Genomic DNA, 59,992 nt, shown 5'->3' with positions numbered 1-59,992 from the left:
TGTGTCTCGAGGCTTTTGAGGGGGGGTAAAGCCAGAAGAGCTGTAGCTGTTGGACTGAACGAGGCTGTGGAAAGGGGATCAGTACCCGGCTGCACAAATAAGTTGATTTTTTCCATCTTCCAGGGTCTGTTTTCCTTTTGCTGTGTCTCTTATAAGGCCAATTAACATTAATGGGAGTTGTAGAAACAGACTCTTACAGGAGGACCTCGTTAGCTCTTTCTTCCTGTGGTTTTCATGCTGAGTTGCTAAGTTTTATGGATTAGCAAGAATGCTAAAAGATATGGCAAAGCAATGCTGGCTATTGCCATACTGAAGTGCTTACTGAGTGAATTTAATGAGTCAGGTTTGGGAATGGATTGGCAGGTCCATAAGTAACCAGACCTCTGGAAAATCCATACCAAGGCAACCTGATCAGCCAGCTGTACAAATATCCCACTGACCTCTTCCTCCCGGACAGCCTAATTCCTGGGAAACTCTGTTTCCAGGGGAAAACCACGAGAAATTCCCACAAACTTTGCTTTCCCAACCTGCCAGGGAGGGAGTCACACCCGGGGGATCTCCTTGGCTCAGCAGTGCTGCAAGGATTGCTGATTTCCTGGGATAACTGTGAGTCCCAGCCATCCTCCATCCAACTGAGCTGGGATTTTTGTGGGTGTTGTGTATTTAATTCAGCTGTGAGAAACCTACAGCCCCTGACATCACTTCCCTGGCCTGGGGATGTTTGATTTTTCCCACGTTATGGTGGGATAATGAGATGTGTTTTCCTGTGTGGTCTCCCAAGGGGCCCTCAGGCAGGAAAGATTCTTCCCTGTTTCTTCTTCTCCCTGTGAATTTGAGGGAATGCAACAGCATGAAGGACCTGGGTTGTATCAGAATGTGAATTTGCAGGTCAAAGAGTGAAATATCTGAATTTCAAGTCTATCCATGCACGTTTATTATCAGGATCATGGGATAAATGAACGTGGTTGAGCAGGAATGACAGAACTGTGATGGAGAACATGGAGGTTGGGAAAACGCCCTCTTTTTGAGAGAGGCAAGTTTTGGAAATCTTAAATAAATGTAGGATTTAAACAGAGAAATGTCCCTGTGCAGTAGCTATTTTCATATTGCCAGCTCACCTTCCAAGCCCTGTTGTTTTGAAATGAGTTCTTGGGGTTGAATTTAACATCCTTGCTTTCAAAAACCCAAGCACACAAAAGGACAAGGTTTCCTTTCTCGTTTTTACTGCTGTTTCCAGTCCAGCTCTGTAATGCTATTTTTAGAACCCTGTGTTTTAATGCTGTGGCATGAACTGCTGGGATTTCCCCTGGCTGATATAAAAGAGAGGATCTGCACTTTGGTATTAGCAGTCAGCCAGGAAATCCGTGCCTGGTGCCAGAAATGGGCCTTCCTTCATAAATCTGTATTTATTTTCATTTCCTTGAGCAGCGGTGACGTGCCAGATCAGCTGTGCTTCTGTCCTGACACATTCTGGAGTGCCATGGAGCAGGGGAGGCTGGGCTGGAAAGCAGACACAGGATTTGCCTCTGATTCACTGGGGACACGCACAGCTGGGAAGCGCTGGCTTACAGGGAATAGGGGATGGGACTGTGTCCTGATCCCATAAAGAACTGGCAAAAGGCACTTCCACAGGGAGCTTCACATGTTTGCAAACATAAGTGATCAGTCCTGTCTGATTGCCCTTTTCACCTTGACAGAATTATCTGTTATTGATCATAGATTTTTTACAAAGCAGGAAAGCTGTGATCAAGTGGCTGAAATCAATGGAACAATCCCTGGAAGTGTCCGAGGCCAGGTTGGACAGGGTTTGGAGCACCCTGGGACAGAGGAAGGCGTCCCTGCCCACTGCAGGGTGGAATGAGATGAACTTTAACGTCTCTCCCAACCCAAACCATTCCATGATTCTGTAATGCAGAGATCTGGATGCTCTTTCAGCTTGGCCTGTCTGAGCAAACCTCTCTTTCAGTGTAAAACGAGGATTATTCTGCCAGTTGATCATTTCACCATCCCTGGAGGTGTCCAAGGAAGGCCTGGCATGGCACTCAGTGCTGTGGGTTGGGGACAAGATGGGGATTGGTCACAGATTTGGTCTTGGAGGGCTTTTCCAGCCTCAGTGGTTCTGTGATTCTATGATTCAATCCACTTTCTGTCCAGTCTGTGAAGGAAAAAGGCTCTGCATAAATAACCTCTAATTACACTTCTTTTTGGATCCAAGTTAATTCCCAAAACTCCCGCGTCCTGTGGCTGGTCCCTTCCCCTCCACTGGGAAGGTTTTACAGGGTAAGGGTTACGTGAAGCACTTTCTGAAGTTCTATTTTTGAGAGTTCTGAAAGGTGACACCTGTGTGGAAGTCATTGCCATCCTTAAAATAACCAGGGTGGCAGCTCCGGGCACTGTGACATTGGTGGTGAGCAGGGACACACATGGCACGGGGGGAGTGGGACTGGCTCTTATCAGGGCTTTAGAGCACCAGGTACCGTGGAGCTTAATCCTGACAGGGCCTCAAGGTGTGACAGCTCAATAAATATTGAATGTGCCCTTAATCTCGGGGTGGGGAGTGCTGTACCCCCAGCAGGAAGTGCTGATCCATCCTTTGTGAGTGCAAGATACTACAGCGAGTATCTCCCACCCTATCAGCCCAGATATGGGAAGTGTACTCAGAGGGATATTGTGCAAAGAGCAAACAGGAGCAGGGAGAGCTTTTGTTCTGCAGGCACTGAGCCCAGGTCAGCAGGTGACACACTGCAGAGCTCCCAAAATTGCAGGCTTGGCGTCAGATTGGACTTGGTCTGGAAAGGGAGGTTCCCTCCCCAGAAAGGAGGGCTTGGTGTGGTGCCCTCCTGCAGAGGAATGGGGAGAAGGGAGAGTGCAGGGACAGTGGGACGTGTTGTGAGCTGATCCCAGCGCTGGGCACCCCAAATCCTGCTGGGGGACGTGGTGCTCACCCCGCACACCTGGCGGAACAACCCGTGGCCCTTCCTCTCAGCCCTGGAAGAAAGGCCAGCAGGTAAAGGTCAGGGAGCTTAGAGCGTGTAACTCTGGGTTCTGCAGGGAGACAGCCATGGCTCGTGAGGGGAGGCTGCAGTGTGGGATGCCAGGTTGGCTGTGCGTGGTTTCCCGTGGCGCAGCCGTGACTGATGCCCTGTGACAGCCCGTGCGTGGCGCCTCCTGCTCTGCTGGTGCAGCTGGGGACTCTGTCACTTCTCACCATCACCACACGACAGCAAAACTCTTTGGGAATGAAATTTTCTGTCATGAAATGGGGGCTCACAAAAGCACTCACTGCAATCCCTGGGAATGACTTCACTTTTACTTTATCACAGTGCCATGAGAAAACGGTGAATTCTGCAGTGCAGTGTCCCTGTGTGGTGTGATGGGGCTGTGGGGTCCTTAGTGGCACCTCTGGCTTTAAGCCATCAGCTGCTGTACTTTAGGATGGGCCCACAGAGTGTGGCAGCAGCCTGAGTCCCTGCAGGAACCCCAGGTCCAGCCTGAGCTCCCAGCAAGGCTTGGTCTTGTACACAGTGATGAGATCCCAGAATCCCTGAGGCTGGAAAAGCCCTCACACACCGTCGAGTCCCAGCTGTGCCCGATGCCCACCTTGTCCCCAGCCCAGAGCCCTGAGTGCCACCTCCAGCCCTTCCTGGGACACCTCCAAGGATGGGCACTCTAACCCTCCCTGGGCAGCCCCTGCCGAAGTTTAACCCTTTCCATGGGGAAATTCCTGCTGATGTCCACCCTGAGCCTGCCCTGGCCCAGCCTGAGGCCGTTCCCTCTGCTCCTGTCCCTGTTCCTGGGAGCAGAGCCTGACCCCCGGCTGTCCCCTCTTGTCAGGAGCTGTGCAGAGCCACAAGGGCCCCCCTGATCCCCCTTTTCTCCAGGCTCAGCCCCTTCCCAGCTCCCTCAGCCCCCTCACAGGACAGACTGGATGCAGGTCGTTGCTGCTATTCCCTGGGGAGCAATTCCCTGTGACATATCTGGGCCACCTTTGGTGTGCCCTCCCTCATACCCTGGTGGCTGCAGGCTGCGGCTGCATCTCCTCCTAACCCTCCTGCACCGCAGCATCCTGAGGCAGGGCTGGGCTCTGCAGGCTGGGGCCCTCTTCAAAAACCCTCTGGCAGTGTGTTATCACCATGGCGTGTCACCACAGCTTCCCAATGGTGTCTGCAGGCCACCAGAGATGGGGACAAAGCTGCTAGTGCCATGTTGTGTAAACAGGAAGAAAATCTGCCTGTTCCCTCGGTGACTCCATGGTGACCAGGAAACACTGGCCCATTTCACAAGCCTCCCCTGCCTCTCACGGGTCACACACATGGTTTGCTTTCCCCAGAGCCATGGACACCTCTTTGTGTGCCTCTGACAACTGAGTCACAGCTGCTTGGGCTGGAAGGGACCTTAAAGCTCAGGGACCCCTGGCAGGGAGTCCCCACTCTTGATCCCAAACACATCAACAGCTCTGGGCCTTCTGCTGGCAGCTGTGTCAAGTTCTTCAATAGCTTTTATTCGGGATAAATCACAAAGAAGCCTAAAGATTTTAAAGCAATTTAATCTAAAATCTCATTTCTTAAACCATTTAGGATACTTTGAAATAGCAAACAGCTTATGGAAACCATCACGTGCTGACAGATTCACAGGAATGGGGGCAAAGTTTGTGATGCTGAGCAGTGCTAGAGGAGCCCAAAGACAACCACCCTGAGGGCTTTGCAGCTCCTGTGCAGGGTTCTGTTGCAGAGCCCTCAGAAAGCAGCCAGCACAGCAAGGTGGTGGCTGCTACGGCTCCTCCCTGGGCTCCACAAGCTGCCAGCTCAGCTGGCATCAGGCCATGGGTCACCTCAGGTGGCCATGGGTGACCGCGGGTGTCCTGAGGATATGACGGCCTAGCTCCTGGTCAGGGCAGTACAGAGGGCCATCCTCTGGCCATCACCTCCCCTAGTATCCACCTTCAGAGAGCAGAAACAACCATTTGCACTTCAGTAAACATTATCTGTATTTGGATGTTAGCTGCAGTCTTGCTCCTTTTGAAGTCAGTGGGTTTGACAAATGAGGAAACGGGTCCTAAAGCAAAGCAAGAAAATCCTATCCCACCTTATTTTCATCCCAGTTCCGCACATATAAGGGTAGGGCTGCTTCTTAACAAGTCTGTTGTAGCAACAGCCTGCAACCAACACACACGTGCTGTTATCTCTTCGTGGGAGATAAATTTACATTGTCAGGCCATGGCATGGAAATGCAACATTTGCATTTTCCTGTCAGGGTGTGCCAGGACGCTGCAGGGCAATCCCAAAGCAGGAGTTGGGCACTAAGGCGAGGTGGAGGAAGGAGCAGCCTGACCTCCTGCCAGGCACTGCATGCTGCTATTTTAAAGGGGATGGAGAGGATCCCAAGCAAAGCTCCAGAAGTAAATATCATAACACAGTCTCAGAGCTTGCAAAGACTCTCCTCACTAGTCCTTGCTTGTATGGGTATTCCCATTCCCTTCATCGTAGGCTGGCAGACCCAGGAATTGTTTTTGCATGCTGGATCTCAGAATGATGCACACACGCCGATCTTGCCCCCTGGATTCGAGTGAGCCCCACCATCCTCCTTGGGATGCTCCATCCTCTAAACACCCCAGCTTCCTTCACTTGTGTTTTCTCTCTATCTTTTCCTGATTTACACTGACTCCACAGTTCCTTCATCACTGCCTGGTGTTTCTTCCAATAGCTCACCAAGGCTGTAACATCTGTCTTGTTTCATCCATCCTTGTCCCCTTCCAGTGGGGAGGGCTTTGTGTGCAGTTTCTGTTTTGGCAGGATTTCCAGACTTGGGGTTTTTTTTTAAAGTCAGCAGTAGAAATGTTTCGCTCCCTCTAGCTCCTGTGTTTAAATTAGGAAAGAGCAGATTGCTGGTGGCTGGGGGGAACAGGGAAGATTGATGGGGTTTCTGTGATCCCATGGGAGTTCCCTGGCAGGCTCCTGGGAAATTGCTGAGTCCTGCACCTCACCCTTATGGTAAAAGCTCTGTTTTGCCTGAGGAGCCATCAGGAGTGCCACCATCATTGTCATCCAGGAGCATTGGGAGATCTTATGGCTATGCCCTTGAATGCCTTAAAAATAGAGAACAAAATCTCCTACCCCTCTGCACCACCTCCCAGGGGTTGGACTTTTGCTCGGACCTTTTGACAGGAGAAGAGGAACTGGCCTCAAGCTGTGTCAGAGGAGGTTCAGGTTAGACATCAGGAGGAATTTCTTCATGGAAAAGGTTTTTCAGCACTCCAAGGGGCTGCCCAGGGAGGTGTCCAAGGAACGACTGGATGTGGTACTCAGGGCTCTGGGCTGATGACAGTGCAGTATTTGGTCAGTCAAAGGGTGGATTCCATGATCCTGGAGATCTTTTCCAACTCTAATGATTCTTTGATTCCCTCCCCAGATGCCATCCTGCTGACTGGTCTGTGACCTCTGCCCCTCCGCGCCCGTTCCTGTCTGCCAGAGCTGCCTCTGTGCTCTGCATTCCCTCCTCACTCCAGGCCTGTATCCCTGACGCTTTTCCTGGCACCCTTCCCAACTCCTCTTGCTGCCAAGTCAGACTCGGTACAAGCATCTTGTATTCCCTTTCAAATCCTTTCCTATCGTGGCAAATAAACCCACTGTCCTCCACACACACACTCCTGATATTATCCTTGACAGCTCTTCACTGCTGGCACTCAGCTGCTGCTTAATCATATGGTTTCTTTCTCTGAGTCACCTCATGTGCTCTTGCAGCCAAGAGCTTGACTTTGATTTGGCAATGTCACGGCAGGAGCACATCCCTCGGGATCCCAGTGCTGCCCTGCATGTCCCACTGCCACCAGCATGCTCCTCTGTGCTCTGCTCCGGGCCACATCAGTGCCTCTGGAGAGTGGGACCATTCCCTCCCCTCTGCCCTCCCGCACACACCACCAACACCCCACTCCACCCTGCTTTCCCTGATTTTATCATTTCCCTGCTGCTTTGCAGAGTTTCTGTTCTTAGCACAGAGCGACCTGCCTGACCTTGACTCCCAGGTAGCCCTGGTGCTCAGATCCCTTCTCCAAACATCCTCCCACTGAGGCCCCTCTCCCCCCACACTCTCGTCCTCGTGACATTTGCAAAGAGGGGGCAAACGGAGCAAACCAAACAAACCCAGCAAATACCGCTGGAAAAGGGGAACCAACATGATGTGCAGGGAGCGCCGGGAATAACCTCGCTGCCTTCCGAGCCCTGTCCTTCCCCTGACCCCTCCTGCCGCACGTCTGCTCCGTGCTGCGGGCCCGGCACGGGTCCCCCCGCTCCTCCCCATATCCCCTGTGTACCTACGGCGCGGTAACCGAGCTCTGCTCCTCCCTAGGAAAACAACCGGAGCTTCCCAGAGGAGCACTTTGCAGACAACGCTGCAAAGCCGCTTCCCCGCGCCGCTCCTTGTACCGAGCAAACGTAAGGGCAGCCTAAAGCCAGAGGGCTGAGATAAAAGGTGGATTTCTCACTGTCCAGGGAATGATGCAGGTATGGACGCACCTATTCACCCTCCCAGCCCCTCGGCCGGTCCCGCTTTGTGCGAAGAGGGTGTTGGTGTTTATTGCCTTTTTCCCCAGCTGCACACTGGCACGGACTTTGCTCCTCTGGGCTGGGATTTCTAAGCAGCGGGAGGCTTTCCACGTGTGTTTGAGAAGGTACAAAGCCTGCCGGAAAACAATGGAAATAGCTGCCTTATGACTGCTGCGTGTCACGCACTCGGTTCTTGCCCGCTCGTTTGTCCTTGGAGCTGCTCGCGCCGCCTGGAACCTGATCCCGAGCGGTGCCGGGCGCCGGGGCTGGCACGAACCCCGGCACCGTGCCACGGGCACAGACACGGCCGTGCTCCGGCCTGGCCGCAGCTCGAGGCCTCGGGCAGGGCTGACCGACCCCCTCAGCTCCCCAGAGCCACCGTGGATGTGTGGAGCGGGCGGTGGGCTCCGTGAGGAGTGGGGGGTTTGTGGGGGCTTCCTGCTGGGAGGAAACAGCTGCTTCAGAGCTGAGTGCTTCTCCCGTGCTCTGCTTCACACGGGGCCCCTGGCCTGGGAGCATCCCTGCTGGCTCAGCATGGCTCTGCCAGGTTCTTCCCACCTGCTGGACAGGATCTCCCCTGATCCCCTCGGACAGGCTCCCCTCAACCTTCCCAAAGGACAGGCTTCCTCTGTGGAAACTTCCCACAAACCCCAAGGATAGGATCTCCTTTATTTCCCCTACGATAGCCTCCCCTCAGCCCTCCAGGCTGGATCTTCTCATCCACAGGCTCCCCTTTGTCCAGTCTCTTTCACGTCCCCAAGCACAGGATCGCCTTCATTTCCCCCAGGACTGGATCCCCTCACCTGTTCCTCCTGCCCCGCCAGTAACTGGTTCCCCTCAAAACCCTCTGAGACAAGTTCCCCTCAGCTGCTCCCCTCAGCCCCCCCAAACACTGGATGCTCCAGACCGGATCCCTTCAGCTCCCTCTGGCCAAGCCCCTTCCAGCCCCTCCTCGGCGGGCACAGCCGGGGTGGGGGCCGGGATGCAGCAGCCTCCGTTCCCCCGTCCCTCCCTCCCTCCCTCCCTCCCTGCCTGCTGCGTGCTGCAGCCCGCCTTCCCCCCGCCCTGCCGCGCTCCCCCCGCTCGCCGCCCGCGGTGATCCGCGCTGAGCTCACGGCCGCGCCTCACGACACCCCGGCTCGGCACGTCAGCCCCGCCATCGCGTGAGAGCCGCCGCCCGCCGCCGCCCCCCCGCCCGCCGCCATCACGCACGGCGGGAACAGCTGCCGGCACGGCGCGGCCAGACCCCGCTCCCAGACCCCGCTCCCAGCCAAGGCGGGCTCTCGCCAGCTCCTATTAATGCAGATCTTAATTAATGACCCCCGCGGGGGGCGAGCCGCCCTTCACACGCAACACGCAACTCCCCCCGTTCGCCCGCGCCTGGCGTGGAAGCACGAAGAGGTTAAAATGGAGGCGGGGGCGTGAGGCGGCTGCCAAGGCGGGATTAGCGCGGCTCGGAGCTCGGCACGCAACGCGGGACGGGGCACGGCGGCCACACGCGAGGGACCCGCGGTGACACGCGTGGCACCGCCGTGCCAAGCCGGCGGGGAGACGGAGGGTGCCGGCCGCCCGAACGGGCGCACGGTGCCCTCCGCCTTTCCCCCGGCTTTGCATCCCTTTTGTTGAGATAGCACTTTCCCATTTTTCCTTTCTCCCCCCACCCCCCGATGCAATTTTCCTTTTTTTCCAATAAAGCTTTTGTTTCTGTCCCCTAAAATTCACTACTTTCTTCACTCCAACCCCTCTTTTCTCCCGTAATCGTCTCCCAACCTTACGAATGCTTCACCTCAGAGATGGGTCGTGAATAAATTAAATTAAGGTCACCTCAGTTGTTTTTTTGGGGTTTTTTTTTTTTGCCATGGCCTGTCCCCAGTTTTGTGTGTGTGTCCCCAAATTACGGTTTTGGGGGTGTATTGTTTTATATAAGGCGGCAGGGAATGTTTTGGGGATGTAGGAATTCCTTTGGGCAGATGGTCCCTGCTGTGTGATAAAGCCAAGTCCCAACGGGGACTGGGTTTTGGAGGAAACAGGAACCCATCAGCGCTGGAAAGAAGGGCAGAAAGTGGAATTAATCCCGCTGAAACTGCCGAATCTCGCTGCCAATCCTTCCCTGATTTATTTATTTTCGTGACTGTGTGTTCGCTCCAGTGGGTCTCACCGGGAGCTGGCGGCTCCCGGTTCATCCCGAGGTTGAGCTCGTGCCTCGGGTGTGACACGGAGATGACCCGGCTGGCAGGGCCGGAATTGGGGCGGCAGGGACTAATTGGGGGTGTCAGGGGTGGCTTTGGGGTGTCGGAGCCGAACTGGGGCTGGTGGGACTGAATTAGGGGTGTCAGATACAGGTTTGAGGTGTCAGGAGGGGCTTTGGGGTGTCATGGTTAAATTTGGGCTGTCAGGGCTGGCTTGGGGGGGGCAGAGGTAGTTTTGGGGTGTCAGTATAGAATTTGGGGAGTCAGGGACAGGTTTGGGATGTCAGGGATATTGGGGGTGGCTTTCGAGTGCAGGGACAAATTTGGGGTGGCAGAGCTGAATCTGGGATGTCAGGTTTTGGCTTTGGGGTGTCAGGGTTTGACTTCGGGGTATTGGGGGGCTTCGGAGTGTCAGGGCCGAATTTGGGGTGTCAAGATTTGTCTTTGGTGTGTCAAAGCCTAATTCAGGATTTTGGGGCCGGCTTCGGGGTGTCAGGGCCAAATTTGGGCTGTCAAGGTTTGGCTTTGGGGTGTCAAGGCCCAATTTGGGATGTCGGGGCCAGCTTCGGGGTGTCAGAAGCGGCTCCGGGGAGCTACGTTCGGCATGTCAGGGCTGGCTTTGGGGTGTCAGGGGGGTTTGGGGGCGCATTTAACCCCGACCCTGCGGCGAGCCCGGGCCGCGCTCCCCTCGGCGCCCTCACCTCAGCCCCTCTGACGCGCACGCGCCGTTGCCGCGGTTACGGCGGACGCCGCGGCCACAAAATGGCGGCGGCCGCCGCGCCCCCCCCGCCCCTCGCGGGGCCCCCCTGCCGGGACCCCGGCGGGCCCTGACCCCCGAGCCCCCGCCGCTCCCGGAACCCCGAGCCCCCGCCGCTCCCGGAGCCCGCCGCCCGGCCCGCGGGAGGCCATGGAGCGGCGCGGCCCCGTCCACGCGCTGCCCGAGGAGATCCGCAAGGTACGAGCTGTGGAAATGCCAGACCCCAACGCTCGGAGCTCCCGCAGCAGCTCAGGGATGTTGCACAGGCCTGTGAGCGCCGGTGCATTATCTGTACGCTTTGGTCCTGCGTTAGGCTGGGTTTGGGTTTCTTCACTCTTTGTGCGGTGTAATTACAGTAATTCTATAGGAACCCTGCAGAGGAGCACCTGAGTCTGTGCTGGGCTGTCACTGCAGGTGAGTTTTGGGGAACACCTGAGTCTGTGCCGGGGCTGTCACTGCAGGTGAGTTTTGGGGAACACCTGAGTCTGTGCCGAGCTGTCACTGCAGGTGAGTTTTGGGGAACACCTGAGTCTGTGCTGGGCTGTCACTGCAGGTGAGTTTTGGGGAACACTGCAGGTGAGTTTTGGGGAACACCTCGCCCTATGCTGGGCTGTCACTGCAGGTGAGTTTTGGGGAACACCTCGCTCTGTGCTGGGCTGTCACTGCAGGTGAGTTTTGGGGAACACCTCGCCCTGTGCTGGGCTGTCACTGCAGGTGAGTTTTGGGGAACACCTCGCCCTGTGCTGGGCTGTCATTGCAGGTGAGTTTTGGGGAACACCTCGCCCTGTGCTAGGCTGTCACTGCAGGTGAGTCTCAGATTTCCCCTGTTCTGGCGTGTTTTGCTGCCGGGAGCTCGGAAGGACTGCAGAGCATGGCATGTTCCAGAGGAGTATCAACACACACGGGGACGGAACATTCCCCTTCCTCTCCCCTGTGTCTTTGTGTGTTCTTTTGTTTGCGAGACAGATGATTGCCGGTGTAACAGCGCTGCTGTTTATATGGCTCAGTTTAGGAGGAGGCTGCGCTCAAGTGGAACACGAGTCACTTTTTGTAACACTATCAAGTTTTCACTCTGGCAGTACAACACCCAGCTGTCCTCATTCCTCGGTCTGCAGGTCATAATTGACAAATCATTTGAAAGCTCTGTGTACTCAGCCTGGAGAAATTCTCCCTGGCTTAGTCCAGGAAGCTGTTCAGACAATTTCTGAGATTATTTCTGGGAAATCAAGGATGGGTAAGGTAGGCAAAGAAAGGGAAAAGGAATACTTAGCCTTAAAAAAGAAGGTGGGAAGAAGCTTTCAGACTCATGAGCAGCTGGTTTGGTAGCAGGAAGGATCCCACTAAGTTTGTTTATTTAGCAGTTAGTTTTTTAGCCCCAACGGGGTACAGTGGCGAGCAAAAGTCGGTGTAAGCTTCTCACAGGAACAGTCGTACCAAACTGTTGAACGAGGGAATCCTCCTGGAGCTGGTTACTGCTTAATATTTCCTTTAATGACTTAAAGCTGCAGTTTGGTGGCACTTGAGCCTGTTTTATGTTGGGATCAGTTCCTGAGGCAGTTCCTGCTCCATGTGCTTGGCGTATGCTGGCACAAGGAGGGAGCAGCAGCCAGGGCAGGCACAGAAACACAGTGACATGAATTCTGTCAGCAGCAGTGTCGGTGGCTGCTGCTTACTGTTGAGCCAGGATCTTGGATTACAATAAGGGATTCGCTGGTGCCAGTCGGGAAGGGGTGTGAGCACTCTGGAAACGACATTAAACTCCATATTCTTAGGAAAAATAAGGCTTTTAAAATTAATCCCACGCATCAATACAAAATCCATAATAACCTCCTTGTCAGACCTAACAGTCTGAGGGCTGTAATCAGGTCATAAGCAGAATAATATGAACAAAGGGATGTTACACAGAAAGAATCTGTTAATGTATTGATAGTTTGAATATCTCCATTATTGTAATAGGAATCACATGTGAAGCTTGGGTCTTTGTTGTCCCTCTGTCCAGGGCTGTTGAGGTTTCAGTTCTGAGCTGCAGGCTTTAAAAAAAATGACATGACTAATGGGAATTTAGAAAAGAGCAAAAATAGTAAAGAGATTTAAAATCTTCTAAGAGAGGATAACAGAGCTGGGTTTGCTCATTTTGGAAAATACCTGAGGGCACAGTAACTGCTCACAGGAGGTGGTGGTTCATTTCCAGGTACAAATGAGCCTTTTCCTCACATTTCTGGATGTGCTTTGGCTGACTGTTCTGAAACTCTGGAGCAGCTCTCCCAGTGGGATTATCCCTTCAACTTGTCCCTCGAAGTAGAGGCTGGGACAGGCAATCTCTGGAGATCCCAGCAGTGCTGGGTACCCCTTTAACAAAAATGTCCAGTGCAGAGGACGCAGGATTTGCAGATGGACAGACTTCTGCTCCTGTCCCATCCTGCTCGTGCCACGTGTGACCCCCAAGGCAGCGGCAGCCCGCGGTTTGGGATGAGAAAGTGTCGGGGTTTGACACATCCTGTGCTGTTGCTCATCTCCTCCTCAGCTGGCTCGTGTTGTAGCTGCAGCATCCTTACAAGGCACTACAAGTCATTCTCACCATTTCCTGTCCTTGTATCTCCCATCCTTTCTGCACACACGTCCTCATTCCCCTCCCGTTCTCTGCTGCCCAGATTTTATAGCCTCTCCTTTGGAATCTCCCAGCTCCCCGGACGTGTGCCAGCCGTGGTGTGCTGTGCCAGATGGAGCACGAGCTCCCGGGGTGGGTGTGCAGGCCCAGGGAGCACATGGGGCTGGCTGCAGGGAGCCTGGCAGGCACCCAGTGCTGCCCAGAGGGACGGGTGTGCCCTGGCCAGGGCTGGGATGGGATGGATGGATGGATGCATGGATGGATGCATGGATGCTGGAGGTTGGATTGTGGCACTCACAAGGCACCCAGGAGCTGCCTCACAGGGCAGGCTGCAGAGCTCTCCTTTTCCTCTCCTTGGAGCTGCACAAGCTGCTTATCAAGGTTTTATTTTAAAGGAAGTTTTAGTCTAGAGGGAAGATTTCTCAGCATTTTGTTAAAGGAATGATGTGAAGGGACCTGGGTTCTTCATGTTCGGATCTATTTTGCCTCAGAGAACTGTGTAAAAACTTTTATGCATCCCTGCTTTCTTCTTTCTCTCATTCCTTCTGCTCTCACACCCTTTTCACAACATTACATGGAAGGAGATTTCTCAGCATTTTGTTAAGGGAATGATAGATGTGAAGGGACCTTGGTTCTTCATGTTCTGATCTATTTTGCCTCAGAGAACTGTGTAAAAAGTTTTACATGTCCCTGCTTTCTTCTCTCTCTCATTTCTTCTTCTGCTCTCACACTCCTTTCGCAACATTGCATTTCACATTCATTGCAAGATGGGTGCTAAATGAAAAAAGCCAAAATCAATAGGTGAATAAAACATCTACATGTCCGTTATTAAAGTTTATAGTATTCTTTTGTATTTGTAGTTACATACTTCTTGGCAACTAATTGTTAGTAAAGATGGAAATCAGCAGCTTTTAATGCCTACTTTTAATGTATTTACATAGAGTTTCTGCAAGCAAACTCAGCCTGAGAGGTGTCACAGAGCCCAGCAGGGTAAAGAAGGGAGTTAGTGTTTCCTCGACTCCAGTGTCATGGATGTGCATTTTTGGGGACTGCTATTGTTGCTTGGTTAATGTTTTATTTTGGTTTAATTTTTCCTCAAGGCTTTTATATTTCACCTTGGTAGTTGTTTGTTGCCAGTGGTAGATGAATAATTTTTTGTGCCTTTGGACTTTAATTAAAGTTCTTTGAGAGTGAACTAGAAGGGAAGATGCAGCTTTGCACTGAGGATCTCCCTGAAACAGGAAACAGAACAGCAACAGAATGACCCAAGTCCTCAAAGCAGCAAACACAGTTATATTTAATTTCATATTTTATTTGAAAAAAAAAAGAAAAAAGCTTTGTTACCATAAATCATAAAGTTAATAGGGCCAAGATACCCTGAGAGATTGAGAGTTGTCTCAGGCCAGGAGCTGAGGAAGTCCGAGGCTGCTCCCCATGAGGACAGAACGTCCTGTGGTGTCCCCAGAGTGTCGGGTACACCACAAGCAGCAAGGGTGCCCAGAGCCTCTCCACGTGTGCTATAGATTGGGCACAGTATGGGCTCTGTATCAGCACATCCCAGCAGCTTTCCCTTCCCCCTGCCGTCTGTGAACCCCCTGTTGGGGTTTTCCTGTGGAAGGTTCTGGAACACAGAGTTCCAGCTGTGGCTGGGAGCCCACGGGCATGTCCTGTCCTGTCCTGTCCACCAGGACAGCACAGCTCTGTGGTTGGGACATGCTGCATTGGCACCAGCAGGCATTGAAAAGCAGATCAAATTCCAATTTGTGCCCTCCAGATAAGCGTGGTAGAATGGCAGAGCCCTTTTCAGCATCCTGCTGGCTCCCACCTTCTGGAGGTGACGTCCCCAGGCTGCTCCAGTGCCCACTGAGGTTTTCAGCACTCAGCTGTGGAATTTGTAATGCTTTGTGATGTTGGGCTGTCAGGCTCCTGCTATGGGAGTGTTCTGAGTGCTGGGGAGTGCTCTGGAAATGGGAGAAAACCCTGGCATGCTTTGGGTTGGAAGGGACCTTCAGGTGCCGTGGCAGGGACACCTTCCACCATTCCAAGCCCCAGTGTCCAGCCTGGCCTGGGCACTGCCAGGGGTTGTACCCAGATGGTTCAGTCTCTCCACTAAGGGACATTCCCCACCCTCTCTAGACAGTATAGCCAAGCTTTTCTCATCACACCAGGGCTGTATTCTCTATATCCAAGGTTTTCTCACAAAACCAGGGCTGTATTCACTACAGCCAAGTTCTTCCACCCTTTCTGCAACCAGTGTCGGAGCGTGCTGCTGGAACTGGAGGGACTGGAATCTGCTCAGCTCCTACGCTGTGGGGTTACAGCCAGGAGGGGCTTCCTGACAATCACACCTACAGATGCAGAGTTACTCAGGCAAAGCTCTGGTTAACAGTGGGCTAAATCACCCTTTGTCTGCTGTGTTTTGTCATCAGATGCTTGGTGGCAGCCCTGGGGTTGGGTTCTCAGCTGGAACGTGCCCTGACACATCCCAAGGAAGGTGGGGAGCTCAGAAGGGGGGCTGGCCCTGTGCTGGTGTTTGCAGGCTCTGTCAGTGTGGCAATGTTAGGGTTCATTATTCTGCTTTCCTCCAGGCTGCAGTGGGTTCAGCCACCCGTGCTCCCTGGGTTATTTCCTGTCGTGACACAGGGATTTTCCAAGGGCATGTTTTGGATGAAGCAACCTTCTGGTTTTACTCCCAGCCTGTTTCTCCACTGTTCATGTGTTCAAAGCAAGCACAGGGATTTTTATTTTGCAACTGTGATTTTATGAGCAGGGAGCAAATAATAATGTGAGCAGTGTGGCTCAGCAGTACCATCTGTAGTGCTTTGGGGTAGATGCTGATTGAAAACTTGGCTTATAATACACTTTGTTTCTTTTAAAAGAAGTGAAGTTTCTACTGAGACCTTTTAAAAATCTTTCTTTGACTAAGGCAAATATAAATTTCAGTCTGGTACCTCCTCCTTTTGTATATACATCAAAAAGACTCCCCTTTCTTCCTCAAAAATCAATGGTGTGGTTTGAGTCATCATTTCTTTTTGTACAATAGGGATTGACTGGTGTGTCAGAAGAGGGACAGGCAGCATGAGAAACATGAAAATAATGTGGGAGAGGAGTGAAACAAAAAAGAAAGTAAAATTGGGTAATAAGGTAGGATAAATCAGCATAAAGAAATAATATAAGACCACCCAGCTGCAGCATAAGGAGTCTTTCTTTTTTCTTGACTTTTATGTTTTCAGCTACAAGTTTAATTTGGACAAATACAGAGTTTTTTGGTTTGGACCAGTCCTTGCTGAAGCAATCTCAGTCCTGACAGATCCACTAAGGGAGCAAGAGCTTGTGGACCAAGGAGCACAGAGTGTTGTGAGGAATTTCTCCATGGAAAGGGCTGTCCAGCCTGGCCCAGCTGCTCAGGGCAGTGGTGGGGTCCCCATCCCTGCAGGGCTTTATCAGCCCTGTGGATGTGGCACCTGGGGCTGGGGGTGCTGTGGGATGGTGGCACTCCATGGTCTTGGAGAGCTTTTCCAAGCTGAGCAGTTTTAGGGTTCTGTGATGAGTGATCCCTGTGCTGGGTGCTGTTACATCAAAGCCCTGCCAAATGAGAGAGGAGCTCCCTCTTCTAAACAGGAATCCAGCTCTCCATCCTGGGATGTTTGTGGGTGGAATGTGAAATTCCAGAGGAGAGGGGTGGTGGTGCATGAGCTGACACACCCTGGAGTTATTGGTCAAGTTCAAGTGGTACAAATTCCTGTCTCATCGTTCAAAAGGCTAAAAATGGTCCAGACCACCAATTTCTTTTCTTTTTTTCCTTACAGCTTATGCTCTACAGATGAATCTGAGTCAGACAGATGTAATTTGAGTGATTATCCCTCTTGGCTCAGTCCTTCCCTTGCCTTAGTAGCTAAAGAAATCTTTGTAACCAGGGGATAATATTTCCTTCCAAAACCAACTGCAGAGTGGAAACTGTTCCCCCAGATGCTTTACAGCATCTGTGCATCACTCACAACTGTAGCTCAAAGTCTTATGGATAAATATCTTCCCAGATCAAGCACTTTGTCCTCAGCAAAAGGTTTTTTTTAATTCCTAATTGATATTTTCTGTTCACTGCTTGTCCTCAGTGCTCACTCAGGACACATAAGTCCCCTTTCTACTCAGAGCTCTGATAGTTTCCTTTTCTATTCCTTCCAAACTAATTTTCCCTGATTTTTTTTTCCTGCTTTGAAGTTAAGATGACAACAGCGTTTTTATCAAATGGAAACAGTGAAATATGGAATCTGAAACCATGAATGTGTGTTTAGTACACATCCTTTGTGGTTACTCAGCAATCTCACTGTTCCAGGAAAGGTAATTTGTAAGCACAAGAACTGATGATTTTCTTTCCTACAGATTTTGTGTGATGGTTGGTCAACTTTGGTGTCTAAGAGACAAGGTCTAGTGGAGCTTTTCTCCTGGAAAGACCATTTATTTATAAGGCTGCCAGGGGGCAGGAATAGATGGGATATTGGAATTCCTGGGTCAGATGGGATATTGGGAATTAGGAATTGTTCCCTGTGAAGGTGGGCAGGCCCTGGCACAGGGTGCCCAGAGCAGCTGGGGCTGCCCCTGGATCCCTGGCAGTGCCCAAGGCCAGGTTGGACCCTGGGACTGGGAGCAACTGGGACAGTGGGAGGTGTCCCTGCCATGGCAGGGGTGACACTGGGTGGGCTCTGAGGTCCTTCCAACCCAAACCCTGCTGTGATTCCATGAGAGAGGAACCTTGGATTTAGGATGGGAAATCTGGTCAGTGCCTTCCTTGCTCTATTCACTTTTATCTGGGTCCTGGTAACATTCCAGGTAGCCTGGACAGCTGTGCTGGGTTTAAATTAACTGTGGCTGGCATCACTCAACGTGTGCCAAATCCATTCCTGGTGCCAGGGAACTGTTCCATGTATTAAGGTGGATGTTTGGAAGCTGTTCAAACTGTACACTTATTGCAGTGCTTGCAGGGTAATTATTAATGTGCAGAGCAAGGTCCTGATTTACACAACCTTTCCTATTCTGTGATTTGGTGACTCTGTAGTAAATGCTGTAAAAATCCAACCTGATCAGGAATCTTCCCAGATTTTCATTTCACCTGAGGAATGGATGGGAAGGAGAGCACTTCCAGCTGAGCCCAGACAGGGAGTATTTGTTGTTCTATGACTTCATTTATTTTGACATTCAGTAACAAAACTGACTTTGAAAACTAAGAAGTTTTGGTACTTGCACAAGCCCTTTTCGGTTCAGACCCCTGGTGATTCTATCTTGTTTTTGATGGGAGAAGCAGTGAAAGTTCTCAGCTGTTTGTGTGAGCAGCAGCAGTGGCTGTGCTGCTCAGAGCACTGTGTCCTCTCTGTGATAAACCCCCTCCTGTGCTCCCTGCACAGCTCGTTTTGTCCTTTTCCAGTGCACTCATTCCAGGGCTTTGGAACTTCGGGGTGCTTATCCTGAAGAACAGTTTCAGGTTTCCAAGCACAGACTGCAGCTGCCAGGAAAAATAAACTTGCATTTTCGGCTCCTCCAGAGCAGCTGTAACCAGGGGGGTTTAAACTGGAGCAACATTAAGAAATGGGGAAATAACGCTTGTTTATGGCACCCTGAAACTTTGTTTATATCAGGCTACATTTAAACTCCTAAAGGTTGTTGTATGAGTCTTTAATTTATAATTGTTGAAAGCTCTTTTCTTTCCTCTCGGTAGGGTTTCTTTCTGTTTATCCCAATGTCTCAAAACATTTTTTTTCTTCATCTGTAAAACAATGTTTCTTAATTGGACTTAAACTGTTTGAACAGGTGCTTGCATGTTCCCTGCTTCAAGGTTAATAACCAGCTCGGTTGGAAAAGTCTGTTTCCCAGTTTAATACATGGCCTTTCCTTTGGAGGGGTGTTACATGCTCTGTGTTTTGTAACCAGTCCCGAGTCCTTCATTCCTGGCAGAGGGGTTACAGATTCCACAGCACCCCAGTGCCATGGACACCTCAGCATCACTCATGAATTATTTTTGTGAAGATTGTGGATTACCTCACTTTATTCACTCTCCCTCATCTTGCCTCCTTCACTTGGATATGAATTGTCGGAAACCCAGAGAAATTACATTGATCTGGTAATCCCAGATTCATTAATGAAATCGCTTTATAAAACACAGCATTTCATTTTCCATTAATACCTCCAACCTAACTCAGAAGTACTTTAGCATTTCAGTGGGAGCTCCCACATGTCAAATTGATGTATCTTGGGAAGTTGCCAGGAAGGAAAAGTGCTGCTCTAGCTGGGGTTCATTTTGCTAATGAAGATTTTTGTCTCTATTTGCTAAAGCAATAACATCATCTGATCTTAAATGTTCCAGAGCAGCAAATGGTTTAAATTGTTTGGCTTTGTTATTATTTCTTAGCGTGACTGAGGGTTTTTAGCTGAACCTGTTTCTCTGAGACAATCTGAAACATTTTCTCTCTTTGCAGATGTCCCGGGATCAGACGGCGTGCAAGTACTGCGGAGTCAGCTACCTGACCCTCCACGAGTTCAAGGTGATGGAAGACAAAGTGAAAGCAATGGAGAAGGAGATTAAAGTTTATAAGGGAAGCCTAGAACGGGAGCAGAGGCTTCAGGCAGAATTGCAGGCTCTTCACCACGACCTCGAGCGCTGCCGGGCCGAGAGCGAATCCAAAACGGAAAGGTCAGAGCACACCATCTCCTCTGGAGATCCTCTCCTGTGTGGGGCAGGGAATTTCAGCCCAAACCAGCTTCAAATACAAATAACATTTGTCTTTCTGTTCTCACATGGCACATATGCTCTGCAATACTTGATTTCAATCGTCTTTCAGAGCGACCTGTGGAAGCAGGTTCAGAATTCCTGAGTTTAGGAGCAGTCAGTGTGTGGCAGGTGAAGGGAAGGCCACAAGGCACTCAGAGGGATTTCCCCTGCACACACTCCCAAAGGGAAATGATGAATATCTCATCATCTTGTAATAAATCTCTAACATTCCAAATGCAATTCCACAGGACTGGGAGTGCCACAGGTCTGAAATCTGGATTCCCAGTGTTCTTCCCTGGCAATCTCAGGATTCCCTCTCTGCAGGGCTGGTACAGAATCCTACAGCAGTGAGGAACAGTTTGGGAACTGCCAGGGGCATTTTGCTTCACAAACAGGAGGTTTCAAATCCTTTCAGATATGGGAAAGTCCCATTTAAAGGGGGAGTTTTGTGCCATAAAACTCCAGTAATTAAAGATGGATCTCAGAGCCACATTTGGATTTTCAGGGCACTCTTGGGACCTTCAGGTGTGTTCTTTCAGCTCATACTTGCAGGGTCTATATCCTTTTCTGTGCACATATTTTGGAATCTATTGTTATCTTCCATTAATTGATTACAGTAGGACTATAAAGAATTGATGTTTTTAGTCAATTAATAAAAGATACTTTGTAAAAATGCAGTTTGCTCGAGTTTGCTACTGATGGATTGAAGCTACCAGAAACTCCTGGGTGATTTTTGGCTCATCTGACTCAAACTGACAGAAGTTTTTTTGTAAGGATGATGAGGTTTTAATTTTAATTATCAGCTCAGTTTGATTTTTGGGATCCCCAGCTGGGATTCCTTGTGTGACTGCCTCACACCAAGGGATGTAGAGCTGAAGGTGCTCTTGAGATTGGACTGAAATGCTTTGGAAACCTGCTTTTTTGGGGAGAGTCACTCAAATACTGATAAAAAATTAACTTAATGGATTTAGTTAGGCTTTTGCTTGCTAATATTACTAATAAAAGATTCATTTTAGAGCACAAGTTCCCACAAAAGTGAACAAAATGCATTTATCTTGTAAGTTACTCGTAATGTTTCTTGCAATATCTTTTTAATTTAAATTTAACCCCTCCTTCCTGATATTTAATATTTTCTGTGGTTTAATATCTATTTTTAAAGCTTGTTTGCTCCTTGTCCCTTTAACGACCCTGGGTGGCAGCTCTGGTGGCAGTGTGTGAGCAAATGCACTGGCAGCACATTCTTCTTGTTGAGGCTCATTTGCCAGAGCTAAACTTTAAATTTTCATCGAGCTGACTTTTTGTAGTAAAGCTGGAGCAGTTAATAAAATTTTTATCTCTGCACTTTTCTCCCCTAAGGCTCCACTTGATTTAAAAGCTGCTGAAATCAAGTGGGATACTTGCAGTAGGTTTCCATTCCAGCCATAAATCAACCATTGTGCCTTGTTAAGAAACTTGGCTGAATATTCCTTATCTTCCCCTTGCTGTCCTGGGCCTCTCTGACTACCTTGTGCTGTGGTATAAACTATTCAACATCCTGGGTCTGGCCAGGCTGACAAATCACTGCTCCCAGAAGCCAAACATGCCTTTTTCTTACTTTTATCTCTGCTAGACCAAGGGATTGAATTTCTTATCAGTTGCAGACTGTTTCAGGTTTCTGTTCCCTCTAGGTTCAGCTATCCCTGTCGGTACCTGTGGTTAACCTTGAAAGCCACCTGGGAGTTTGCTGTCCTTAGTTACCTTTCCTTTGGGATCCTGGCAGGAGAAGGGGAACAAACTGCACTAATCCTACTGTTCAGCCTTATTCTGTGTTAAAATCACTTCGGGCTTGATCATTAATTGAATTATTATTAATTTAATTAGCAAAATTCAGCCTCATCCAGTGCAGGAAATGTAAAATAGATGTAAATGCTGAAGATATCCTCGAGTGCCGCATCCACGCATATCTCGAACCCTTCCAGGGGTGGTGACTTCCCCACTTTCTGAACTGAAAACGAGCAGCTCCCGGCTGTGAAATGAAAGTGAGCAGCTCCCGGCGCTGGGCAGCTCCCAGACTTCATGGCAGTGAAAAGGCTGGGTTTTTTTTTTTGGCCAGGCTGTTCCAGGCTGCCGTGTGCCTCTGTGCTGGCGGCAGTGCCGGCGCTGCTGCATCCCCGGAGCCCGAGCCGTGCCGTGCCGTGCCGTGCGGGGATGATTGCTGCCAACCCCCCGAGCAGGGGAGCTGCTCCATCCCCGGAGCCCGAGCCGTGCCGTGCCGGGATGATTGCTGCCAACCCCCGGAGCAGGGGAGCTGCTCCATCCCCGGAGCCCGAGCCGTGCCGTGCCGTGCCGTGCGGGGATGATTGCTGCCAACCCCCGGAGCAGGGGAGCTGCTCCATCCCCGGAGCCCGAGCCGTGCCGTGCCGTGCCGTGCCGTGCCGTGCCGTGCCGTGCCGTGCCGTGCGGGGATGATTGCTGCCAACCCCCGGAGCAGGGGAGCTGCCCCATCCCCGGAGCCCGAGCCGTGCCGTGCCGTGCCGTGCGGGGATGATTGCTGCGAGCCCCCCGAACAGGGGAGCTGCTCCTCCTGCCGGGGCACCCCGGGGCCGCCTGCAGCCCCCGCCGGGCTCTCGGGGCCGTTCTGCCCCTGCCAGCGCCGGGGCAGCGTGTCCCGGCTCCCCTCCCGCTGCCGCAGCAGCAGCGCAGGAATGCCCCAGGGGCTGGGAATGATCAGCCTCTTCCCTCCATCCTCGAAGTGCCAGCTTCTAACCACCCACTGGAGTCTCCCTTTGTGCTAAAAACCCCCAAATAACGGGTTTATAACTGTTCGGCCTTTGCCACGGGTTCTTCAGTGTGTGACTGAGCAGGAAACATCCCTTTAAGGTCAGCTCTGGAATGGAAAGAGGAAGAAAACGTGTCTCTCCTTATTTACCGGTTTCTTTTTAATCCAAAAGATCTTCAAATACTGCCCGTTCCAGAACAGGAATGGAGAATGGCTCTCCCTGGCTCCCAGAGTTTGGATTTGTTATTGGTCAGGGATAAATCACTGATTTTTTCCTCAGCTGTGAATGTAGATTTGAATTCCTGTAGCTGTTTAGGGGATGGACTTTTTTATTTTTTCTTGTGAGTGACAACAGTTCTGCTCCTATTCACAATCCAACAGATTTTATCTCTCCCCTTCTGCTCTCCAGCTCCTGGAAATTTGCAGGTAGCAATGGGTAAAATTTCCTAAAAAGGTAATGCCAGGAATGTCTTCAATTTTATTTTTTTTCCCCTCAGGGTTCACAATTGAGCCCCTAAAACTTGCTTCTGGGCCTTTTTAACCCCCAGATGTTCAGTTCAGATTTTGTCAGAGCTCTGCAGATCCAGGTTTCTTAACCAGAACTAATATTGTTTTAAATGTGCATTTTGGTGCTGATCGGTGTGATAACAGCAACTAATGCACTGTCATAGTTTGGTTTAATTTTTATATATTTTCAGCATAAATCATCCTCATTCTCTTCTGCTGTTTCAAATTGAAGCCAAGGCTGATGTAGGGCTTCTGCCAGCCTTTGGTTTTGTAAAATTCTTGTCTATTCAAACATTACTTATTTACTTGTGGCAATGAGTCACCAGGAGACAAATGGATCATTTTCTCTGTGTGAGCAGTAGGTGTTGAAAGCTTAAACAGGGGCTGGTTTTTAACAGTTGCTTGTCACTGGAGTGGTATTTTTGGGGCTGGAAGGCTGCTTTGGGATGGTTATCTCCAGAAAACAGCTGGGGCTGATGTGCTGTGTGGGATTGTTCCTCACATGTGCCACAGGAAGGGAACTGGGTTCAGCTCTTTTATTCCTGTGCAGTTCCATTCATTTCCTGACAGTTATGGGAGCAAGTGCTGAATTGTTGAAAGAGCAGTGTTTAAACTGTGTTTATTTACACTGGGGTAGCTGTGCCTGAAAAACAAACTGGTGCTGCAAAGAAAAGTTCCCAAGGTAAATGTTAGAGGTGAAGAACACCTTGATGAGGGGGATGGTTCTGGAGGTGTTTGCTGTGCCTGAGGCCAGCACAGAGCTGCCTCCTGCCCTGAGAAAGCTGAAACCAGAGTTGGAGGTTGATTATTGCTGCAAACAATTCTGATTGTTTTATTTATGTCTCTAGGATTAAAACCCTGACAGTGGAACTGAAAACCAAGCAGGAGGAGATGAAAACCCTGAAAGCTGATTTGCAGTATTTCCAGGAGGAGAAGGAAGCTGCCTACAAGCAGTCACAGGTGCTCAGGTGAGAACCCAAAAAGAAATGCTGATGTTGGAAATGCTCTACTTCTTCTATAAATATTCACCATAAACCTGGGCATAGAGTCATTTAAACACGATGGGTTTAAATGTATTTTCTGATTTCTCAATTAAAAATGATTGTACAACTTCCTGTACCGGATTGTGAAATGATGAAACCAACCCAGTTTTCTTCATTTTTGTAGAAAAGCTCTAAACATATAGATGGGGAAATTTATAATACATATATTCAACACACAGCACATTTCATACACTGAATTAGTGTGACCCAGTGCAGTATAAATTACCAGATAATGGGAACGTAGTTGTCAAGCTTAGTCTCATTCCCAAGTTTTATTTATAGAATATTTTATAAATACACATCTGGTATATTTTCTTTCTTGCAGAACTACCTTGGAACACCACTGCTCCACCCTGAGCAAGGCTGTCTCACTGTTGCCTTTAATTAGAAGTGAGTTAGACAGTATTAAAGAGGTCATCTCCACCAACATGGAGAACTTTGCTGCCATGAAGGAGGAAATTTTCCGGCAAATAAAAGCCATGAGCAAAGAAGCTCTGACAGGTAAAGCATCCTGCAACCATTTTGGGCAAGAGGAAAAATGATCCTCCAGGGTGCTGGTCCAGCATCCTTGTGGAGCTGCTGGAGTGTCCTGCAGTGTTGCTCCCCAAACTGGACAGGCTGCCCCCCTTCCCTTCCAGCTGGCTGGGAGGGCAAGTGAAGAAAAAGAGGAAAATCATGAAGGTGGTGGAATACAATCCTGCTGTAAATTGTACATCTTAAGTAGAACATCAGGCTCTGAGGGTAAAATTCAAAGAATTGGTCTCATTTTGAGTGCAGGACCAGCAAGGAGCAAACCCCCACCCAAGAGCAGCAGCTCTCCCTGCTGCCATTCCTGGTGAGAACAAGCTCTGCCAAGCACAGCCTCCTCATCTGAGGGGTCCTGGGGCCTGCAAGGGGCACTGAGCAGCCCCTGGGCTGGCCAGAATTCCCTTGGCCCCTTCCTGCTCCCACGAGGGCCAGGGGACATCTGAGGGCTTGTTCAGGAGGGGCCGTGCCCAGCCTCAGGCTGAGCCTTGGACCCCCTTTGTGCTGAGACTGGTTTCACTGAGAACAGAGGGCAGGGTGCAATTACAGACTGCCACAGCCTCCCAGCTGGCCCTGTGCCCCTTTTACAGCTTTAAAAGCCTTCAGGAATAATAATCAGACATATTCCTTTCCTAGCAGGTTTTCAGCGTGGATGAGTGGATCAGCTGCTGTTTGGTTGAATCACAAGATCACAGAATACTCTGAGTTGGGGAGGATCCACGAGGATCCAGTCCAGCTCCTGACCATGCACAGCACAGCCCAAAGATCCCACTGCTGCCCAGATTAACCTCTGGGCTCAGTTTGGTCAGGGCTTTGAGGGCAGGCTGGGGATGTGCATGTCCCACCTCCCCTGTCCCTGTGAGCTCCAGAGCAGATCCACAGCTCCAGGGAAGCCCTGCGTGCCTGGGGCAGCTCGGGAGCCCTGGAGCTGTTTGGCCCAGCAGCTGCCCAGCGAGCTGAGGCCTGGGCCATGAGCAGTGAATTCCTCAATGGTTGCTTTGTTTCACTGGGAAGGGCTCTGGGGCAGCTGTGCCTGGAGAGGATGAACCCACTGAGCCACTGAGCCAGCACCAGCAGGAGCTGGGGCCCTGGGCCACCAGGGGCTCCTGCCTGCTGCAGCTGTGAGCCCAGAGCATCCCCCCATTCTGCCCTCCTGCAGGAACCTTCCTCCCTGGTCTGCCCTCCTGCAGGAACATCCCTCCCTGGTCTGCCCTCCTGCAGGAACCTTCCTCCCTGGTCTGCCCTCCTGCAGGAACCTTCCTCCCTGGTCTGCCCTCCTGCAGGAACCTTCCTCCCTGGTCTGCCCTCCTGCAGGAACCTTCCTCCCTAGTCTGCCCTCCTGCAGGAACATTCCTCCCTGGTCTGCCCTTCTGCAGGAACATCCCTCCCTGGTCTGCCCTCCTGCAGGAACATCCCTCCCTGGTCTGCCCTCCTGCAGGAACCTTCCTCCCTAGTCTGCCCTCCTGCAGGAACATCCCTCCCTGGTCTGCCCTCCTGCAGGAACATCCCTCCCTGGTCTGCCCTTCTGCAGGAACCTTCCTCCCTGGTCTGCCCTCCTGCAGGACCAGTGAGCTGCAGTGTCCCTGTGGCACAGGAAGGGTTCCTGTGTCCTGAGGGTTCCTCTCTCCCTGGGCTCGTTCCCTGCCTGCTGCAGGCTGTGTCCCTGCAGACATCTTCAGCCTCAGAGGGACCCACACATTGCAAGGCTTCTTTTCTGGAGGATTCCTTGTTCTGTTTGCTGTAGTACTCCCAATATACAGAGGATCTGTATGGAAGCAGGAGTGGAGCCTTTCTTACACAGGCTCTATCCCTCATCCAACATTTCCCACTTCAGCCTAGTGCCACACCAGGAATATCACACCCAGCCTCAAATCCAGCTTTCCACATCAAAACTATTTAGCCCCACTTATTTTTGCTGGCCTGTGAATGCCATTTAAAAGCTTTGATCTTCTTGTTCATGGTTAACATAAAGTAGCAACAGCCTGCATGGATTTGTTTTGCCTCCACAGAAATACCCAAATTGAACCAAAAACTGGCGAAATCCCAGCGGGAGAACGAGTGTCTGCAGGAGAAGGTCAAACACCTCACGGAGGTGGCTGACACAGTGGAGCTGAAAACTCAGCAGCTCCAAACTTCCCTTCAGCAGGGCAACGAGCTCCAGAGTCGGTGCCGTGAGCTGCAGAAGGAAACTCTGGGTAAGAGAAGTTTTTATCTTTTCTAGCAAAAATCCCAGGGGGGAAAAAATGTTTTTAAAAGCACCAGAGTTGTGGTTGTTGCTGTGAAAAGACTCAACAGGCCTGAATAAAAGGTGAGTGTCTGCAGTCAGAAGGAGGGAATGTCATCCCAAGGAGTCTGGAGCTGGCTGGGAGGGCAAGTGAAGAAAAAGAGGAAAACCATGGAGGTGGGGGAATACAATCCTACTGTTAATAGTGCATCTTAAGTAGAACATCAGGCTGTGAGGGTGAAATTCAAAGAATTGGTCTCATTTTGAGTGCAGGACCAGCAAGGACTCCTGGGTCTCTCTATTACATTTTTTAAAGGTTGTTCAATGTGTTCCATATTTTTGGGGGGCCTGCATGGTTTCTTGGGTCTTCTGAAATCCTGCATTTGCTTCCCTAAATTGGCTTGTTGCATCAACCCATCACAATTAATTATCACAGAGTCCTGGAATGGTTTGGGTTGGGAGGGACATTAAAGCTCATCTCATTCCACCCCCTGCCAGGGGCAGGGACACCTTCCACTGTCCCAGGTTGAAAATTTGTAGTGAAATCTAAAACAACTGAGACTTTATGGAGAAAGCATAGCTAAAAACACAGCTAATTCCATATATGGAATTCATACAGACTATTAGGACCCTGCAAAATCTTAATGATGAGTAAAAATACCATCTGAGCTGGTGGATGTTTTATGTGAGACATTTTAAGATCGATTAATAAAATGTAGCAGTCACTTGCTAATAAATGAGTTATTAAGAAGCAGTAAAACGTTTGATGTGGGTATCCAGGAGGAGGTTTCAAGGCAGGAAAGCTGCTGGCTCAGGCATTTGGATTCCACCCTTCCTGAATGGATCAGTAAAACACAAATCCAGCAGGATTTCAAGGGGTCTGGCTCTAGGGAACACGTTGCTGGGTCGGGGTAATAAACCCAGTTAATGCACTGCTGATAAAAATGCTTCTCTTTGAAATACCAAACAGGGATTTTTCATGAAACAATCATTAAATATGAAATGAGTTTGCCATTGTATTAAAATAAATGAGTGGGAACAAACAACATCTTACTGGAAATCAGTTCCAGGGAGTGGATTTGTCCTGTCCAGAGTGGGGTGTGGAAATCAGCCACGTCCTGAGTGTCCATGCTTTGGGGGGAGCTTGGGGTTTTGCCTTATTTTGCCTTTTTTCCTCCCACAAACTACTCCAAAGTCCCTCTTTGAAATAATTTGACACTCCAGAAATAATAAAAACTGCCAGGATTTGTGATTTATGTGTTTTTAAAGGATTTTCCTTTCTGCAACCAATATTTTGAGGATTCTTCTGTTGCACATTTCTCACAGAATTATAAAGTCATGACTATTTCACACCACAGCAGGCATTTGCAAGAGCAGGGAGCAGGCAGTTGTTTCTGCTGTTGTTTTTTGCTCTCATGCTTGTGAGGCTTTCTGGAGATTCCCTTTGCAGGGGATTTGTGGGATCAGTTGGATTGCTGGCTTCAAGGCACTTTTCAGCCTCACAGAGCATCCCCCAGATGAGGAGGTGACAGGTCTTGACAAATGCTCAGCACAGGGTAAGGTCTGCTGGGTAATTGTTTAATCAATCAGATTCCCCAAATCAAAAATCAATAATGGTGATAATGTCTCTGTGTTCTTAGTGCTGGCTGCAGTAGCATGGGCTCTGAAAAGATTCCTGCTTTCATTTTATTACCAGCTAGATCCTCTACTTAATCACAAATAAAAAAATCATTTTTCTTCCCCAAAGTCCTTGTGGCTTTTCTTTAGCTCATGGCAGCTCTGGCCTTGCTCTGGATGGGTTGAAATTGCTGGTGATGCTCCCAAAAATCCAAATTTTCAGTCTTTGGCTGCTCCAGCTCCAAATCTAAACCTGGTGGTCTGCTGCCATGATGAGGCTGATGAGAAATGATGGGAAACTGCAGCTGGGGAGGGGAATGCTGGTTCTCCCCATGGGAAGGAGGGGAATGCTGGTTCTCCCCATGGAAAGGAGGGGAATGCTGGTTCTCCCCATGGAAAGGAGGGGAATGCTGGTTCTCCCCATGGAAAGGAGGGGAATGCTAGCACTTCTCATGGAAAGGAGGTGTTTTCATCTCCTGGAGTGTCTTTAATGGCACTTTAAAAACCACTTTGAAAATGCAAAGGGGGAATAGTTTCCTGAGTTGTAGGTAGGCTGCAGTGCAGACAGCCCCTGTTGATGCTCCAAGTGCTGGTGAAATGTATTTTTTTATGAATTCCAGCTGTGTGGGAAGGCTGGGGAGGGTGAGAGCTGGGGAGTGCAGGGCTGCTGTTGGAGCAGAGAGTGAGAGGCAAAGGCTCATTAGAACTTTCCAGCAGCCTGAGTGCCAGAGGAGGCACAGGAACCCAACAATCCCAGCTCCCTGCTGGGGCCAGAGAGTGGCTGAGAGAAGGGGCACGCTTTGCTTCCAGAGGAAAAGCAGGAATCCAGGTTCTCCAGTGGAGCCAGGAGAGGAGAAGGATCCAGGGAGAGCTCAGAGCCCTGCCAGGGGCTCCTGGAGAGCTGGGGAGGGACTGGGGACAAGGATGGAGGGACAGGACACAGGGAATGGCTCCCACTGCTGAGGGCAGGGATGGATGGGAGATTGGGAATGAGGAATTCCTGGCTGGAATGGGATTGCCAGAGCAGCTGTGGCTGCCCCTGGATCCCTGGCAGTGCCCAAGGCCAGGCTGGACACTGGGGCTGGAGCAGCTGGGGCAGTGGGAGGTGTCCCTGCCATGGATGGGATGGGATGGATGGGACTTAATGTCCTTTCCAACCCAAACCATAATTCTGTGTTAAAGGATGTGTCTTTAGTGTATTTTGTTTTGTCTGCTTGGCCTAAACACTGAGGGTAAAAAATTATCCCCAAGGAAAATTAAGGTCAGAATCTCCATTTTTTTTTTCCTGTTTAGCTTTTCTAGTATTTCAAACCAATTTTAATCTGTAGGAGAAGCAGGTTTGTAGGAATTGTGACACATCCCAGTTAGCTTGGCTTCAAACAGGCAGGAATAGAGGCAGAAAATTCAGGCTTTAGACCCAGGCCTTTGATGCTGGAGTGTGAACTCTAGCCATGGATGAGCAAATCCAATCCTTGTGAGTGCAGGCATGCTTGTGCTGTGTCACTGGGGGCGTGGGAGGGGAGCAGGCTTTGCCAAAATCACATTTTGTCCCTGTTTAGGGATTGTTAAGGTCTTGGAGATTGTCGTGTTTGCATGGTTGCAGTTGTTGGTTTATTCTGTTGAGGCTGCCCTTGATTTGTGCCACTCAGAACTATTTAGAATCTGGTCCCTTTTTCTGCTTTTCCCTGCTGGTTTTCTGAAGGTGGAAGAACGAGGCAGAGGGCCCTGAGCCCAGTCTGGCAGTGGTCAGCAACATATGCTGGGGGAGATAAACCTCAGTCCCTCCTCTGCTGGCACATCCTCCCGGTTCCTGGCAGCTTTGGGCGATTTGGACACTTCCTGATGGCACTGGTGAGGGCTCCAGAAAGGATCTAAATCTGGAGTCCATCCCTGGGCCCCTTCCAGACTTTTGTGAGTCACAAATTAAAAGAAGGGCTTTGTTGTGTAGACAAAAAAAAATTATCTTAGAGAGCACAGTACATGAGCTATTGTAAATACAAAGAATGAGTTCTGTTCTGTGCAGGGCCTTGGGGTGTTACTTCACTTCTTTGGTCTCCTTAGAAACACGTGGTGAGGCAACATTTTCCTGCTCTGCCACTGTAATTTTTCATGCATGTATTTCATATTTCTCACAGATTGTCTGCTATGCTCTTTAAATAAATGTACTGGGAACTATCTGTGTTAAGTGTACATCTGAGTTTGCCTGGAACTAGTGTTCTGAGAAAAATATTTTTGCCCCCTTTGGCACAGCTGGTTGGCCAAATTCAGGGCCCATACAAGGGGTAGTTATTAAGTAAGTTTGAAATAATTGCTACAACTTCCTATTTCCCAGAATGCAAGGGAAATCCAGCAGGAGTGGCTGGGTTCCAGCCTGCCTTGGCCAGGGATCTGTGTGCTCCCTGCTCCAATTCCTTGACCACCTTCAGCTCTGAGCTCCCAGTGGGTTCCAGGCTGGTCCCTGGGGGCTGAGAGGGGACCCAAAGGTCTGGAGGGGAGGGTGGAGGATGCCAGCCCTGCTGGGGGATGGCAGGGGGCTTTGAGCATCAAGCTGTGGCTGCCCTGGATCCCTGGAGGTGTTCCAGGCCAGGCTGGATGGGGCTGGGAGCACCTGGGACAGTGGGACCCCTTCCAACCCAAACCTTTCTGGGATCTGGGGTTCCATCAGCTGTTTGAGCAGGGCTTATGAACCTCTCCATGAAATCTTAACTGCAGGGAAATCATCTTCTTTTTCGTGCATGTGTATGAAACATGGAGCTTTTATTTAGATTAGCCCCAAATTGTCAGCAATTATATTGGATTGGATTTTGTAGGTTTTGCAGGGAAAGCAGAAAATTACACAGCTCTACCACGTGTGCCTCTGATCCAGCCTCCCTGGGAATCTGTTAGGAATTAGCTGTGGAGCTGATGGCTTCCAGAGTGGCTGCTTACCCAATGTGCTGCTTATTATTTTTATTTTTCACTGAAAACTTTACCAGTTGTTGCTGTTTCCAGGCAGGAGCTGGGGCACCGTGCCCTTGGATGCAAATGGGGTGGTTAAATTCCTGCAAGCCAGCTGTGGGCAGGCTCTGCTGGCTGTTTTGCACAGCCCAGGGGCTGCAGTGATGCAATTTGCCCGAGGAGGAGGAGGAGGAAGCAGTCCCCAGTTTGCTCTGTTTCTGTTTCTGTGGCTCGTCAGGTCCTCGTGCACGTCCGGGCTGTGCCCCTCAGCCCCTGTCCTTGTCACAGCACGGCTCAGGAGGTTACTGGAAGGTTTGTGACTGTGCTGAGAGCCATTCTGAGTCACAGCCATGAGTAAAATTCAACAGGAATGAAACTGAGGTGGATCTGGCCTGCTGAGTCTTTGAGAGGTGGTGGTTGTTGCAGCACTGAGCCCAGTATCAGTATTACAGAGTGTGAGTTCTTTCTGTTGGCTCTGCATGTTTTGCAGTAGGCTTTATTTTCCTTACCAGAGAACATTTTTACAGACATGTTTGAATACATTTTCCTCTATTCAGCAGGTTTGCAGCACCAGTTTCCCTTTGTGTTGCCATTCTCCTTATTAGTAGCCTCATTTTTACCATGGCTCTCACTGAAATCTGCCTCCGTGGGTGTGGGACTTTCTGCTCACCAGCTCCCGTTGACTTTGGTGGGAATCCTCTCTAGAGAAGACTTGCAGAAACTATTTGTGTAATGAATTCCATCTATTCCCTCATGAAAAACTCCTGTCCATGCTCAGCGAGCGTGAAAACTTCTGAGAACAAATGGAGTGAGAGAGGAAACAGCTTTGAGAGAGACCACCCAAAGCACAGAACCAAACCAAGCCCATCCCTCTCCTTTGCCTTTATTCCAGAGCTTGTGTCCAGAGTGTTCTGCTCCTCCTGGTGTCCCCCCACACCCATGTGGGCATCATCTGCTCCCAGAGCCACGTTCCTGCCCCAGGGCTGTGCCTCTCATCTGCTGGGCAGCTGCAGCCAGGGCTTCTCCCTCTGCTGCAGGATCCTGGCAGGCATGCCAGGAAATGGAGCTGGATTCTGTGCTTTGGGGAAGGGCAGGACAGTGCCTGGCTGAGGAGTGGCCAGGGAGGGGACCAGCAGGTGGCCTGATGTGTCCAGGGCTGCTGGGCCACCTCTGCTGGCTCAGAGGCAAGGCCAGGTGCCACCACTTGTCACAGCCCGGCAGTGACAGCACCTGAGGGCTGTACCACAGGTGCCTTACACAAAAATGATTGGTTTGTTTGCTGTTTGATTTGTTTTGGCACCCACTGCAGGTGGTGGAGATGCTGCTTCTACAATGAACTTCCATGATTTTTCCAAGGGTTCAGTCAAGTCCAAGAAATTTTACTTTTCTTCTCAAAAACTGTTTATAAATGCTGAAAGTTTGGGAATGGATCTGACAGGTCCTGTGTGTTTTACCCTGTGTAATTCCCTCCCTGATTTTTTTTTGTTGTTGTTGTAGTCTTATGAACAATTTCCCTTTACTGAAAAGAGGGGACTCTTCCACTTGTAGCATTTATCAAGATAAGGTGTAGCTGGCAGGAAAGCCCACACTGGGACCATCCATCATCATGGCTGGAAATGACTGACAGAGATGTGGGAAAAGTTACAGAAATTCAGGGAATTGGGGTGAAATGATAAATTTAAGATCAGGAATGACAGATTTGGCTTCTGGGAAGATACCTCAGGGAGCTCTGAAGGACTGTCTTGGGAGCTGTTCCCTTCAGAGACAAGGTCACCTCACTTTGTTTGCTGTTGCCTTCTGAGGAATAATCTTGGTTTTTCTTTCACTTCCAGACCTGTTGCAATGATTTGTCATTGGATTTTTTCCATGTATCTTTTGGTGCTGTCCTTTTGGTAGAAACTTTGATTTCAAATCATTCCCAGGCTTTCTGGAGAGGCATCTCTTGTTCATGAGGATATTTAGAGATGCCCAAGTTGCTGTGGCTGCCCCATCCCTGAGGTGTTCCAGGCTGGATGGGGCTGGGAGCAGCCTGGGACACTGGAAGGGAGCTGGGACTGGAGGAGCTTTAAAGTCCCTCCCAACCCAAGGCATTCCATGATTCTGTGATAAGTTCAGGGACATGAAAATCAGATTAAGCCATGTGCTGCTGCTTCAGTTTCAAGTCTTCACATCTGCAAGTTATGGCTGTTCTCAAGATTGAAAAGCACAGAAAAGGATGATATAAGGCACACGAAACCAGATGAGATAATTTAACTTAAAAAGCAGGGATTGTACTGGGGAAAAGGCAGTGGCTGATTGGAGCTGAGGTGATGTGTTCTGAAGGATAACATGTAGAGGATAAGACAAGTACAACACCATTTAACTACTGCCAGGGTTTCAGATGAAGTGAATTCCAGATGAGTTTTGGGGCCACCTTCCTGCATCTGTTTGTTCTCAGCTTTATGTACAAACAATCTCATTTAAAGCAAACAGTCTCATTTAAAGCATTTAATGTTTCAGTGAAGTTGGTGTTTTCTGGTGGGATAAAAAGCCCCAAACACACAAACAAACCCCAGTTTTTTTGCTGTAAAGACACTCTGCTCGTGTGCCCTGCTCTGCCTGAGGTGGGAGCGAGGAGCTGCAGGTCCCCCCTGGAAACAAACCACTAGAGTGGATTAATTTAACATTAACAGCGACACAACCTCGTGTTTTTGCTTTCAGATTTAACAAATCAGGTGGAGACAGCTGGCCTGCAGCTGCAGAAGGTGACAGCAGAGATGGACCACTACAAGAAGCTGTTGCTGTAAGATTCCCATTCCTTGCTTGCTTCCCACTGCACATAAAACACATCAACCATTTTTTTTCCAGCAATTGCTGCTAGTCAGAATGCTCTGAGAAGGTTTTGACCAACAGAGGAACTATTTTATCTTCATGTGATTATTTCTAAGCACCTGCCAGAGCCAGGCTGGCTGTGGGAGCAGGGCTTCCCTCCTGCAGCAGGGATTGCTGGAGCTGCAGAGGAGGGATAAGGAGCCTGCTGCAGAGCCTCACCTAACACTCAGTGTAGGAGGCCTTTTGGGAAATCCACGTAAATCAGCACGAAAATGTGTGTAGGAAGGAATATACAGCAAGGGGCAATGGCCTCCCAGTGCCAGAGGGCAGGGGTGGGTGGGATATTGGGAATTAGGAATTGTTCCCTGGGAGGGTGGGCATGCCTGGCACAGGTTTTCCAGGGAATTTGGGGCTGCCCCTGGATCCCTGGCAGTGCCCAAGGCCAGGCTGGATGGGCTTGGGACCACCTGGTCTGTGGAAAGTGTGGGTGGAACACGATGGGTTTTGGGGTCCCTTCCAACCCAAAGCATGCCAGGATTTTCTCCCATTTCCAGAGCACTCCCCAGGAGCCAGAACACTCCCACAGCAGGAGCCTGACAGCCCAACACCACAAAACATTCCAAATTCCACAGCTGAGTGCTGAACACCTCCGTGGGCGCTGGAGCAGCCTGGGGACGTCACCTCCAGGAGAACCCAGAGGGATGCAGGAGCCAGAGGCTGTGGAAAGGCCAAGCTGTGTTAGTGGGGCTCAGGGTCAGGGACTGGCAGTGCCAGGCTCAGCAGCAGCCCAGGATTCCCTGGAAGCTGAGCAAAGGGCTCGTGCTGCTCTGCCCTGCTCCTCCTGCTTTCAGTTCCTGCGCTCAGGGGTCTGACCGCGACCCAGCTGCAAATATTTGGGGTGCTTAGCAACCAAGTACTTCAGTGATAATGTAAGGATTGAGTGGGAAACAAAGATGTCATGAGCACAGTTAAACAAACACTGAGGGCTTTCCAAGAGTAAATGAACATTTCAGCGTAGTATGGGCACAGTTTAATAAAACAACATATTCTATATCTGTTTGAATGTAAATATGAACCTTAACCATGGTTATTAATTGGTGCAATGGTGACATAATGACATGAAACCTGCAAAGTTTCCAGCCCTTTTACCTACAAAATTGGGATTTGTTCCATTTCATTCATTTATTGCACAAAATTGTCATCAGTGTTGCAAGATCCCACTTCTTGTTTGGAACATTTCTGATCCAGGTCGGGCTGGGATGGCACTGGGATGTAACTTCCAGTTATGAACAACCATTGCTGGAGCTGACAGAACTTTCTGTTCGTGGCCTTTTACCTGAAATGGAAAATGCAAGGAGGAAAATCCACCCAAAGTGATATCCAGGCTGCTGCAGGAGTAAAGGCTCATTTCTCTGGATAAAATCCTTTTTTCCCAATGTTTTTTTAGGGTGAAGTCAACAGAACTTGATGTCTGTCAAAACGAACTGAAAAAGATCAAATATGAGAATGGAATCGCTGAGTCCAGGTAAATGCTGAAATGGTATTTCACATTTTTGAGCAATAACAGCAAACATTTTATTATTTTAATGCAGTTTTTATGCCATAAATTTAAAAAAAAATGATGTCAAGTCAGCAGATTTAACTGCTGACCATAAACCCCATAAAGAACACATGGGGTTTTGACCAATATTTTATTTTCCAGGCATTATTATTTCTGTCTATAAGTAAGAATATAGTAACTACAGTGCTGCTATTTCTTTATTTCATCTGTAGACTTACGAAAGAGCTGAAGGAAAAGGAGGAATCCCTTCTTGTTTGCCAACAAGTCTGCAAACATTTACAGGAGGAGGTGGCAGAGAAAGAAAGGAGAGAAGAAGATCTGAAAAGAAGAACTGGGAGATCAGAGAGTGAGCTGGAAACGCTTAAAGCTCTGCTGAGCCAAACTGAGCAGGAGGTGCAGATGCTGAAACAGGAAAGGTAAAGGGAGCTGAGCTGGACTCAGGTGCTCCTGGAAATTCTGGAGATTTTGGAGGTCATTGGATTGGGTTTTTAAATTATTATGGGATAGACAAAACTTGGATGAAGTGAAGAGAAGAAAAAGTGCTATTAAAAATTAGGAGTAGAGAAGTTCTGCTTGGACTTCAGGGCTTCAGCTGGAGTTTAATCTGAGCCCCAAACCCCAATTTTTGCAGCTGTTCAGCTGCTGTTTGTGCTCAGGCTTCAGGGAATATTCAAACTCTTGAAATGCAGAGCAGTTGGTGCCTCCTGGCACTTCTAAATGCTGAAAACAAGCCTGTGGCTGTCAGGAGAAAAACTGGAGATGGAGATTCTACTGCAGATAATTAAAACAATGTGGATTCAGGTTGCTGAGTCCAAAACAGAGGCACTCAATTCCAGGGAAAATAGCCCTCAGAAGCTCAGTGCTTTATTTTGCACATCTCAAAAGCAATCCCAGGGACAATGGCAGCTTTGTTCACAGCTGAGACCCTTCAGAGCCAGACTGAGCTGCTCCCACACCTCCCCAAGCACCAGATCCTGCCCAAGAGCCTGGCTGAGGGAATATTGAGGCATTTTTGAGGTGGACAAGTTGTTAACAACATCAATGACAGGAATTTAACCTCTCCAGGAGTCTGGCCCTGCAAGCCCCACATAACAAACAGGACCTTGAACGACAGAAGGCACTCAGTGGTGTTCATTCCAAACCCATTACAGCTTTTAAATTAATGATTCTAATATTCCAAGTTCATGAAATACAAGTTCTGGGTGGAATATTTTGGGTTTCTCTGTGTTCTTTGAAATTTGTCTTGAAAATATCAAAGAAGTGTTAAAATGCCATTTGAAACATTAATTTCAGGAGGCAGGTGAGGGTGTGGTGAGATTCCAAGTGGTGATTCCTGGGGCAGGGATGAGCAGGGCTTCATTGCAAGGCAAGGGGAGCCCAGGTTTACATGGAATTTGTGTTTTTAGGGAGCTGCTAAAGAGCAGGACGGAGCAGCTGCAGGAGACACTGAGGCAGAAGGTGCAGAGTGAGGACTCCTGGAGGGACAAGGTGACTCTGGGGGCTCTGCTTTGGGGGGTTCAGCTCCACAAAGGGCACAGAAAGCAGGGAATGATCTCCTGCAGTGCCATGTGTGGTGGAGTCATGGAATCATACACAGCCTGGTTTGGAAGTGACTCAGCCAAAACTTCTGTCAGGAGCACACAAATCCTCTGGGTCTGCTGGGGCTCAAAGCCCTGAGTTCACAGGGAAGGTTTGTCTGGGAGCCTGGTGATCCCAAAAGCACATTTAATGTTTGCTGAAGTTCATGGGATCCCAGATCCCAGCCTGGTTTGGGTTGGAGTGACCTCAGAGCCCCCCCAGTGCCACCCCTGCCATGGCAGGGACCTCTCCCACTGCCCCAGGTGCTCCCAGCCTGGCCTGGGCACTGCCAGGGATCCAGGGCAGCCACAGCCTGTCCATAACATCCTTGGTCCAAGGAGTTCTCCTGCCAGACTCTTCCTGTGGGATTTGGGGAGCTGCTTCCCATGAACAGCTGTCACCATGTCAACTGTGTTTCCATCTGCAGCTTTTCCATGAGCACCAAAAAACCCTGACCTGAATAAGAAATAAAAATCTATTCATCTATTGGAAAGAATAAAAAATATATATTGAAAAGAATAAGAAACTAAAAGTGTCTATATCAGTGAAGGAAAATTTAAAAGCAGAGTTGAACAATAACTGTGACTTGTGTGATTTAAGCCTCACATAATTGGTGACTGAAATGACTGTATTTTTTCTTTCAGTGTCTGAAAGCTTTATTTAGTCCCAGGAAAACTCGGGGACTGGTAGCAATTAGGATCAGTTACATTTCTTTGGAAACCCCTTCCCTTCCCTGCCACAGGATATAATTTGGGAAGGGAATCAGGCTGGCTCCATAATCAGAGTATTTTCGGCCTGACATGAGAACAAAATAAAGATTGGTGGGAGGGAGAGGGAGCAATTTCAGCTTTGGTGTCACAGCCATTAAAATGCAGCCACAGCAAGGCCCCAAAACTCAGCTCAGCAGCCAAAAAATCAGCCAAGTGACAAAGTGACAACGTTGCCCTTGGTTTGTGCCACTGCAGAGCACCAGAGGGTCAAGTTTTCTGTTTAAAATACATATAAACCTGAAATGGTTTTGGTGGAACAAAACACAGTCACGTTCAGGAAGCAATTTAAGAAATGGCTCCACTGGAACACACCAAATTTATGGAATCCCAGGGGGACTGAGTTTCCTTTGAGAGCCCAAAGAGCCCCGAGGGCCACAGCCAGGTGTGTGCTCCTGTCCTTCCCTGAGCCCTCCTGGAAGGATGGGTGCACACCTTGATCTTCTGGGCTTTGAAATATTAATTAACGAGGGGTGTGTAAGGGCTGGAAATCCATTAGTGGCCAGTGTGCTCTCTTGGAACATCAGCCTCAGCTTTATTCCCTCTTCTGGGTCTCAGCTTTATCAATTTCAAATGCTAAAGGGGAAATGTTTGGAATGAATGAGCTCAGGTTTTTAAATTGCCTTTAATTGTTCAGTCTATGGAGTCAAGGAGCCTCCAACAAGTGATCAGGATCTGTAATAATGGATAGAATTAATAAAACTGGGGATTTATGTTCAGAATCCCAACTCCCATCTAGAACATAGAAATATTAATAGTAATAATAAACAATTGCATACAATTATACTATAATCATAATCAATCATATATTATTACAGAATCATTAAAATAATACATCATTATAGAATAATTTATATAATACTATTAGGATCACATAATATAAATTACTAATATGATATGATTATATACTATTTAATATTAATTACATAATGATTATATTTGGATTATTGATAATTATACTAATATAATTATTGTAAATATATTAATATAATTTTATTATATAATATAATTATTATATAATTACAATTAATAAGTATTTTATAATTTTTATTGATATTGATATTGATATTGATATTGATATTGATATTGATATTAATATTAATATTGATATTATTATAAGAGTCTACTTTGGGCATCCTACAAATACAACAATTTTTAAGCTATAACTTAGTGAGGGATTTGCACCTCTTCCACACCCTGAATTGGGTATATTTTGCTTTAAAAAAATAATGAAAATATTTCCAGTTTCTCTTTTTTCCCCTAAAGACATCGGGAAGATTTATTATACTTCTGCTCATAATAATGTGTGGAATTAGATAATTGTAATTAAGCTCATTGTGGGCTTTTGTGCTTTTAATCATTGAAATAATGAGGTTTGTGTTGTGCATTTAATGTGCCTGTTGTGCTCTCAGCCTGCTGCAATTAAATCCATCAGAATCAGCTGCACAAAGGAACAGGAACAGCCTGGGAAAGGAAAAGTGCTCTCCTAAATTCAGGGTTTCCTCCAAAATCCAGAATTTTCCATTGGGGAAATGATGGCTGAATTTATGATGTGAATTTTTGGAGATGCTGTAAGGACTGGGAAATTTCACCCAATATTCCAACTGGAGAAGGGTCTGGGATGAACTTATTGTGACCTTGCAGGGCCTGAAGGGGCTCCAGGAGAGCTGGGGAGGGACTGGGGACAGGGATGGAGGGACAGGGCACAGGGAATGGCTCCCACTGCTGAGGGCAGGGAGGGATGGGAGATTGGGAACTGGGAATTCCTGTCTGGGCTGGGATTCCCAGAGCAGCTGTGGCTGCCCCTGGATCCCTGGCAGTGCCCAAGGCCAGGCTGGACACTGGGGCTGGGAGCACCTGGGGCAGTGGGAGGTGTCCCTGCCATGGCTGGGGGGCACTGGGGGGGCTTTGAGCTCCATCCCATCCCCATTCCCATCCCATCCCATCCTATCCTATCCCATCCCCATTCCCATCCCCATCCCCATTCCCATTCCCATCCCCATCCCCATCCCATTCCCATTCCCATTCCCATTCCCATCCCCATCCCCATTCCATCCCATCACATCCCCATTCCCTTCCCATCCCCATCCCCATCCCATCCCATCTCATGGATCCCACCCCACCCCACCCCAGTGTGACAATGCCACTGACCCCTCTTGTCCCCAGCTGGAGATGGACCTGGCCAAAGGGGAGGCTCGGCACAAGGAAGCAATGCTGAAGGTCAGGGAAGAGGCCAGGGTGGAGCTGGAGCTGGAGAGACAAAAACAGCAGGAGCTGATCACAAAGTACCAGAGAGAACACGAGGAGCTCCAGCAGAAGGTGGGCAATGCTCGAGAGAAAACTTGTGGCAGAAGATCACAGAAAACTGTGAAAAATGGGAGTGTGAAGGAATAAAACCTCCTCTGTGTGTCATCCTCTCTCTGGATGATACAGCACTTTTTCACAGTCTTAGTATATTTAATTTTTTTTAATGGAACAAGCTGAAAATAACTATTCCAGTTCAAATTAATTGGCATGGAAGTTCTTTCTCATCTCGTATTTTCACCACTAAAACTCCATCTATGTCCCCAGAGTTGCTAATTATATTTAATCTGACATCATCACTTTTTAAAAGTGGGGCTGTTTCAGGCTATGATGAGGTGCCACAATCCCACCCATATTTTTAACCCTTCCCAAGGGAACCCAGCAGCTCCAGGGCCAGTAAAACCTGCTGGGCTGGACTGGTGCTGGCACCACAGGGGGCTGGGAGCTCCAGATCCCCCTCAAGTTTGATACAGAAATTGAGAAATTGTACCTGTAACCTGAGTTTCCAAAAGGTTTCACACAATTCCTGAGAAAGCCTGAGAAATCTGGGAAAATGAAAGGAATGTGATGAGGTTTTATTATTATTTAAAATCTGGGACATTGTGATTTAGAGCTGAAAATGAGTTTGGCTTTGTTCACCTGGCAAATATTTAACCATGGTTTTTAAACCCTGAGGAAACACCGACTTGCAGTAAATTTAACTTGAAGTTAAATTTCCCCTTTTTTACCTCAATGGCTCTGTTTGATCTTGAACACACTAATTAATCTCTGTGTTCTCAGTGAGTGGTGATTAATTTACAGCTCTCTGGCGTCCTCTGAGGGAATTATGTAAATTCAGAGCTTTTTTCTCTCTGAGGACCTGCAAGTTTGAATTTGTTGGTTTTTTCCTCGAGTCACCATTTGTCTGCTATGACTTCTCCATATTTAGAGGTACTGAGTGGAGATTAATTCCTGTCTGACCTCACCCAGATCCCAGGTTTAATATCCAGTGCCACCAAGAGCTTGAGGATGGAGATGGAAATTCTGGAGAAGAAGCTCCAAGACGCCCAAATGAAAGTGACAGAGAAGGATGGAGACAAGGAAAAAGAAATCCAGAGCCTTAAAAGGCTCATCAGTGAGCTTGAGTTCCAGCTGACCATGGAAAAGAGCAACAATGAATCATTCCTGGATAAACTGAGGAAAGAAATTAAGCACAAGTCAGATGAACTGGAAAAATTAACCCAGGAGAAGACACAGCTGATTCACAGTTTGAGTCAAGTTCAAGAGGAGGTAGGAACAGGACCCAGGAAATGCCTGGTTATTTTTACTTGGAGACATGTGATTTCTAAAATCATTCAAAGGTCTGTGACCAGAAAATCCATTGAAATGCAAAGATTTCTCAGACAAATCCATCTTCATTTCCTAAAAGTTCACTAAAGATGTGAACTTTTAATTCAGCAAATGCTTAAATTGGCGCTTCATAGGTAAATTTATTATTAAAAATTATTTTTCAGATCCTGCAAGGCCTTTCTTAATCAGTAGCCTCATGTCCCACTGCCCAAACATGAGTAAACAATGAAGAATTCCCAGTTTCTAGAGTAGAAGACACGGATAGTTCTCATTCTTTGAACTGGTGCCCCAGCTCCCACCAGTGCAGCCACGTTCCCTAACTCAGGAATGCATAAAAATGAATTAAATGCAAAGAGAAATTCAACTGATGGATATTCTGACCACAAACATTTGCTGAATGCTTGGAATATAATGGGAAGGGAGGAGAGAGCCGCTCCATGGGAAATGTGGAGTCAGGGACTGCAGATAAGATTAGGCTGGAATGTCCAAAGCAGTTCAGTGGCAGGAAAAAGAATTGGTCAACAGTGAAAATAAAACTCTTCCAAGTGAATAGGTGCTGGGGTTGGTACTGATTTATTCCTTGGAAAGGTTGGGAAAGGTGTGAGTGGAATTCCAGTGAGACTGTGCCCAGGGATGGGGACATGGGAGGGAGGGGCCTTGGCAGTGCTGGGACAGCAGGGGGACTGCATGGCCTTCCCATGAGTGATTCCACCTGTTCATTCCTGGCTCCACACCTGGCTCCATATCTGATTCCATCTGGGTTCCAATACCTGCTTCCACACCTGGCTCCATATCTGATTCCACACCTGGTTCCACACCTGATTCCATAGCTGGCTCTACTCTTGGTTCCACACCTGATTCCATAGCTGGCTCCACTCTTGGTTCCACACCTGATTCCATATCTGATTCCATACCTGGTTCCACACCTGGCTCCAGGGCTCCATGCAGGCTGTGCTCTCCCACTGCAGAGGGTTACAGGGAAAAGCATCATTAACCCCTTGGTGTCACTGCACCTCTGTCCATTACTGCCTTCCCAAGAGCAGCATTCCCAGTTCTCCCAGCTGGGCAGGAGAGCAGGAACACCTTCTGAGCACTTCCCTGGGATGTGCCACTGGCTCCCCAGGAAGCAGCAGGACAGAGCAGGGCAGGTGCCTGTCCCGGGAGTGTTTGGGAGTGACGGCTGCGGCATTCCCGCTGTTTCTCTGCAGAATTCCCTGCTGCAGGGGCAGTGTCCCGGCAGTGTCCCGGGAGTGATGGCTGGGGCATTCCCGCTGTTTCTCGTTGCAGAATTCCCTGCTGCAGGACACGGTGCCCCGGGAGTGTCCGGGTGTGTGGCTGGGGCATTCCCACTGTTTCTCGTTGCAGAATTCCCTGCTGCAGGGGCAGTGTCCCGGGAGTGTCCGGGTGTGTGGCTGCGGCATTCCCGCTGTTTCTCGTTGCAGAATTCCCCGCTGCAGGGGCAGTGTCTCGGGAGTGACGGCTGGGGCATTCCCGCTGTTTCTCGTTGCAGAATTCCCTGCTGCAGGTGCCTGTCCCGGGAGTGTCCGGGTGTGTGGCTGCGGCATTCCCGCTGTTTCTCGTTGCAGAATTCCCTGCTGCAGGGGCAGTGTCCGGGAGTGACGGCTGCGGCATTCCCGCTGTTTCTCTGCAGAATTCCCTGCTACAGGACACAGTGCCCCGGGAGTGTCCGGGAGTGATGGCTGGGGCATTCCCGCTGTTTCTCGTTGCAGAATTCCCTGCTGCAGGACACGGTGTCCCGGCAGTGTCCCGGGTGTGACGGCTGCGGCATTCCCGCTGTTTCTCGTTGCAGAATTCCCTGCTACAGGACACGGTGCCCCGGGAGTGTCCGGGAGTGATGGCTGGGGCATTCCCGCTGTTTCTCGTTGCAGAATTCCCTGCTGCAGGGGCAGTGTCCCGGGAGTGATGGCTGGGGCATTCCCGCTGTTTCTCGTTGCAGAATTCCCCGCTGCAGGGGCAGTGTCCCGGCAGTGTCCGGGTGTGTGGCTGCGGCATTCCCGCTGTTTCTCGTTGCAGAATTCCCTGCTGCTGCAGGTGCCTGTCCCGGCAGTGTCGGGGTGTGTTGCTGCGGCATTCCCGCTGTTTCTCGTTGCAGAATTCCCTGCTGCAGGACACGGTGCGCCGGGAGTGCGAGGAGCGCTTCGAGCTGACGGCGGCGCTGGGCCGGGCCCGGGAGCAGGTGCTGGAGCTGCGGCGGCTCAGCGGGACCCTGCCGGCCTCGCCGCGCTCGCTGCCCGCCGGGGATCTCCGCCTCTCCGGGGCCCTGGGCACGGCCAGGGCTGCCCGGGCCCCCGGCTCGGGCCGGCACGGCGGCAGCAGCGCCGCATCCCTGGATCCTCCCAAGGGAAGGGCGGCCTCGCTGGGCGAGCCCCGGGGCCGGGTCCCCGCCGGGATGAGGCACCGGCCGAGCCAGCTCTGACGGCTCTGCCCGGGAAACCGTTCCGGCCTCCAAAGGAACGCCTCCCGAACTCATCCATTCCTACAATTTAAAATCTAGTTAAATATTTGTTTATTTTTGGTGCGGTAACTTTTATCTGTTAAATAATTTATTCATGGTGTAATTTAACGCTGGGCGCATTTCAAGATGGGAAAAGTGAAAAGAGTCCAAGAGGAGCACGAAGAGCAGCACATCTTCAGTGAGTGGGATTGAAATCAGAAAATCCCTGGATCCCAGGATTGGGTTGGAAAGGACCTTAAAATTCATCCCATACCAATGTCCTGGCCCTGGGCGGGGAATAATGGCCCAGCATCACAGGATCCAGGAGGGACGGGGCTGGGAGCAGCCTAGGACAGGAACTGGATGAGCTTTGAGATCCTTTCCAACCCAAACCAGTCTGTGATTCCATGATTCCATCATCTCAAACCTGGGCTCTTATCTCCCTGTTTGTGTCCTGGAGCAGCAGCTGCAGGAAAAGGGGAGTGTGGCCAGGGAGGAACAGCACGTAAAATAACAGGAGCAGGAACGGGATCATGGCTCTGGCACGAGGGAGTGGCCAGGTCCTGGAGGCAAACCAAGTCCAGAACAAATATTTCCCTTCTCCCCCTTCCTCCCAGAACCCAGAGCTCCCGCTGCTAAGCAATAAACAAAATATGGAAATGTCAGGGACCCTTTTTTACTGGCTTTGAAAACAATTTAATGAATCTCACCATGTCAAGGAAAGTTTACCAAGTGTTTTCCATGGTGGGATGACAGGCAGAGCACAAAGTGCCACGGAGGATGTGGACACCTCAGTACAGCCCTGAAATTTTAGGAAATCAAACTTCCTGTGGGAAGTTCTTGTAGGAGTGGTGTCAGGGACCTTGCCCTCCAGGACTCGTGGCACGAGGCAAAGCCAAACAAAGCTCCAGGAACAAACCTGTCCCTGTGGATCCTGCCCTGCTGCCCTGGGCAGCATTCCAGCCCTTCCCTTGGAGAAAACATCCCATGGCACGGGGCTGTCCTGTCCTTCCCTGCTGGAAAGGCTTCAAATTGCCCCTGGCAGAGCTGGGGGTGGTCCCTGCTCTGGAGGGAGCTCCTGCAGCCCTGACCCTTTCCAGAAAGGATCCCTCGTGCCAGGCAGGGAAATGGGGCTCCGTGGGTTGGGGCTGATGTTCTGTGTGAGCCCCAGACGCATCCCTGGTGTGGCCAAACCCCTCCTCACTCACCCTGCCAGGAGGGCAAAGGGACAGCGCAAAAAGAGCCCTGGAATCTCAGTCAGTGCCTCAGTGTGGCTCATCCTTTTCTCACCTGAAGTTGCCCAAAGTGTAATGTTCTCCACAGATGACACGATGGAGAGTCCAGCCCCTGTCTGGTCCTGCTGCTCCTTCAGCAGAAATTGGGATCAGCAGTGGCCATGCACAGCTTGCCATGGATATCACTTCATTCCACTGGGATATCACAAACCAAAGCTGGGATGATCACTAGACCTTGCTCTGGGGTGTGTGTAGGATCTGGGATCCCGACTGTGCCTTGCAGATGGAGTTTTTCTACAAAAGAAGAAATTGGACTGCAGGAAAAAGCATCTTCATTCCTAAGCAGTGTTAAAAGTGCATGGAAATAGAAACTGATGCCACAGATCATTAAAATGTATTAATCAGAATAAAAGCATGACTGTCTTTCTTTGTGCTGTGTATTTTCAATACCAAAATAAGAGCAGGATAATGAAACTGGGGAAATTTCCTTTCACAGACAACCCGCCAGAGCTGCATTTTTAGTTATTTAAAACAGGCCCTTATTTCCATCATGAAAATTTGACGTTGGTGATTACAGGTGGTTGAGAGTGCCCTGCTGGAGGAAGAACAAACCCCAAACAGCTGTGATGGTGTGAAACACTAATCCAGGGGTTTCATCCTCACAGCACACACAGAATTCATCAGGGTGGGATGATAAAAAGGGCACTGCCTGAGATTAATGCTGGGGGATTTTCACACCAGGAATGTCATTTGTGTGGAGCATCTGGAATTGCCCTGGGAGCAGTTCCCAGGTCATGGCCAGCTCCCATGGATTGTTCTCCTTGGCCCTCCAGGCTCTGGAGTGATCCCACCCTGCTCCAGCTGGAGTGGGGAGGGGGCTCAGTCCCAGGGGACTCTGCTCCTGCCCAGTGAGCCAAGGCAGGGGCACAGGTGCCACCAGACCCTTCCACAGAGGGGGGTGGCCCAGGGTGTCTCTGAGGCCGCTTTTCCAGGCCCCACCTTCCCCTCAGTTCCCTGCACTGGGATGTGGCTGAGACCAGCAGGGCTCGGGCACTGGTGCCAGGCACAGAATGAACACAGTGGGAAACGTCAGGGAAAGGGAGAATAACCCAGGGGGTCCAGATGTGAGGAAAGAGCTGATATCTGGAAAGTCTCAGTGTGAGAGAGAGGAAAATGCCCTCCCCTGGAGCTGTGCAGCCAGGGAGGATCCCTGCAGTGGTGGAGCCCCTGTGCTTGAGTCATTCCAAGTGGGTGGGAAATATCCATGGAAATTGTCCTGGCAGGAGCAGCCCTGTGCTGCAGGAGCAGCTGAACCCAGTGCCCCAAAGGGGATTTTCCATCTCCTGATTTATGGGATGTGGAAAGTGGTTTGGTTTGGCCAGGCACCTCTCCAGGGAGCAATGCCCAGCTGGCAGTACCTGCTTGGAGCTCTGGGGAAGAGTCCTGGAAGAAATCTGATGGCACAGAGGAAAGGAGCCTGGAGAGCCACAGAATGCAGCAGGTTCTTCTTCCTGCTGAAGGGTCACACTCTGTCCTGCCCAGATGTCCTTCACCATCACCATCATCATCATCACAGACTGTGTTGAGTTGGAAGGATCTTAAATCCCACCCAGTGCCACCCCTGCCATGGCAGTGACACCTCCCACTGTCCCAGGTGCTCCCAGCCCCAGTGTCCAGCCTGGCCTTGGGCACTGCCAGGGATCCAGGGGCAGCCCCAGCTGCTCTGGGCACCCTGTGCCAGGGCCTGCCCACCCTGCCAGGGAACAATTCCTAATTCCCAATCTCCCATCCATCCCTGCCCTCTGGCAGTGGGAGCCATTCCCCGTGTCCTGTCCCTCCAGGCACTGCCCTCTCCTGACATCCCTTTTCCCAGTCCAGGGCAGCTGAGCAGCATTTCACTGGCAGCAGAAATCGGGGATGTAGCATCCCCTCAGGCTGAATTTTGGGAGTTCCCTCTGCTCTGCTCCATGGCCAGTGCTGGGAGCAGGCACCGGGAATTTGGGAATGATGGGCGGGGCTGGCTCGGGAATTGTTTCGGGCGGGAGAAGCAGCTTCTCGGGAGCCCGAGGCTGGCCCCGCTCGCCGAACATTTCCATGAATCATTGGCTTTTATGGAAATCCGTTCCAGCATCCTCTCCCCAGCTGTTTCCTGTGCACTGTGCTGGCTGCAGGGCTTGTTTTAACTTTCCGGGACTGAGCGGTCATTTTAATCACCGCAAAGTTCGGAACAAAGAACCACGTGTGCCTCGGGGAAAAGCGCCCAAAAAAGGCTCCTCGGGAGCGGCTGGGAGGCGCCCGGGCAGGCCGGGCTCCGTGGCTGTGACCCAGGAGCAGCAGGGCCTCGCTGGCTGCCAGCCCCATCCTGTTTGCTGCTCTGTGGGTTGAGGGGGTGTTTTTGTAGGTTCCTTCTAAAAATAACCCCAGCACCTCCTTAGAGGGCGATGGAGGCAGTAGCTGGAGCTGGATGAGGGACAAATTCACCTGCTCAAGCTGGACACAGGGAGAACTTGGATTTCTGATCTCTGGGTGAAAGGCTGGTTCTGGAGACCAGGATTTTCTGTGGATTTTCTGGATTTTTCAGGATTTTCTGTGTTCACAGAAATCCACAGAAATCCTTTCCTCTGGCTGGCTCTGGGTAAGGATGTTCCAAAGCTGCAGAAGATCCATCTGACAGGGAAACAGTCCCTTGTTCACAGGAATTCCATCGGGAGAGGATCTGTGTGTGCTCCTGACCCTGGAGCTACAGAGACCTGGGGGAGCCACGGCGGGGCAGGGCCCTGCAGGAGGGCTCTGGAACCAGGGCTCAGATCCCCTCCCCAGGATCACAGCACAACTCAGGGTTCAGATCACGAGCAATTAATCCAAAACCAGTGCCTGAAATAAGAGGAGAGCAAAACACCTGGGCAGGCTCCTGGCACAGAGCAGGAGGAGATGCACAGATCTCAGAAGGCAAAAATCTCCAGGGGTCCCTCTTAGCCTGACCCAGGGAAAATTATTCTGGGACCTTAAACCTCATGATCACTACAACCCTGAGAACAGGAGCAGGACACTTGGAGCTCAGGGTGTCCACAGAGCTGGGGCTGCCCCTGGGTCCCTGGCAGTGCCCAAGGCCGGGTTGGACACTGGGGCTGGGAGCACCTGGGACAGTGGGAGGTGTCCCTGCTGTGGCAGGGTGGGGCGGGATGAGCCAGTCTCACCTGGGGTTAAAGGTGGCTGAGGTCACCTTGCTGCTCTGCAGAGGGCAGGGGAAGGGTGGCAGTGCTGCCTTTGTGTCCCCAGCTCTGGCATCCCTGTGTCGGGGAAGGCAGGAGGAGCCCTGACACAAAAAGCAGCCCCGGGGCCATCCTGTCCATTAGGGACGGCAGCCAGAGCTCCCTGATCGCAGCCAGATGTCAGAGATAACATCTCCGCTCCTTCTTTCGGTTTCCTTGATGGCAAAGCACTACTGTGCTCTCACCCTGCCTGGCCACGGCGTTCTGAGCATCCTGGTGGAGAAAAATGCGGAATTCTGGAGGGCTGGTTTGGGGCTGGGCTGGCCCAGGGCTCCCAGCCCGGAGGAGCTCCGTGGGATGCTGAGGGGGAGGAAGGAGGGTGCTCTGTGCCCTTGGAGGTGGATTTCTATTCCCTTGGAAGGACAGGGTGACAGCTCCAGCCTCTGCCTCCACTCTGTCCCGTTTCAGTCACTGTCACCCCCCTGTGTCCTCAGACCTGGTGTCTCCTCAGCATGGAGGGCAAACTTTGAACCATCTCCACCTGGCAGAAAGATACTGAAAGTGTTTCCGTTTTTAGAGGTATTGAGGCATAGAAAAGCCTTCAGGCTTTGGATAAAACCTCAGCTTCTCACTCTTTAAAGAGGTATTGAGGCATAGAAAAACCTTCAGGCTTTGAATAAAACCTCAGCTTCTCACCCTCTAAATCACTTTAAAAACGGGACCTCAGGCATTTGAGTCTCAGCTCCTGATTGCTCCAAACAAACCTGGGCAGGACATTTGTCCCCTGCTCACCTCGGTGGCCCTCGGTGTGTGCAGAGCCGGGAGCGGGGAGGCTCCGCTGGGCTCGGCAACACTTCCACCTACAGAGGGATCCCAGAACGGCACCCGGGAGGGAGGGGAACCCGGGAATGAGAGGGAACTGAACCCCAGGAATGAGGGGGACACAGAATCCATGGGAATGAGGGGGCACAGCACCCCTGGAGCCCCGGGAGATTGGGAAGCTGGAATGTCTCTGCAGGGTAGGGGGCACGAGCCCCTTGTTCTCTCCAGCAAACCCATCCAGAAGGATTCCCCATCCTGGGACAAAAATGGTCACTTTTGCCAAGGTTTTTCCTTCCACTGGAATAGAAAGACTTTTTCTTCAGGCCGGCTTTACTAATTTTAGCTTTTTTTAAATTGCCCTGCTGGGCTGTGGCCAGGCAGGAGGAGGGGATAGAAAGCTGTTTCCTTTGCAGGAGTGCTTTTTCCAAAGGGGGATGTGATTGCCAGCCTGGCCAGGAGGGTTTGCTTCCTGCCCCAAGGAGCTTGGAAGCATCAAGGAGCATGGACAGGAGAGTCACAGACTGGGCCTGATGTGAAATCCTGGATTTTATGAGCATTTCCCTCATCAGGGAAAGATTTCCTGGAAAAGGGGCCCCTATCACCTCACCTGCTGCCACTCACCTGTGGGTTTGTGGGTGACTGAAGCCTTCAGAGGGACCTGTTGGGCCAATTTCCATCAAAAATATTCTCTGGCTGTTCATTTTTTCCCTTCCCAAACCATCTGAAGCTCCTGGTCCACGCTCATCCTTCCAGTGCCTGTAACAAACCTGAAAGTGAAGGACAGGCAGAACGGTTTGTATGAAATGCCTTGAAATCTTTGCACCTTTTTGTTGAAAATTGGTAAAAAAAAAATTTTTAAAAATTCTTTTTTCAGAGAAAAAGCAACTCTGAGGGTGAGACCCCCCCCCAGGCAAAGCCCTATGCCCAAGGAGAGCCGGCTGGGACATTTCCCTGTCCCTGTGGGTCTCAGATGTTCAGAGCCCAGCGGCAACTCCTGATTTCCAGCAGTGTGGCAGAGGCTGCAGCATCACCCAGGGCGGGAATCCTCCAGATTTCCCAGGAAAATTGTCACAGCTATTGAGATCCGAGCAGAGGGTAGCCTCAGGTGACTCCTGGAGGTCAGCACAGGCGCTTGAAGTCCATCAGCCCTGCCAAATGATTCATTTCTGTGACTCAGCTCCATGAAAACATCAAAATTCAGGGATACTTCTAAGTCTTAGGAGAGACGGGAGCTGTGGTGCAGGGACATTTCAGCCGCTGTGCCCTGCAGCTCCTCCTGCCAGGTGCTGCAGGGACTGGGGCATTCAGGGGCCCCTCAGCTGCCCTCGTGTCCCTGCTGAAGGCGCAGAGCTGAGGGCCAGGCTGTGCCCCCCGCCTGGGAGCTGCTGCTGCCCCCAGGCAGCGCCTCTGCCCGTGCCACGCCAGCACAGCCCTGCTGGGCTGCCCGGGAAGAACCAACACGGAGCACTGCCCTGGGGAGCGGGAGCTGTCCCGCTGTCCCACAGCTCCTGGGCTCACAGGGAAGAGAAGCTCTGAAGCACAGAGGGGTGCTCAGTGCTCACACAAACCAGGGCTGAGCCCTCCACGGGTCACTCCAACACAAACCCCAAACCCAAGGCAGGCAGAGGTGCTGCTCCTCCAAACTCAGGGTTTCTCTCTGCTCTGGACTATCCGAGCAGCTCTTTCTGGGGAAAAAATCTCCTTCAATTCCCATAGCAACAACCACATTTTCCTGAACACCACACACACAAACACAGTTGTTACAGACTGAAAAACAGTGGTAACCAAGAAACAGACATTTTCTTTTCCTCCTCGAAAATACTCACTCACTTTCTGCCTTTCCAGAGCAGCTGCAGAGGGGGCCCAGCAGGACAGGCAGGAAAGCACCACCCACGGAGCTCCTGCTCAGGTGTTCTCTCCTTTGTGAGCGCTGTGGAACACTGCCCTGCAGAGCCTGGCAGTGCCCACAGGGACCTGCCGGCAGCACCTGGGCTCTGCAGGGGAGCACTCCAGCCTCAGCCACAGCCAAAATGGGGAGAGGCACTGCGGGAGAGCCCAGGGGAGCAGGACAGCAAACACCTCTCACCTGCCAGCTCCAGGCATTGGAACCACCCGAGCAGCAGCTGAAGAATGACATCTGACTCCTCCTCTCCCCTTGCAGCTCTCCTGTCCCACAGCAGGCACAGCTCCAGGCGGGTCCCAGCAGCTCCGGCTCTGACAGGGGACAGCCCAGGCAGCCCTGCCTCACTCCAGACAAGTCCATGACCATTTATTCCAACTGCCGTGTGGCTCCCCAGCTGCACCCCCAGGAGGACACAAACATCCAAAGCTCTCCCAGTTTTCCCCTCCCAAGAGCAGCACACCCACACCCCCGAGTCCCACTCAGGCCAGGGGTCAAAGCCATGGCGTGTAAGAAAACAAAGTTTAGTTTCCACACATTTGGCATCCAACAGGCAGTAAAAAAAAAAAAAGCTTTATATTTTATTTTTTGTAAAAATCTTTGAACACATGCAGACTAAAACCAGTGTAAGAAATTCTCCACCATGTTTAAACAAATAACTATACTTAAATATAAGCGTCTGCAATTGACTGGTATAAAAATAATGTACGTTTTGCTTTTTTACAGAAATCCTTTCTCCAGTTCTCAGCTCAATAAACAATACACAACTCTAATACATACAATGAACCTGATCATTTGCCACCTCTGGGATACTGCTAAGGTATTATGTGCAAAAGTTGGTAACAGTTTCTTTCCCACGAGAAAAAAATTCCTCTAAACCTTTTAGGAAACCAGATGGGGTTGAAGCTGCTGCAGCCCTGGAGGTACCCTGCAGTCTGAGGGCTCGGTGCTGAGGCTGGCCCAGCCCCGCAGTCCTGGGTTCAGCGGCGGTGCCGGGGCTGGCCCAGCGGCGGTGCCAGGGCTGGCCCAGCCCCGCAGTCCCAGGCTCAGCGGCGGTGCCAGGGCTGGCCCAGCCCCGCAGTCCCAGGCTCAGCGGCGGTGCCAGGGCTGACCCAGCCCCGCAGTGTCCCAGGCTCAGTGGCGGTGCCAGGGCTGACCCAGCCCCGCAGTGTCCCAGGCTCAGCGGCGGTGCCAGGGCTGGCCCAGCCCCGCAGTCCCAGGCTCAGCGGCGGTGCCAGGGCTGACCCAGCCCCGCAGTGTCCCAGGCTCAGCGGTGGTGCCAGGGCTGGCCCAGCCCCGCAGTCCCGGGCTCAGCGGCGGTGCCGGCCGTGGCCCGAGCGGCCGCTGCCGTGGTGCTTGCCGCCCTTGTGGGAGCGCTCGAAGGAGCGCGAGCGCTCGCGCCGCTCCCGGTGGTGGCTGCGCTCGTGCCGGTGCTTCTTGGCCGCCTCCGAGTGCTCCCGGGACTTGCTCTGCGAGCGGGAGCGGGATTTTTTCCGCTTGTGGCCGTGTCTGCTGCTGCCCTTGAGCTCCTCGCGGCCGTGCTTGGCCTTGGCGTGGGGCGAGCCGTGGTTGTGGTGCCGCCGGGGGCTCCCGCTGTGGCTGCGGGAGCGGCTGCGCGAGCGGGAGCTGTAGGTGCCCGACAGGCTCCGCCGGTTGTTGTAGCTGCGAGAGGCAACAAACAGTTACAGTGTGCCCCCACACCGGGAAAAGCAGACAGACATCAGCGCTTACAGCTCCCAAGGTACTGCAGGCAATCAGCCTTCCTCCCTCAGGGGTAAGTGAGGGAGCACAGGGAATGTCTCGGAACCCGCCCCATGGAGGGCTGGAGTCAGTGATGTGGCATTTAAGGTCCTTCCAACCCCAATCACTCTTGTGAGTCTTTTAATTGAGCTCATTTGAAAATAACCAGCTCAAACTAAAACCAGAATGCAGCATCTTTTGTCTACCTTGCCAAGGGTTTTCTATCAATACCACATCACAGATTGGGTGCTGCTTTTTTCCTTCAGTGACTACACTGAGATCAAAGTTGGCAGCCTCCAACTCAGATGTAAGCCTGAAGATTCTTAGGAAACCCCTATTTAAAACCAGCAGCTCTCACTGCATCCCTCTCCTCCTGTACCAGGAGAGGGGCAGAGCCCTGAAGAGCCAGGCACTGCACCAGGGAGCACTGACACAAGGAGGCTGCACACCTGGGGCATTTCTGTCCCATTCCAAGGGCACTGAGCTCCCAGAGACTGCTCTCACTTGTAATGGGATCCCTATGAAGACTAACAAGGAAAGACTAACGCCAGCACAGACTCCTCAGGTACAGTGCAGTTACGACAGCCTAGTTTTACAGCCTGAACTCTCAAGCACAGCCCCACTCCCAGCACTGAGAGCCTGAAGTGAAGCCAAGCCTCCTCCTCCCTGCCCCTGAAGGCAGCAGCCCCCCAGCAGCCCAGCCCAGCCCCACTCACTGCCTGCGGGGGCTGTGGGAGCGCGAGCGGGACTTTGTCCGGGAGCGGGAGCGGCTGGCGCTGCGGCTGCTGCGGCTCCTCTTGCTCTCCTTCCTCAGCCTGCAGGGCACAAACCAAACAGCTCAGCACTGACACACCACAGGGGCTCGGGAGGAGCTCCCTGCACTGCATTTGTCCTGAAGCCTTCTCTGAGCAGGAGAGTTTTACCTACCCGTTGTAAGGGCTCTTGGAGGTTTGCTGTCTCTCTTCTGGCTCTTTTTTAATGGTTTTGGTATTCACAGACACTGGAGATTTCTCCTCAGCTTTCACTTCTCTTGGGGAAGCTAGGATTTAAATTTCAATTCAGAATCAGTTCTTTATTCATCCTTTGTCATCAACACACTGTACATTGCTCAGGCACCTTCACCAGGACTTGCAGTAAGTGTAGATACAAACTCTCTATTATTTCATCCCATCTCTCCACTTATACTCACTCCTGGAATGGGATATTCGTGGGGAAACCCTCTGCATATGAAGGAGAAACAGCACTGGCACCTTCAGGGCACACAGCCATCCTCATCTGGGGCCAAAAGCTGCCCTCGTGCCCCACAATACAGAATGTGCTACCTTGGCATTTATTTCCAATGCTATAGAAAGGACTTGACCCTGCCCAGTAAAATCAGATTTCATCTTTACAATAATGGCACAATAAAAATGAGTAACAAATAAAATTATCCAGTTAATACACCAGTCTGTTTCTACAGACAGTTGGAACAGCCCAGAGATTGATTCACCTTTCATGGAAGGGCTGTTAAGAGCCCACCAGAGCTCCTGCTTTTTAACTCTTCCACCCTTGGCTCCCTCCTTGCAGAAAACACTTCCCTTGTTCCATCAGAAGTTCACACTGCCCAGCCCAAAGACCTCTAAAAACTTAGGACTCTTCAGGAGAAACCATGAGAGCTCAGACAGACTGGCCAGTTCAGAATACAGGTTCCATTTAATTCCCTCTGATGCCAAGGCAGTGCTGGGCCTCTCCCTCCTCCATTTCCTGCCCACCAGCTGTCTGCCCTCACTGCACCAAACAGTTGCCAAGCACATTAAAAACAATCAGGAGAAGGAATTTTCACAGATACCTGCTGCAAAAGGAGCCATGAAGGCTACTGCAGCACCCCCAAATTACATCCAAAAAGCCTCTCTTCACATCACAGAACACACAGCAACTCCTGCTTCATTATTCTCTTAAGAGTGCATATTATTAATGTATCACTCTCTCATCTGAAGAAATGTAGAATAAAGCATCTCTTTTCTTTCAAATCTGGTTTCAAAACTGGTTTTAAAATCTATGTTTAAAAAAAAAAAAGTCTTTCTGTTCAGAAAACAGACTTACATGGTTTGGATGCAGGAGAAAAGCCACCCAGTGTTGAGAGCGCTGGAGTTCCATCTGGATTTAAACCTTTTGCTTTCAGTTTTGCTTCCTGTAGCGCCATTTTCCTCTTTTCTACTTCTTTATCCAGAAATTCATAATTGGGCTGTGGAGGTAACAACCAGATGAGAAGCTGAACTAATTAACTCATATTTAATCTCATTTCTGAAAAATACTGAGTTGGCTTTTAATGATCTGTCCAGTAATGTAACTTCCAGAATTTGTTCTCTCCTTAGACGAGCCCCTCCCATTAGCTCATCTGTATTAGGTATTCCAAAACTTTTCTGGACATAACTCAGCTCAAGCTGCACTGGGCATCAAGCAGCAAACCCCAACATGTCAAACTCACCTTCTTTCTGGTATAAAGCTTCAGAGTTGTTAAGCAGATCTCCTGAATCTCCTCTTCTGTGGTGCCAAAGAGCAGGAACCAGTGGGGACGGGTAGGCAGCGGGATCTGAAAATCAAACACGGAGAAGCTTAGTGGAGATTTCAGGTCAGGTTTTTTTGAAATATTCCATGAATTTCCTTGGAAGCAGAGCAGCAGCAGTTGCAAGGCAGAGCTCAGTGCAGGCAGGGCTCACCTGCAGGGCTCTAGCAGCGAGGTAAATGCACGCACACGCGATGGTCTCCGGCTGGAAGCGAACAAACACGTTCGTCCGGAGGCTGTCATTCATGTAATTCCTGAAAAAACAAAGCAGCACCAGTTGGAACTCCAGCTTGCTTTTCTTTTAGAGGATAACAATACTGGAGACTCAATTGACTTTATTATTTTTTCTGTTGTTACATTGAACATGTGATTTCCTTCAGGTTGTGCTGGATGTTACATGTGTCACGGTGACAGTCTGCAGCACTGCCACAGTTTTAAACCCCAAGGCAGTAACGTGTAGCAGGAAATCCAAGCAGTGTGGAACGGCCACTTCCTAGCTGAAGTTACCCTGGGAAGTGTCCACTGAGTTACAATTTAACAAGTACTTTGCATCTCTCCAGCAGATTGTCTTAAACACCAATGGGTTTGTATTTAAAGATCAATGTAGAACTCAAGAGCCATCAGGAGAGCAAGGTGCTTTCTCAACCTACCATTTTTCAGAGGTTATGTGCAACCTGCAGAGTTCATAAAACTTTGAGTGTATTTAAATTTTGTGTGCTTTGAGCCACTTTAACTTCACGCAGGGAGATGCACCCCATTTGCTCTCTGACTGTTGGAAAAGATCTGTGAGTTAGAACTGGGCCCCGACCTCCTGAGCTGCTGCGGTTGCACAGGGCTGGCACTGCCAGTAACACCCGCCCAGAGATGGGGTGAGCAGCAGAGCTCCATGGATTTCTAAATTCCCAACATGGGAGAGAGAACAGCAGTCAGTCAGTGAGGACTCTACACCCCCATGCCCAGCCTGGCTGCTAAGTGAACATGCTGCATGCACTGTCACCCTCTGTTTAACTCAAGTTTAAATGTTAAATCAACGAAAAAAACGCTGGCAGAATCGTCCCCCACGTGTCCTTTAACATACAGCAGGTAGGCAACAAAGACATTGAGAAACAGTTGTAAAGTTACTTCTAGAACCAAATATACAAATCCTGGCGCCAGGACAGAACTAGGAGGTGCTGCCCGATGGCTTTGGGTGACGGCAGTGAACTCGCTGAGGCTTGCACTGGCTTGGCTGGAGAGAAGGGCAGCCAAAGCAGCCATCCCCAGGTCATGGGCTGAGGTGCAGAGGGCAGAGCTCTATGACTTACCAGCAGGGACTACCCTTCAATCAAAGAGTAGAAAAAAGAACAAAGTTAAATTGAGTTCTCCATCACTATGCTGGAATCAAGCCATGAAAATAGTAAGCAGAAACAAGCACCACGAGATTGTCCAAATGTGTTTGGGTGGTGACTTACATCTCATTGCTTTGCATAGGGATCAGCAGGCTTGTTATTTCTGCTACTATTTTCCTGGCTAGGAAAAGAATGGAAAATAGCAACTTACCAGGCTGTCTGTACCAGGGTTTGATTACGTTCACATTCTAGGACTTGTAAATACATAACAATGATCTGAGGAATAAGGAGTGGGGGAAAGAAAAAAAGAGACTCAGTTTCAACACATACAGCAGGAGTACATGTCTACATATGTCAAAATGAAATCAAGCAGTATGCCCAAACAATGGGGGCTCCTTCTCTCCAAGCACACACACTAAGCTCTCATGTCAGCCCATCACATTCAGACAATTCTTTATTTCACTACTTTTCTGCTATTTTCAAATCAGCCACCTTAACCCTTTCCCAGGGAAGTGACTTTTTTCACAGTCCAAAGGCTGTTTGCCCAAGTACCCTGGCAAAAGCTTTAATAACTACAGGGGAATAAAGACAAGAATCCAGGTCATTCTGACACCTCTGTTTCTTGTTCCACAGCTCCCAGTGATGCCACCAAGATAGAGTAAGAATTACAATTATTTTATTATTGAGAACTCACCTTATGAGGATGCTTGACATGAACACAAAATCCCAACTCCTTCAGTACCCTCCTTTCTGCTTTGATTACTTGATTTTTGGTGTTTATGTAGTTCTGATCAAGTATCAGTGGGCTTGGAGTCCTATAGTTTGCAAGAAATAAAATCAAAACTGTTTTGCATATCCAAAAATAACGGCAACTCTGTTTTCCCTTCCAACCAACTAATGGCAACAGAAACCGGTTTTCAACTCCTGCAAGCAAGTTTAAGCATTAATCTTGTGCTGTCCAAGTTTAGATAAACTAGTTTAGTTGCTGCTTTTGGCTAGCTACAGATTAGATGGCTGAGATAAAAAAAAAAAACCTTCTGCTCCTGTGTATGCAAACTGCACTGCTCCAGCTGTTGGCTTGATGGGCGCACTCCCAAGAACTTTTCCTCTCTGTGGCAGAGGTGGCAGAAGGAGTCCTTTGCCAGGCAGGGTTTCAAAGCAGAAGAAAGCCAGACCAGGGTTCTCACTGGCATTAAAGTAGCAACTCATGCTCTAGAAACTCAGTTTCCTATGCACTGAAGAGCAACTGACTGACCCTTCAGAGAAGCCAGCCCTGCCCTGTGAGGTGTGAAAACTGAGTGAAGCACAGGATTAACCTGGGACACAGGCACAGATCTGCCTGGGACTCTGGGCCTGCTCCCCTCTTCAGGGGTACCAGGGATGATCTTGCTGCTGTCTGCATTCGCAAAACAACAGCTCACTTCAGAGAGAGACTTTGAACTCCAGCACTGTCAATCCTAATTTCTCCCAAGTCCAAACCCTGAACTGTCTAGAGCATGTTTAATCACAAAAAACCTTCTGTACACTCGATGCACAAGTGTCATACTCCATCGCATATTTGCTTTTAGACATAACCTTTCAACATTCCACATGGGATATTTTAATCCACTTCCTCCCGAAGACAGACCAGCTTTTTCCCTGTAATATGCCTCACACATTCCATGTGCTTTCCAAAGCAGAATAATGTTTTTGCAGCTCGTCATGCTCTAATAAACCACAGTCTGTGTACATGATACACCCCAAGCACTGGTGACAAATTTATTTCACATTACCTTCAAAAGAAAAAAAAGTAATGCAAAGAGGATTCAAAATACAGCTTTTGTTGTATCAAAATATTTCACTGCCAACTTGCAAATTACATGAGTGGGTCTCACTTCCCTGACAGATCACAGAACAGAAAAAAATATTCTGAAAACCAAGGTTCCCACCCCAGGAAGGGGTAATTAATGACAAGGCTGGAATAATCCAGTTTATGCCATGACCTCTGCAGTCACCTGGACAGGCACCGATGGCCATGGGCAAAGGACACCACAACCTTCTCTAATGACAGCATCTTGTACCACCATGCACCTGAAGCATGAGCTGTCCCTGCTCTTCCCAAGGGGCTGAGATGCAGCTGCCAGCTCTGGAACGAACAACTGCAGCTTCCTGGTGCCAGGCTGGACCTGCAATTCAAGTACAGTCTCACTATTTAAAGGTTTTCCATGTTCCAGCAGAGTAACTTCTCTAGCGAAGTGTTACTCTCACTTAACAGGGCAAGTTTACAAAGTTTTTCATTTCAGCTCCTCTAAATAACCCCAAAATCGGGAGATTTTTTTTCTTTTTTTTTTTTAATGGTTAGCTGTTTTTCTTTTCTCCCCAGATCTTAACTGAAAATGAAAAGCTTTTCAAGCTCTTTAGGATAACTGCTTCAGTGAGGAAATGCTTTTGTCCAACACTTCAGCACTACAGAGACAGGCTGAACAGTGCTCTGGAGGGGGACAGTGGAACAACCAAGCTGAGCTCTTGCCATCCATGAAGCTGATTCACTTCCAACTCATTCCTATCAATTTTACTGGGGTTGATAACCTTTCCTTCAGTACTGCTCTCCACAAAAATTTCATCTCCAGATCACTGGCATTAACAGGACCTGCAGAGCAGCACCCCCAGGTGTCCAGGCTGTTTTTCAGCAGAAAGCTTCATCACAGGTGGGAGATCTTGGGTTACACACTTAGGACAGCCAGGATTTCCACACTATTAACACAATCTCCAGTGGGACTGCTCAGGATCATCCAGCCCACCTTCCACATGTCCCTGCATTCCCTGAGAGCTCTGGCAGGAAGTTAAGGTGGCTCCAAGTGCAGCAGGACAGACGGGAGCCTTTACTGCATTTTAAGTTTTCACTGTCCTTGCACAGGGCCACGGGATCAGCACCAACAGTTCACACTTGGCCCAGGTTC

At 50.0% G+C, this 59,992-nt stretch overlaps 2 protein-coding genes across 7 annotated transcripts in view; one reads left to right on the top strand and one right to left on the bottom strand.

The window, feature by feature from the left end:
• Window positions 1-10,500: 10,500 nt before the first annotated feature.
• On the top strand, window positions 10,501-45,855 carry LEKR1 (leucine, glutamate and lysine rich 1). 6 transcript variants are annotated; one of them, XM_084212163.1, is made up of 14 exons: window positions 10,501-10,685; window positions 19,563-19,777; window positions 23,969-24,088; window positions 24,489-24,664; window positions 26,698-26,883; window positions 34,167-34,248; window positions 35,725-35,802; window positions 36,051-36,254; window positions 37,245-37,326; window positions 40,350-40,502; window positions 41,457-41,756; window positions 43,104-43,341; window positions 43,483-43,578; window positions 43,660-45,855. In XM_084212163.1, the coding sequence occupies exons 1-14, from the start codon at window positions 10,638-10,640 to the stop codon at window positions 44,322-44,324; spliced, it is 2,643 nt and encodes an 880-aa protein (XP_084068289.1). In that variant the 5' UTR covers window positions 10,501-10,637; the 3' UTR covers window positions 44,325-45,855. The 6 variants fall into 6 exon arrangements, 5 of the variants coding, with proteins under 5 accessions (XP_084068289.1, XP_084068290.1, XP_084068287.1 ...); XM_084212164.1 differs by having other exon boundaries at window positions 43,483-43,812; window positions 43,930-45,855; XM_084212161.1 differs by having other exon boundaries at window positions 43,483-45,855.
• A 6,153-nt stretch (window positions 45,856-52,008) lies between these two features.
• The window catches only part of CCNL1 (cyclin L1), a 12,653-nt gene continuing 4,669 nt past the window's right edge, over window positions 52,009-59,992 (bottom strand). The window contains exons 4-11 of the mRNA XM_084212681.1: window positions 57,748-57,868; window positions 57,265-57,329; window positions 55,880-55,979; window positions 55,648-55,752; window positions 55,263-55,404; window positions 54,108-54,219; window positions 53,897-53,995; window positions 52,009-53,102 (exon numbers count right to left, since the gene is read on the bottom strand). Of these exons, the coding sequence (XP_084068807.1) occupies window positions 52,751-53,102; window positions 53,897-53,995; window positions 54,108-54,219; window positions 55,263-55,404; window positions 55,648-55,752; window positions 55,880-55,979; window positions 57,265-57,329; window positions 57,748-57,868 (1,096 nt within the window). The 3' untranslated portion in view covers window positions 52,009-52,750. The remainder of the gene's footprint in view (window positions 53,103-53,896; window positions 53,996-54,107; window positions 54,220-55,262; window positions 55,405-55,647; window positions 55,753-55,879; window positions 55,980-57,264; window positions 57,330-57,747; window positions 57,869-59,992) is intronic.

This window comes from Fringilla coelebs, assembly GCF_963513975.1.
Source record: "Fringilla coelebs genome assembly, chromosome: 10".
Taxonomy (NCBI): domain Eukaryota; kingdom Metazoa; phylum Chordata; class Aves; order Passeriformes; family Fringillidae; genus Fringilla; species Fringilla coelebs.
The sequence above is the reverse complement of the archived record's forward strand: the minus strand, read 5'-3'. Positions and strand labels throughout refer to the sequence as shown.

Excerpts from the sequence above, each read along its gene's own strand:
- LEKR1 (XM_084212161.1), top strand. The coding sequence starts at position 10,638 with ATGGAGCGGCGCGGCCCCGTCCACGCGCTGCCCGAGGAGATCCGCAAG. Across the intron at positions 24,665-26,697 it reads GAGCAAAGAAGCTCTGACAG|AAATACCCAAATTGAACCAA; the intron begins GTAAAGCATCCT and ends TTGCCTCCACAG. Across the intron at positions 40,503-41,456 it reads ACGAGGAGCTCCAGCAGAAG|ATCCCAGGTTTAATATCCAG; the intron begins GTGGGCAATGCT and ends GACCTCACCCAG.